Source organism: Helianthus annuus, chromosome 6, assembly GCF_002127325.2.
Source record: "Helianthus annuus cultivar XRQ/B chromosome 6, HanXRQr2.0-SUNRISE, whole genome shotgun sequence".
NCBI lineage: Eukaryota > Viridiplantae > Streptophyta > Magnoliopsida > Asterales > Asteraceae > Helianthus > Helianthus annuus.
The window spans coordinates 14,824,302-14,890,309 of record NC_035438.2 but is presented as its reverse complement, the minus strand read 5'-3'; the positions used below and the strand labels follow the sequence as shown (position 1 = coordinate 14,890,309).

The 66,008-nt window shown below is 35.0% G+C and overlaps 4 protein-coding genes and 2 long non-coding RNA genes across 7 annotated transcripts in view; 3 read left to right on the top strand and 3 right to left on the bottom strand.

The window, feature by feature from the left end:
• Window positions 1-18,568: 18,568 nt before the first annotated feature.
• On the bottom strand, window positions 18,569-20,019 carry LOC110913418. Its single transcript, XM_022158249.1, has 2 exons — window positions 19,533-20,019; window positions 18,569-19,308 (listed from the first exon to the last, which is right to left on the bottom strand). Exons 1-2 carry the CDS (start codon window positions 20,017-20,019, stop codon window positions 18,569-18,571), a joined length of 1,227 nt encoding a protein of 408 aa, XP_022013941.1.
• A 3,729-nt stretch (window positions 20,020-23,748) lies between these two features.
• On the top strand, window positions 23,749-28,296 carry LOC110911000 (putative glucose-6-phosphate 1-epimerase). The gene is made up of 9 exons (XM_022155568.2): window positions 23,749-23,901; window positions 24,980-25,327; window positions 25,410-25,484; window positions 26,055-26,111; window positions 26,195-26,358; window positions 26,645-26,779; window positions 26,871-26,973; window positions 27,092-27,191; window positions 27,822-28,296. The coding sequence occupies exons 2-9, from the start codon at window positions 25,217-25,219 to the stop codon at window positions 28,007-28,009; spliced, it is 933 nt and encodes a 310-aa protein (XP_022011260.1). The 5' UTR covers window positions 23,749-23,901; window positions 24,980-25,216; the 3' UTR covers window positions 28,010-28,296.
• A 9,636-nt stretch (window positions 28,297-37,932) lies between these two features.
• Window positions 37,933-38,701, top strand: LOC110909467. Its single transcript, XR_002575383.2, has 3 exons — window positions 37,933-38,167; window positions 38,241-38,466; window positions 38,570-38,701. It is a non-coding gene; the product is annotated as an uncharacterized LOC110909467 (long non-coding RNA).
• Window positions 38,702-41,193: 2,492 nt separating this feature from the next.
• Window positions 41,194-42,712, bottom strand: LOC118479499 (mitogen-activated protein kinase kinase kinase YODA-like). The gene is made up of 4 exons (XM_035974047.1): window positions 42,530-42,712; window positions 41,774-41,836; window positions 41,504-41,664; window positions 41,194-41,425 (listed from the first exon to the last, which is right to left on the bottom strand). The coding sequence occupies exons 1-4, from the start codon at window positions 42,710-42,712 to the stop codon at window positions 41,194-41,196; spliced, it is 639 nt and encodes a 212-aa protein (XP_035829940.1).
• Window positions 42,713-42,740: 28 nt separating this feature from the next.
• LOC110910999 lies at window positions 42,741-47,607 on the top strand. 2 transcript variants are annotated; one of them, XR_004860130.1, is made up of 6 exons: window positions 42,741-43,426; window positions 43,649-43,842; window positions 46,367-46,503; window positions 46,662-46,751; window positions 46,833-46,960; window positions 47,072-47,607. It is a non-coding gene; the product is annotated as an uncharacterized LOC110910999 (long non-coding RNA). The 2 variants fall into 2 exon arrangements; XR_002576648.2 differs by having other exon boundaries at window positions 46,367-46,553.
• Window positions 47,608-64,646: 17,039 nt separating this feature from the next.
• Window positions 64,647-66,008, bottom strand: part of LOC110910998 (tubulin gamma-1 chain) — a 3,685-nt gene continuing 2,323 nt past the window's right edge. The window contains exons 6-12 of the mRNA XM_022155566.2: window positions 65,942-66,008; window positions 65,752-65,826; window positions 65,613-65,657; window positions 65,382-65,510; window positions 65,177-65,281; window positions 65,029-65,106; window positions 64,647-64,933 (exon numbers count right to left, since the gene is read on the bottom strand). The exon at window positions 65,942-66,008 is cut by the window's right edge and continues 38 nt beyond it. Coding sequence (XP_022011258.1) covers window positions 65,038-65,106; window positions 65,177-65,281; window positions 65,382-65,510; window positions 65,613-65,657; window positions 65,752-65,826; window positions 65,942-66,008 — 490 coding nt within the window. The 3' untranslated portion in view covers window positions 64,647-64,933; window positions 65,029-65,037. The remainder of the gene's footprint in view (window positions 64,934-65,028; window positions 65,107-65,176; window positions 65,282-65,381; window positions 65,511-65,612; window positions 65,658-65,751; window positions 65,827-65,941) is intronic.

Sequence of the window (66,008 nt, the reverse complement as noted above, 5' to 3'; positions counted from 1 at the left end):
TTGTAAAGCATGGCTCTTTCATCCACTATGACTTATTTCACGAATTCCCTTGGGTCATTTATTTCTATGAGCGCCATACATCGTTTTTATGGTTCCCTTAAAAACCACTTATACGAGTATGCCCATAAAATTTCTTGACCCCAAAGTTCTTTTAACTTCTCTTTCTTCTCGACCTTACCACATCGGACATAACTGTGCTCATTATAAGAAGCTCATGGTATCATGTGTTCACTACTTACTTAGCCAGAGTAAGCGATCCACACATGGTACACATGATCTTATTATAATTACCACATCACGTCCCATGTAGGTAATTTCTCAATTTATTTCAATTGGTAAAACTTTATTTAATTGCTAACTAACAATTACTAGTTTTACCCATTTTATCCTTGAACATTTACAATGTTCCTTTTATAACCATTTATACAATCACATTCATCGATGTGATCATTATTTTTCTCAATTTAAATCCTTATTGAGAATACGTACTTGGAGGATTATTTTCGTCCAAGTTTATATTTAACTAAGTTCAGTATTGTCTTATTATTCACGACTGTGAATAATATATATCCCTACTGAATTTCTCTTGGAAACGTCATCCTGAATATGAATCCTATCCAGGTTTTCCAAGTTTTATATTCTATATGCAACTTGTCATTCACTTTGTATTTGTTGCATATTTCTATTTACATTATAAGTTTAAGACATGTACCTTGTAGATACTTGCCCTGATTACTTTCTTATTCAATCTCTCGTTCGAGATCATTTCTTGATTCATTTATTGACGCTTTTGACCCATTAGAACTTACGCTATAAAGTGTCTTTCACAAACTAACGGTAATCGTCAACGGGTGATTGAATTACCGTTTTACCTTTATTATTTGTATTAGTTACCTTATAAGGTAATTATTCAAAACTCGTTATTTATTAGTCCTTTCATGACTAAATAACTGTATTAGATCTTTTAAACCATTAAACATGGTTTATCTTTATTGTCTTTTGTTCTGAACCGCACATGTCATGTCGGAACATCCGAATTCAAACAAGACTTTATATTATTAGTAACCTATAAAACAATAGTTATTTAATACAAAGAGTGTAAGATGTACTTACCTAGCATCCAATTTATGCTTTTCCTTCATTTCTGATTCATTTGACCCACTTCATTCCCAAGCTTCCACCTAGCTTGTTAAGCGCCAAACTATCATTGTAATTTGTAAGATGGTTAAATTAGTCATAATCATTCTCGACTATTCCATCCTACGATCTTTATGTCGAATTTATCATTCGACCATATCATTGGTCAGTTTGACTTTCTAAAGTCAACTGCCTATTGACATAGATAATTACACGAGGTAGCTCAACTACCCGTTTAATTACTTGGTCAATTATTCAGTAAGCATCATTTATATGTTACCGTTTTAATAACTTATTTACCAAGTTCTTGTAACTTATAAGTTACCGAATTAATACTTGATGATATTAAACATCATTTAACATGAACTTATCATCAAATTTTTTTTATCATATCTTACTAAACTCATACGCTAGTAAGTAGGATTACATACTCAAACACACAATTTGTTCAAGTATTTCCTGATTACTATCAGATATGATGATTCTAATCATAATTATATCATCAAATTCATCATATGATCAATACCCACTTATCCTATTGTGGTATATCATCAAATCATTCTAATTATAACATCATATACAAAATTTTCACTTAGGGTTTGATTCCTAAGCACATATCTATCACTAATTCAGCCATATCTTCAATAATTTATCCATAATTCACAGATTATGAGATTTATCAAATTTCACATGTCACACCCCCAAAATACCACCTAGGGAATGTCCCTGTTGGGCGTGTGACGTATCGACAACGAGCCACTAATTACATTGAATGCGTACAAGTTTCAAAATAAAATCCTTAATTATTAACGAAAAATACTATCAACGAGTTTAAATGAAAAACCAACATGTTCAGCGGAAGCAATAAGTAAATCAAAGTTAAAATGTTTCAAAACCAATGTATATATCAATAAGTCAATCACATGAATCCCTTCAGTCAACCCATGACCACTCCAGCTACTCCAGACAGCAAGTTCCCAAATCCAAGATACCTAACGACCTACGAGCATGCAACAAGTGTATCAGACAAGGCTGGTGAGTTCATAGTTTTACGAAAACGTTGGTACCAAGTGTTTAGTTAATCCATTAAATTTAATTCCGAAAGTAATGTTGATAATAACCCGAATACAAGACGGCTTCTGATTATTTTGCCCTTTCTCCAATGCTCCTATCAAAGCATTGGTCATGACTAGGTTGTTAGTTCAACACCCGTCCTCCCAGGTACGGGGTGAGGTTGCCAAACCTAAGTAGCGCTACTAACTAATACCATGTTACCTCCCCGGTAACCAAACAACACGGAGGGACTTTAAAGGTGATAGGAAGAGTATATTATCCAACATTCCCGTTTTTACCCAAAAGACTTATCCCTCCCCGGGATACCCACTGACTGTCCCAACCACCGGGACGCATGCTCAATAGAGATGAACTCACCTTAGTTTTGCTTGGTAAGATTAATTTCTTGTTTACAGTTGGTCAATCAAATCCTATTAGGATCACCACTGATAATCAGTTCACATTCACGTAAATCAAAATCTTACGTGCACAATGTACAGGTCGTAACAAGTATAACAAGTATAGTTCGTACCATCACACAGGTTGTAGCAGGTATTCATACCAATACATATTCTCATTGCAAGTTAGGGTACAAGTTATCACTTAGTCGCATAAAACATTCGAATCATATACATATATATATATATATATTTCTCATAATCAACTCGTGTCTCATGTTAACACTTAATATTTTATTGCAGTAGCCCAACTAACAAAGCGGCCTGGGGTCTAACCCGTGGCCCAAATGCGCCCCAGACCCACTAAAGTGTGTGCTTGATCCCAACTCGTATAATTCATACATTACCCATATGTTAACATACAAGTAGCTAGTGGCCCGACTACGACATAAGGGTGGGGCCCAGATCCTATGGCCCGCTACCAGATGTACCGCCCACTCGATAGGGCCCAAGTAAGCAGAACCGGTGACTGGGCTTGAGTGTGTAGTCCTCATCCGTGTGAGCCCAGTAATTTGGGTGCGGCTCTAAATAATTCAAGGTCCAACATTATAAGTCCAAAAGCACAGAGATGTGGGCCTAGCTGGTGACTCAAGATCGCACAGCCCATAACAACGAAACATGTGCAACCATTTGATATTCAATGTCATCTAAACAAATCACCTATGAGTTCACAGCCCAACATTTACACGTCTTCACTATTTAACCTTAATCCTTTTTAATCATAAATCTGTTAACAACAATTAATCCTCCAATCTAACTATTGCTTACTAGCTTTATATCCTAAATATCTAACCTGCTGACCACTCTTAATGTTCAAGAATATTCATGTTAAAATACAATTTAGACATCACAATTTCCACATGAAATAACAATCATATTTGGCGATATCAACCCTAGCACATCGAACCATCCTTTGCATCGAATTTATTAAAGTTCCTAACATGCATCCCTAATCGTTGTTTAACATGCAAGTAGCATAATATCAAGTTTCACATGATTATCAATTATACATATAACTTTGATTAATCCAGATTACACACAAACCATCACTAATCAAGAGTTAGCATAAATATAATTCTACTAATAACAATTCAGTTCACTCCTCCCTAAATCATCATGCACTCAAGTAGTAATCATTTAACAAACAAACATCATGGCATTAATAAATGCACATTATCCTCTTGGCTGCAACTGACACATTATTAGAGTACCCACATGGGTTTTTTTTTTTTTTTTTTGGTTAGATCAAACTACAACACATGGGCCGCCCTTTTTCTTTATTTAAAGCTATCAAGGCATATCAACCCATATTCCTTCAATTCTACTGGACCGTTAACATCTACTGTTACATCCAGAATTGATTATGAATTGATTGGAATATCGCGCTCCGGTCAAAGGTAAGATTTATAAGCCCAAATTACCCTTAACTATGTGTTAGTGGTAGTAAGGGGTCGAACCACGAAGAGTATGTGGTTTGTGTGTGGATTCGATTGAATTATAACAATTGTCACTATATATGAAGCTTGCTAGAGTAATTTTGTGTTTTCGTTTAATTGAGAGATATGATTTTTAACTAAATGAATTGATGAGAATGATTAACAACTACTAATTAACGATTGCAAGAAAAATGGTTACTAGAACAATAATAATAAAAAGGAATCACGCCCGGTTTCGGTAATTGTTAACCTAGGATTTCTACAAGTTTTAGTTTCAACTCAAATGCATTTGATTAACGGATTTAGTGTACCGTGACTTAGGTGCTACTAGCTATCAACGTCCCGAAGAACGGACAAAAAGACACTTTGTAATCAACACAAGTAAATCCTAACAACGACAATGTACAATTACATATCACCATTTCGCAAAGTCATAACTTTTAACATCGCTCGACAATTCACGAATTCGTAACAAATGTAATACTATTGTCAAAAGTTTCAAAAACCAAACACAAATTGTCATTAAGATGAAACAAGAACAATTCAAAACCCTAAAGTTAACAACTACTTACACTGGGGTGAAACCGAGATGATTAGCCGCTCATCGTTGAAGAAGCTTGATCACCGGATGTTTGGGATGCGAATTGAATCATCTTGAAGCTTGTAGGATGTAGGAATGGTGGAGAATTAGGGTTTATGGAATGATTGATGGTGGTGAAGTGGTGAATGGATAGAGAATTAGGGTTATGGAGAATTGGGGAATATGAAGAATGATGGTAATTGATGATGATTCGGGTGTTGAGGATGAAGAAGGTTGAATAGTAGGTGATAGATGATGATTAGTGGCTCCAAGATATCATTCAAAATCCTCCAACCAGTGTAACTCCCAAGTTCTATGCAAAAAGAACCAATGGAAATCGATTTTTACCCCATCTTCACAAAATTTCTCGTTCCAGTTTTCTGTTGCCCGTCGCCGACGGGTATGACCCCGTCGCCGACGGGTTCGGCTGATGACGTCTCCATCCGACGCGTTAACTGACTGGTTACGGAGTTTGAGTGCCGACGGGTTTTTCTGATGGGCGTCGCCGACGGGCTCTCGTTTGCAAGCTTTCTGTTTTTGCTCGTTTCGCTCCCGTTTGATCCGTAATGCGTTCCGGTGCTCTGGTTTTCAACCCGGTGACTCATAAAGCTCCCGAAAAGCTCCTTAAACTTCGTTAAACCTGCATAAATACAAATCTAATTAAAAGTAGGCTGTTCGAGATTAAAACTTATATAAAAACATAAAGTTACGCAATAACGAACACCGGTTTTCAACCACGTATCATGAATCACACCTTAATTACATAATCATGACACATTAGATCAGATCACACATCATCAATATCACCAAGTAAATTTACTACATGTATCACTCCAGCATATCAATCCTATCATAACATCACTTATACGGCATTCTATGAAATCAATCTCATTCAACATCACAATTAAACAATATCATACAATTATGGGTATTATTATTACTAAACAATATGTACAAATACTTAACACAACTAATCAACATATATATATATATATATATATATTCATAAGTAAAAACCGAGATGTGTCTTGTACTAACCAGATGAAAACAAGGTTGCGCACAAGTGATGAGCTCCAAGGGAAAGAAAGGGATTTCGAGAGGGGGGGGTTCCTCTGTCGTACGTGATCTTGAGAGAGACGAGGGTAGGGTTTGTTTAGGGTTGTTAAAATCTTGAGTGCATACAAATTACGTAAACATGAAGAATATAATCTGATGGTTGGGGCGGTTCCTTGCTGGTCGTGACTATGGGCTTAAGACCAAGTAAAATGGGCTGCCTAAACCTTAGATAAACAGCCCATACTATTGATTAAGGAGGGCGGGCTTCAATAGTTCAAGGTGCGGCCCAATCTTATAATCAACACATAGATTGGCCCAACACTCATTACTCGCTACATTACATCCTAACACGTTTATCAGGGTCACGGGTGTTGAATAGGTTTAATAAAACGAGACAAGAAAGAAAATAATAATAGAAATCGGGATCGCAAAATCAAGGCACTAACCTTAACGTTCGGGTTGTCACATCATCCCCAACTTGAAAGAAATTTCGTCCCGAAATTTGACAAGTAAGCACAGAGAAATGAAGTGAGAAATCAAGATTGTTGCGTATTTTCCTCAGGTGCCACATCATCCCCAACTTGAAGAGGAATTTCGTCCCGAAATTCGCCAATGATAACAGACATTGACACAATCGTTTAGATAACTGTGGATCCTAGAGTTTACTCCGACTATTGCGTTCCCACGTGAACTCCGGTCTACGTCTTGAGTTCCAACGAACTCTCACAATCGGGATATGACTATGTTAATCGAACCTTGACTTAGTTCTCATGCGTGGCTATGTGGGCCTTCAGGCCCGGTCATCCGTACATGGTCTTCAGGTTTTAATACATCCTATCAAAACTCTGATAAGTAGGATATCGAGGCCCGTGTGCTTCGCCTGCACCAGTTCCCTAAAGTTGCTGTATAGTGAGGTCCATATTCGTTCCATGAAGCAGCAAATATCGTCCGTCCTGCCAAAGGTTGCTTCCCCATGCCCCGCATGGGTCTATCTTGAGAACTCTCTTCCTTAAGTTCTTCAATTTGAACATGGCGAGTCTGATCGGGTATGATAAAGTTGATAGCGAGCTGCAAAGCTCGTGCACGTCCAGGTTTCACGGTCGTACTCATCTAATAACTCCATCCAGCGATGTCGTCACATGCTTAGCTCCTTCAAAACAAGGGTATACGGGAGGCCCTTGTGATCGGTCTAGGTAGTGCATTTGGTATCGTCCAAGTAATGCCTCTAACTTAAATCCAGAGACCATGGCTTCCACCGTAGGTTGTGACTCGTGCAGTTCTTCCTGTAAGTCCATCACGTGGCCATCTCCCTCTCATGTTGCATCGGTGTGTTACTGGGACTCTGATTAGAACCATCATGGTATACCGCCAGATCATCAGTACCCTCGGATGGAAGCGATGCTCAGTGCGTTGTAGGGTTGGGTTTCAAAAGTTGAAAAGACGTTCCCCGGTTTTATTTCCCAAGAATTCACAGCTCCCCGCTGTGCTAAAGAGGTTGAAGTTGCGCCATCTTCGAAAATCCCATGATGAATTTGCGATAGTATCCAGCGAACCCAAACGATCGCTGTATCCCAGAAGAAATCTGAAATTGCATAAAGTCAATCTGAAATTCCACCTGACGATGTGGGGGTAAATCATGTAATTCTTCAGTAAACACGTCAGAAAATTCACGAACAACTGGGAGATACTCGATCTTCCTTTCTTCAGGTTGCGAATCGGTGACAAGAGCTAGAATAGCAGGGTAGCCCTTTCGCAGACACTTCTGGGCTTTCATGGCTGCGATGATGCCAACCATGGCACCATTACGATGACCTTGGACTGATAAGGATTCCCCACTGGGGAGAGGAATACGCACGATTTTCTCTTTACAGAGGATTTCCGCTTGATACATAGATAACCAAATCCATGTCAACGACCACGTCAAAGCTTACAAGGGTATCGGGAAGTAGGTCAATGTCGAACACTTGACCCATGGGGTCAAATTTACAACCAAAGGAACATGAGAAGCTTCTACCGATGTACTATCAGCTAATTCTACTACATGCTTATTTACAAAAGGTGTGGGAGTCAATCCTAACTGACGACTGAACCCCAAAGACACATAACTCCAATCGGCACCAGAGTCGAATAAAACAGAAACAAAAATATCATTCAAAGAAGACGTACCGGTCTCAACATTGCCCTTCATTGCGAGCTTCCCCAACGCCAATAGTAAATGCTCTTCCACTTGCCCCGCTCCCACCATGGTTCCCATTGTTGTTATTCCCAGTATTGTTGTTGTTGCCAACATTCTGATTAAGCTGGGGGCAATCCCTCTTAAAATGACCCTCATCACCACACTGAAAGCACCCCTTTTGATTTCCCCGATTCTGTTGAGGCTGTTGCCTCTCCTGTTGCTGTGGCTGCTGCTGCGGCTGCTTTGGGAGCCAGACCCTACAATCTTTGGCCATATGACCCACCTTGTTGCACCTATGACATACCCGGGCACATGGCCCGCGATGGTGGAACATACACTTATAACACATTGGTAGCTTTCCCGCGTAAGAACCCTGATGTGAATTGTTGCTCTGATTCTGGTTCACAGAAGGCGACTGGCTGAAACTACGGTGGATGCTGTTGTCTGCCCTTTTCTGAGATTGGCTGGCACTGGTTGCTTTGTCAGTATCGTTCCATTTTCGCTTGTGATCACTAGCAGGTGTGGTAGTAGTAGCAGTCGAGGTAGTAGCAGAAACACGTGGCGACAAGTTGCCACGTTCGACCTCTTGGTCAGTAATCTTATGTGCCAAACGGATGATACGGGGCAGAAAGTCTAGGTTTGCAGCAGTAACGTACCCCTTAACAGCTGGTGCTAAGCCCTTGAGATACAACTCAATTCGCCGATGTGGGGGTCGAGACAGGTTAGGGCACAAAGTTGCTAAATTATTAGACCTCCTAGTGAATGCTTCAATCTCAGATCCCTCCATTTTCAGATTGTAGTACTCGTTCTCCAGTTTCTGAACCTCATCACGAGGACAATACTCCTCTCGCATCAACTCCTTGAAATCATCCCAAGTAGTGGCATTCGCCATCTCAATACCCAACATCTGAACCTGGGCATTCCACCGTGTCAGGGCACCATCCTCGAGTGTGCCCGTAGCATACTTCACTCTGTCCCAGGCAGGACAGTTACACATTGCAAATACCGATTCTGCCTTCTCGAACCATCGTAGGAGTCCTACAGCCCCTTCAGACCCACTGAAGGTCTGTGGCTTACAATCCATGAACATCTTGTACGTACAAGCAGGTGGAGCAGGTGGATTGTTTTGATTAGCAGGTTGGCCTAAAACGAAAGAATGTACAACGCACAAGTAAGATTCGAGTATACGACACAAGGATAGAAAGTAATTGGCACATATCGTACCAGCCTGGTAAGCCGCTAGGGCTTCAGCTACACGAGTGTTGATCAAGTTGGTTAATTCGGCTTGCGTCATAGCAATGTGGCCGCGCCCATGGCCTCGTCCGCTCATGATTCTATAGGAGAAGAGGGAAAAGGTTACGAGTCGAAATAAGGTAGGAGTCAAACCTCCTAATGACTTATACAGACTACAGAGTTCACATTAAACAACAGAGCGGAACCCCTCTCACATTCGTTAAGCCTCACTGGGACTCGCATGCACCCCACATTATTATTATGTGTGCACCCATAATAACAAGGAAATTTGCATGCTTATCTCAGTGCCTCTTAACTCGCGCTAAAAGGTTCCCTCGTCCAAACAGCAAACGAAAGGTATTACAGGGTTAAGAATCACAATAGTCAATGGGTAGTGTCACACTAACAGATCACATAACAGGGGTTGGTAACATAAGGGCTCATACTGCTGTGCCAAGTGTGCTTTCACGTGTAATGTTATACATAAGTGTACACTAGATATACTATGCAATAGTAAATGAGAAACGAACCTCGCAGTCTGGAGCTGAGTGTCATGGTCGATTTCGGTACTGTTCGGTTATAGTCTGGTTTTATAAAAACGTTTTAAAACCAAGTTCACTATAACCAGTGGCTCTGATACCAAACTGTCACACCCCCAAAATACCACTTAGGGAATGTCCCTGTTAGGTGTGTAACGTATCGACAACGAGCCACTAATTACATTGAACGCGTACAAGTTTCAAAATAAAATCCTTAATTATTAACGAAAAATACTATCAACGAGTTTAAATGAAAAACCAACATGTTCAGCGGAAGCAATAAGTAAATCAAAGTTAAATTGTTTCAAAACCAATGTATATATCAATAAGTAAATCACATGAATCCCTTCAGTCAACCCATGACCACTCCATCTACTCCAGACAGCAAGTTCCCAAATCCAAGATACCTAACGGCCTGCGAGCATGCAACAAGTGTATCAGACAAGGCTGGTGAGTTCATAGTTTTACGAAAACGTTGGTTACCAAGTGTTTAGTTAATCCATTAAATTTAATTCCGAAAGTAATGTTGATAATAACCCGAATACAAGACGGCTTCTAATTATTTTGCCCTTTCTCCAATGCTCCTATCAAAGCATTGGTCATGACTAGGTCATTAGTTCAACAACCCGTCCTCCTAGGTACGGGGTGAGGTTGCCAAACCTAAGTAGCGCTACTAACTAATACCATGTTACCTCCCCGATAACCAAACAACACGGAGGGACTTTAAAGGTGATAGGAAGAGTATATTATCCAACATTCCCGTTTTTACCCAAAAGACTTATCCCTCCCCGAGATACCCACTGACTGTCCCAACCACCTGGACGCATGCTCAATAGAGATGAACTCACCTTAGTTTTGCTTGGTAAGATTAATTTCTTGTTTACAGTTGGTCAATCAAATCCTATTAGGATCACCACTGATAATCAGTTCACATTCACGTAAATCAAAATCTTACGTGCACAATGTACAGGTCGTAACAAGTATAACAAGTATAGTTCGTACCATCACACAGGTTGTAGCAGGTATTCATACCAAATACGACATAAGGGTGGGGCCCAGATCCTATGGCCCGCTACCAGGTGTACCGCCCACTCGATAGGGCCCAAGTAAGCAGAACCGGTGACTGGGCTTGAGTGTGTAGTCCTCATCCGTGTGAGCCCAGTAATTTGGGTGCGGCTCTAAATAATTCAAGGTCCAACATTATAAGTCCAAAAGCACAGAGATGTGGGTCTAGCTGGTGGCTCAAGATCGCACAGCCCATAACAACGAAACATGTGCAACCATTTGATATTCAATTTCATCTAAACAAATCACCTATGAGTTCACAGCCCAACATTTACACGTCTTCATTATTTAACCTTAATCCTTTTTAATCATAAATCTGTTAACAACAAGTAATCCTCCAATCTAACTATTGCTTACTAGCTTTATATCCTAAATATCTAACCTGCTGACCACTCTTAATGTTCAGGAATATTCATGTTAAAATACAATTTAGACATCACAATTTCCACATGAAATAACAATCATATTTGGCGATATCAACCCTAGCACATCGAACCATCCTTTGCATCGAATTTATTAAAGTTCCTAACATGCATCCCTAATCGTTGTTTAACATGCAAGTAGCATAATATCAAGTTTCACATGATTATCAATTATACATATAACTTCGATTAATCCAGATTACACACAAACCATCACTAATCAAGAGTTAGCATAAATATAATTCTACTAATAACAATTCAGTTCACTCCTCCCTAAATCATCATGCACTCAAGTAATAATCATTTAACAAACAAACATCATGGCATTAATAAATGCACACTATCCTCTTGGCTGCTACTGACACATTATTAGAGTACCCACATGGGTTTTTCTTTTTTTGGTTAGATCAAACTACAACACATGGGCCGCCCTTTTTCCTTATTCAAAGCTATCAAGGCATATCAACCCATGTTCCTTCAATTCTACTGGACCGTTAACATCTACTGTTACATCCAGAATTGATTATGAATCACACCTTAATTACATAATCATGACACATTAGATCAGTTCACACATCATCAATATCACCAAGTAAATTTACTACATGTATTACTCCAGCATATCAATCCTATCATAACATCACTTATACGGCATTCTATGAAATCAATCTCATTCAACATCACAATTAAACAATATTATACAATTATGGGTATTATTATTACTAAACAATATGTATAAATACTCAACACAACTAATCAACACACACACACATATATATATATATTCATAAGTAAAAACCGAGATGTGTCTTGTACTAACCAGATGAAAATAAGGCTGCGCACAAGTGATGAGCTCCAAGGGAAAGAAAGGGATTTCGAGAGGGGGGGTTCCTCTGTCGTACGTGATCTTGAGAGAGAGAAGTGTAGGGTTTGTTTAGGGTGGTTAAAATCTTGAGTGCATACAAATTACGTAAACATGAAGAATATAATCTGATGCTTGGGGCGGTTCCTTGCTGGCCGTGACTATGGGCTTAAGCCCAAGTAAAATGGGCTGCCAAAACCTTAGGCAAACAGCCCATACTAATGATTAAGGAGGGCGGGCTTCAATAGTTCAAGGTGCGGCCCAATCTTATAATCAACACACAGATTGGCCCAACACTCATTACTTGCTACATTACATCCTAACACGTTTATCAGGGTCACGGGTCAACAAGTTTAATAAAACGATACAAGAAAGAAAATAATAATAGAAATCGGGATCGCAAAATCAAGGCACTAACATTAAAGTTCGGGTTGTCACATCACAACTTCAAGAATCATCAAAATTTTACACACCTTATGATCCCTTAACTTAGGTGATCATGAATTCACGTTCAATTGTGAATTTGAGCTTCGTTTGAGCCTTCAATTTGATGATTTTGTTGTGATTAGGGTTTTGGGCTCCCTGGGAGCTTCTGGTCGATCACAGAACACACACTCTAAGTGTGTGTTTTGTTTTGATTTCTTATTTTAATCTAAGTTCAAAATTATCCAGATTTGGCCCCTCTTGTTTGGTTAGTTATTAAGTAGGGCACAACCTACTTATTTCTAACAATATTCCCACGTATTAACTAGGTTAAACATTCCTAGTTAAATTAGTGGGTTTGGGGAATTCATGACTAAGTTTATTTTAAGTCCCGTTAACTCGGGCTTTTATAAACTTTATTCCTTTAAAAGCTTTCGTTCAGCTTTTATTTAATATTAGGCTTATTTATTAAAATCCTAATATTCACCGGGTTACTTTTACCACTAACGGTACTTTACCCGTCTTTTAGTATTAACGTGGTTTGATTACCAAAACCGTTTTCGGGGTGTTACATTTATAGCAGCTAGGGCTCTCTTCTTAGCTTCATACATTTTCTTCTCAGCTTCTTCCATATTGACATAAGCAGTGACCCTTTATCTGCCTTCGAACTCATGAGTCGGGTTCACGTACCCATCCTCAATACAGATCCACATTCGTGTGTCCTGATATTCAACAAAGGACTGAAACCTGTCTTTCCATGTAAGGTATTCTTCTACCTTCATCAGCTTTGGCAGTTTGTTGGTAGTACCAACCTCATATTCCATCTTCAACAGCTCATTCAAATTCGACATATACTCTGCTCGCTAAAAACGTTTAAAAAACTGACCGAAAACTGTTTTTACCAAATTGTACCGTTAGACTTGTCTCGAGAATACGAATCCAATAATATATAATGTCCAAAACCTTTTTCGTGATTTTCGTGCCTCTTTTTTGTCCTAAAAATAAGGCGGTTTAAACTGTGCAGTCCATTTTCAGAGTTCGTTTACGGATAATTTTCTATTCACGAAAACATTAAATACTCTATGTGTAGCTAATTACTCCAGTTTTAACTACTCCACCTTTTAAATACTCCAACAATTACACTTTCAAATCAAATACTTAGACAATTACGCAGGCAAGTCAATTGGTTGGGTTCCAAGTACGCTGAGGTTAATTACGCAGGCAGGTCAAAACGCTGAGTTCCAAGTATGCTGAGGTTAGTTACGCAGGCAGGTCAAATCCGCTGAGTTCCAAGTAGGCTAAGGATTAATTACGCGGGCAAATCAGTTCAGTATTACGACTAGCAAAGTCGCTGATCACCGTGATAATGTCGCAGAAGACAATTATCACGGTTACCAAAGTCGCCTTTGGATTTAATTATGCAGCTCACAATTACGCAGGTCTAGACTGCGTAATTGTTAAATACGCAGTGCAGCTAAAAAAGCAGGTTCTGATCTGCGAATTCTGTAGTAACTTGTTAAGGAATCCAGTCTACCAGCAACTCCAATTTTAGGGATCTGGTCAAATCTTTTCAGAATTTGATAAGATTTTATCTCTTCTCCAACAAAAACCTGTAAGATTAAACAACCAAAATCAGCAAATTTTAAGAAAAATATTAAGAACACAATGAAGAACACATCTTCAAATCTTCAAGTTTTTCCAGCCAAAATTCGTCCAAAAGCCTGCAAAAACAACAAAAACAAAAATGCGGAATCAATATTAAATATGCAGATACTCTAAACAGTCTTTTTGCTTCCTATTTCAGCCTCCAAACAACCAAAATCTTCAGTTTTCTGCAGCAAACAATTCTGAACCGAGCCAATCAAGAGCCTAATGCTCTGATATCAATTGGAGGTCCCTTAATCCTATGGATCTTGACAGAATTGTCTATCTAAACTAGAGTGCATAATCCTCTAGATCAGATTATCAAAGAAAGGTGTAGAAGCAGAAATCACCATAAACTGATCTTTATTGATTATCTATCAAACTGATTACAATCAATCAAGATCCTAAACACACAAATTCGTCCAAACCCTTGCTGTTACGAATTCTCTCTCAACTAGTGATTATGGTGATTAACCTAAACTCTAATGCAAAGCCTTGTTTATATAACACAAGTTTGTAACCTGGACTAGGGTTAATGCACATGGATTGCGAATTGGACAAGCCCAATTCGCCTACCAGTCCCCCAATGTGGGTTTGGTTTGGCCCAATTACTATTAGCTAACTAATACAAAGCTAAACCCGCTAATCGTTTATCGTTTCACTAATTACAAGCTATCCAAAGACCCAAATCTAAAAGCTGTTGTCACAAACATGCACCAACAAACATCTTCCATCCTATTTTTCTGCAAATGCCAGCATATTTTCCTTGTGATATTGCTATGCAGTGGCGAAGTTTGAAAATTTCCAATGGGGGTCGGAAGTCACCGGACCTAAAAGTATATACCTATTTTTTTTTATAAAACCGGGGAGTCGAAAACGTATATACCTAAAAATATATACGAAACGTACATACATAACACTACTGAGCGAAAAGTTCGGGGGGTCCCCCCGACCCCTTCATAGTTGCGCCCCTGTTGCTCTGGAAAGTTTGATCAGACTCGTTTTTTTCCCATTATAGATTGAAGGTTGTGGTTGAAGTGTTGGACTGATGGAGACAAGTTTCAACCACATCATGCAAACCATAATGAGAAAAAACGAGTTCGCTCAAAGTTTTTATAGGATCACATGGAAAAGATGTTGGAATTTGCTGAAAGAATCGGATGAAGATTTTGAAGATAGAGGAAAAGATGATTCTCTAATTTTCAAGGACGGGTTACTAAACGGTTTGGATATGAGTGTTAAAAACAAAAATCCTAACAAGGAAGACACTCTTTCACCTCTTAATTAAGTCTGATAATCTTGATTATGGGATTTATGGGGATAAAAATTGTTAGTGTTTTCATCCTATTTAAAATGGTTGACACATCTCAAGCAATCAATGTGTGTGAATCTTATTTATGTATTCATCCTGTTTGTTATTGTTAATGTGTTATTTATCTATAGTTTCTTTCTTTCCTAAAGTGTGTGATGTTTATATTCCATAAAATCTTTGCTTATTTTTCTTGTTATTATAGATTTAGTTTCTTGTTGTAACAGAAGTTTGATCCAAAGCTTGAGGAATTGAGGTCTTGGATTGAAGTCCCACAGACAGACGAGATGTATTAAAAGAAATTTTCCGTTAAAAAAAAAAAAGTAATGTGGGATGTATTTGTTTCAAAGATTTTTGTTATGGAATTGAACTTTGAGATTTTGATTTGATGATATGGGTTTGTTCTTTGAATGTTGGAATTGTTTCTTGGAAATTTCAGTTTGGCAAAATTTCTTCCTTTTGGCTGTGGATTCTGGGCATTAGTTTTTTCTTTTCATATATTTTTTTGTTTTAATTTTAAAATTGGAAGATAACTTTGCATTTGATACATTATGACATGCAACTTATAGTCACGGGTCTCTTTTACATTGATGTTGATAATAATTAAATATGCATGCACCAATTAGATAATTGTATGAATACTGAGACTGAGAATTGCATAAACATTTGTTAAACCTATAACACATAGGCATGGACTAAAGAGTAAAGACTTATACTCTTATATTGATTTTTAGCATAAACCACTATTACATTACATTGAGAAAAAATACAACCAAATAAATACATAAGCGTTGATTGTACAAGTCAGCATGGAATTTTTATACCTAACAAAATCTCATAGTTGGAAATTGAAATTTGATTATACATTTTTTAACAGCAACTTTCATAAAAAAAAAAACGGCCATTAGCAAATCGCTAGGGCCAACAAAACACACATGACTTACAAATTAAAGTTACACCAAATCACCAATGACCAATCCCTCCACGTAATACTCTTATATATCGATCTATTTTTAATCCACAAATAACCCAACACCTTGATATCTTCTTTTATGTTCGCCACGTTGACGCTTTTATTAACGAAAATGACTTCGTTCCTAAATTTCCATAGGCACCACGTAGCCGTGAAAACAATCGCATGTATCGCCTTCCTTTTCTTGTTATCCCCATAAGCATTCTTGTGAGCCGTGATGACATCTTTAACCGATAAAAGAAAGAAAAAAATCGATACACAACATCATTGGCTAATCAACTCCCAGAATGAATGAAGAAAAAAAAAGATACGCGAAGTTAGTGTATTTTGAAGCAATCGCAAGCACGAGTATAAAAGGATGATACTCAAATTTGATTGCCGTAACATTATTACAATTATACATAATCTGAAAGTACAAAGTCGGTGGTTTCTGCTTTCCACCAAACCCCCTCAACTTTTGCATCTGGCAACCCTAGCCCCTTATCATCTTCTCTTGGCATGATTTAACCCTCCGGTATTTAACTAATTTATTTTTTCTTCCATAACACTTGATCGTTAATTTCTGTTTTAATGAACTAATTTGTTTTTTGTCTTTAAAATCTTTATAAAATGTCATTTTGACCCTCTCAAGTTTTTAAAGTTTTGAGTTTACCCCGTTCGTTCCTTTACTTTTTAAAAACTATTTTTTTTTGCGTGCGTATTTTTACGTACGTGTATGTATAAATTCGAGTTCGTCTACGGTTTGACGCTAACTTTTTTTCAAAACAAATCTTTTCAAATATAATACATCTTTATGCTTATTTTATGTGCATTTTGGATGGTCAAACATTTCGGCCTAAATTTTGTTCCAAAACGAGTCAGTTCAAATATAATAATATAATACGTTTTCATTCGATGGTATAAATTCGAGTCACTCTACGCTTCGACCCCCCCCCCCCCCCCCGCGCCCCCAACGTGCGACAGGTACAATTTTACTTTGCAAAACACTCATGATGTCCCCTTGATGTGAATGTGTTTTCTTTTGTCATTTTTTGGTTTATTTTTATACTCTAATTAATCCATTTTGATTATACGTATCATTTTTTCTTTATACACGCTTTTATGTTTTTTCTTTTTTGGGTACGATTCCTATGTGTGGGTCAGGTCACATATAAATATGTTATGATTGTATGGTATAAATTTGATTTACTTTACATTTTGATCCAAATGCAATGCTTATACAAGTTACGCTGAGTTAAATTGGATACGTTGAAACACGGGTTTTCATATGGTTAACGCATCACATAACGTTTTGACTGATTCATTTGATGTTTGCAACGAACCCGCAGCGCATCGCTTGCAGGTCATATTACTATTACTATTACTATTACTAGTTACTAGTATATATTAAAAACCAACGTCGGGGCTATAGTGCCAACGTTATTTTAGGTATTTAACACATTTTAGGATTGTTGGCTTCTTTCCAAATAACCTCTAAACCTATTCTGTTGATTTTAGGTATAGGGATTACACGTTTTGCTTTAGGGTTAATATTGTGATGATGAGACGTTGGTGTATTTTGAAGCCGTATGTATTCCTCTTGGCTCTCGCTTTTGATTAACGATTTTCAGGAACAATCTACATGTAAAATTTACATGATACAATTAGTTTACTTTAAATAGACAATGATTCATATCAGGATTTATACAATAAATGTTATCTTCTTAGCCTTGACATAATGACATTAAGAATCCATTTAATTTATGTATTTTCATGTCAACCCTTTGTTAATTTAAATGGGAACCTTCTAATACAATAATTAGGCGGGATATAAACTTGAAATTAATAGAAATAACAACAATCTAATTCATAACAAGCAAACCTTGTTGCTCAAAAACAAATTAGGCCCTCATTAATGATCTGAAATACAAACTAGACCCTATGTTGCATACCAAATTCCTATGAGGCATGTGTAGTCATAAAGCCCTTTTAGGGGCGTTATGCAACATGTGGCATGCCACGTCACTTCGGGGCTTTATGGGACGTTATGCAATTTGAGGCCGTAGTCATAAAGCCCCTGTGTAATCATTACTTATTTTTTAATTCATTTGTAACTTTTTTAAAAATAAAATTCATTTCATTAAATAAAAAAAAGTACAATAAAATTAAAAAACATTAAACTAGAAAAAAAAACATTAAACTAGCATAAAAAAAATTACACAATCAAAGATTATATTTTTTTTCAATCCGCTCCTTTTGTGCCAACGCCATTTCCAAAGCTTTTCCCGTTAAGTGGTCATGCGGTTTGGAGTAGAACTCAAAGTCATGAGCCCATTGTCGATCCCGCATAATCTCCGTAACTTCGCGGTTCTCCTCCAAACGTTTATTACCGAGTTCGTGTATGTCTTGAAGTCGATTGTTTATCTCCGAAAATGCGTTACTCATATCCGTTCCCATAGACATCGACGACGACTCGGGTTTTTTCGCCCGACTTTTTCTTCCGGGCGGTCTTGGTAGCTCCTCCACCGGCTCGGCATCCGGAATATCCTCGTTCAAGTCGGTGGTGTTTCGAGCGTCGGAGGTTGGCGTTTCGGGTTCACCCGACTCGTTTGTTTTGGACCTCTTTGATGGCCGTGTATTTCCCGAACGACCACTTGGAGTAGATACGATGGCCCATTTGGGGCTATGGCGAAGGATTTGCCAACACTTCATGTACAGGAAATGGCCTTTAGCCTCCGTATACTCGACCAATGCCTCTTGCGTAATGTCTTCATCGCTACTTCCACTTTTCCATCCGGAATACAAGCATTGGTACACGGTTTGAAAGTTTGTGCATTTCCTGTTTATATCGGTCCACTTCCCCGATATAGAGTCCGGTAGGCGGTATTCCTCTCCTCTACCCATGAGCTCGAAAAAGAGTTCTCGTATTCGGTTCCAAAATACGGTTTTACTTTGATTGTTTGCTACAAAAAAAAAACAAAATAAAATGTTAGTGCAAAATTTAAAAAAAAAACTGAAAATAATAAAAAACATAAAATAATAAAAAACAGAAAATTAATAAAAAACAGAAAATAAAAAAAACAGAAAATAAATAAAAAACAGAAAATAAATATAAAACAGAAAAAAAAACAAAACAGAAAATAAAAAAAACAGAAAATAAATTTAAAAACAGAAAAAAAAAACATACATATGACCGGGTCCTCCGAAACATCGATGAAAGCGCGGGTTAACGCATACTCCTCTTCGGGCTCCCACGTTATCACATTTTTTTTTGCTCGGGTGTTGGTTTCCACTTTCTTTTTATGTGCCCGTTTTGCTTTTCCTTTTCCTTTTTGCGTCTCCGGTTGCGTATCCGGTACCTCGGGTTGCGTCTCCGGAACAACATCGGGTTCGTGTAGTGGGGAGCCGAAAGCTTGAGCCGACCCAAACGCTTGAGACGACCCCATCCCATCCGTGTTTTGATTTGGGTTCCACCCGTAGAGATTAGGGTCCCATGATAGCGGTTGGTTCAAAAGATTCATAAACCCGGGACTTTGTTGATTGTAATCGAGAAAACCAGAGCCGAAAGGGTTGGGTCTAGTGGGAACCGGCGCCACGGGGCGAGTAGGATTACCACTTTGGTTTGGGTCCGCACTAGATCGGGGAGGAATGAAGCCACGGTTGAATGGATGCATTGTATAAAATATCAAGAATTTTAAAAAAATATGGAAGAGATGAGAATGTTTGAGTGTGTGTGGTAAAAAAATAGGGGAGAAGAATGATTTAAAGAAAAGTTTGAAAAATAAATTGATTTTTTTTTATTAAAGTGACCGTTTGTAACGGTCAAAAAATCAAATTCATCTCCTCATCACGCCGCGATGAACATCGCGCTTCAAAAAATTTTTTGGGCATAGCGCCCATGGTGGTGGTGTAGACGGCGCCATACCGGCGCTATGAGGGACCAAAACGCCCCACTACGCATTACCTAAATATCATATAAGCGCGCGATGATACATGATCCACTATATTAAATATCATATAAGCGTGTGATGATACATGATCCAACTATATTAGCAAAAAAGAACCATTGGGCGTTATCAGTGACACATATGTTAGTTTGTAGGAATATTTGATTTTAATAATCCCAACTATTTGTTGATGGCCGTCAACAGTCCCAACTTAAAAAAATAACCACTGTCAGTCCCAATTATATACATATTCGCCTCCAATAGACAACTAACACTAACGTCGTTAGTCTCCAGTCGCCGAAAAAACGTTTTTGGCCGGAAAACTTCTTTTTGGTCAGAAAACTCAACTTTTTCGTCCCAAACCTCTTTGTAACCTTATTATGGACCTTTAGGAACTTTTTTTTAGTAAAAGCCCCAATTATTGAGGTCGCCGGAAAACTTCTTTTTCGCCGGAAAACTTATTTTTGCCCGGAAAACTCAACTTTTTAGGAAGAAAACTCAATATTTTCGTCCCAAACCACTTTGTAACATTAGATAGGACCTTTAGGAATCTTGTTCTGGCTAAATACGTTTTTTCAGGCAACCAGAGACTAACGACATTAGGGTTCTATTAGTTAAGGTCCATTGGAGGCCAATATGTTAATAGTTGGGACTGCCAGTAATTATTTTTAAAGTTGTGACTGTTGTCGGCCAACAGTAAATAGTTAAAATTATTAAAATCCAATATTTCTAATTTTGTATTACATCAAAGATAATATTGAGTTAAGATCATTTCACTAGCACGAGAGACTGACTTGACATAATGACATGCATTTACTTATTATGAATACTTGGAATCTTTTCTTATTCAAAAGTAATCCATTCACCTTTAATCGACAGCCTTCATTTTCATATTTTGCATCTACATGTCACTTAATTCTCACCACATATAACTTATCATAAATTTTCAATCATAATTATCTTTGAAACTTATCATTAGATTAACTATACCTTCAAAAAATCTTAAGGAGCTACAGCATATACCTCACCAAAAAATCTCATTGATATATTTTATATCTAGTTACTACGTTAGATATGTCGACTATAGGTATGTTTGGCATGAAGCTCTTAGAAGCTTCTAAGTTTAAGCTTTTAAGAAAAAATTCATACTCAATAAAAAGCATTGTCTGATTGAAGGAGTTTGAAACTTTTAGGTAAGAAGCTTGAAGTTTTTGATTGAACGCTCCTACTACAAGCGTTTAAAAGGAGCTACAAACTTTTAGGAAAAATGACTATTTTAACCTCTTAAGATAATGAACTTTTTAACACACTAACTTTTTAAATTTTTTTCTAAAGATAACGAAAAATCAAATTTTTAGTTATCATTAATTTAGTATTTCTAATATATTATCTGTAATCCTTTATTATTAGTTCTAAAATATTTTCCAAAATAGCCATCTTAAATGGTTAATATTGATATTTTTTTACTTAAAAACTGTAAAAAATGTATATCTCTTAACTTGTGTTTTTTTATCATTGGTAGCTATTTAAGACCAAAATAATAATAAACTTCTTTCTATCGTTAGTAGTTGTGTAAAACCAAAATAATAATGATAAACAAACCAAAAGAAACATATATTGACACGTTTAGTATTATGTTTTTTTAGTTATTTCTATTTTGGTCATTTTATTTATTTATTAAAAGCTCCAACTACTCTGCAAACATATAAATATATATCTAAAAAACTACAGCTACAGACCTCTTACTGGTTCAACACTTAATGGTTCAGATCTCTTACTGGTTCAACACTTAACCATTCAGATATTGCCAAAACAGCCCCTAAGATCCAAATTTATTTTGTGTGGATAAGCAGTCTAATCTAATAACCATTTAAAAAAACAATGTCATCTTTAAGTTATTTTAAAGGCCATGTGTAAAAACCTTAGGCTATAAGAAGAATTAGTTACTCCCTCCGTCCCATTAAAAGTGTCCTATTTTGAATTTTCAAAGTCTTTATTTATAAACTTTGACTTTAATTATATATTTTTTGTGTTATATAAAACTTGATGAAAATTAACCCGATAAAAACACTTGTAAAACACACTCAAATCATATAATTTTCATGAAGTATTATCTAACACAAACAAAATTATTTAAGGTCAAAGTTTATAAACAAAGACTTTGAAAATTCAAAATATGACACTTTTAATGGGACGGAGGGATTACTTAATATGTATCATCATTTGATGTAAATACTAGTTACTTTGCTACACTTATATAAAAATTAAATAAATTCTTTATCTAAATAATCAATGAATAACATATTTTTTTCTTTTATAAATAATCAATGAACAACATACTTTTTTCTTTTGTAATTACACTTACTTTTTTTTCCTTTTTTTCCTTCATAATGTGGTGTTCTTTATCCGTTCAGTTTACGGTGTATTCCAACGATCTTCTTTGTTGGGTCCCCCACTCACATTCACTCTCTCTCTCTCTCTCTCTCACACACATATATATATATATATATGTATACATAATATTTTTTAACGAGGTTTGCGGAGATTTGTACATTATAAGAAAAGTGAGATCATTTTAAGAAAATTTCACTTGTGATACTAAGATGACAGTTTATACATTGTGGATGCTCTTAACGCAAATACAGAGTAATTCATGCTTTAGGTTTAATCGCGCCCTAAAAACGACCTTGAAAAAACCAAAGGGGTCTAAATGTATTCATGCTATAAAATAAGTTTCAAAGTGAACATCTTAGCAATCTAGGAAAATTGGTATTTAATAAACCAACCTTTAACCAGTTGGTAAATAATAATCCAACCTACAGAATTGGTATATAATAATCCTACCTATCAATATGTTGGTACTCAATGAACTTCCGTTAAATTTTTTTAACTGAAGTTAGTTTTTAAGTTTTATTTATTATACAAACAGTCCATGTAGTTGTAATTTACTAGTTTTAACTATTTTATGAAACAAAAAAACCACTCGAAAATCCTCCTTTTCCTCGATTTGAGGTTTATAAAATAGTTAAAACTAGTAAATTACAACTACAGGGACTGTTTGTGTAATAAATAAAACTTAAAAACTAACTTCAGTTAAAAAAAATTAACGAAAGTTCATTGAGTACCAACATGTTGATAGGTAGGATTATTATATACCAATTCTATAGGCTGGATTATTATTTACCAACTCGTTAAAGGTTGGTTTATTCAATACCAATTTTCCTAGCAATCTATTATAATTTTCTTGGCCCATTTGCCCTCCCCCCTTGACAATTTAAATTAAAAATAATTAAATAAATCTTGAATTCCTCAATTTCTTTTCACCTTTTCAAATCTTGACCGTTTGTACACTTGACAAAATTTGACATGTCCCTCACGTATTTTCCAAGCGAATAAAAATTGAAATTTCAAGATTTATTTCCCCCAGTCTTTGCTTAACGTTTACATATTTTATATTATTTTTGTTAACGGCACATGTTTTCACTCTTACCCCATGTTTCTTTATTCTCTTGTTGTCTAGTTTTTAAAGCAAAAACAAAAATAAAAACTTTATTCAAGCTTCTTAAATTCTCTAACTTGAAGCGGTTGACACATCTGAAAACAATCAATGTGAGTGAATCTTGTTTATCTTTTCCTCCTGTTTGTCATTGTTATTGTGTTGTTTATTAATTTATCTCCCCTTTTAGATTCCATTATTTCTTTCTTTACTGTTGTTATTATAGATTTAGTTTCTTGTTGTTGCAGAAGTTTGATCCAGTGTTTGAGGAACTGGGTTTGGTAATGTGGGATGTATGTGTTTCAAAGATTTTGATTTCTTGAATTGGGGGAAAGTTTGGAACTTTGAACTTTCAATTTGCTGATGAGAAACCCTAATTAATGGGTGATTAAAGATTTTGTTTTTGAATTGAACTGTGAGATTTTGATTTGATTTGGGGATTTGGGTTTGGTTATTGAATGTTGGGAATTATTTGTTGGAAATTTTCCATGGAAGTGTTGGTAGCAAAATTATGTTCAAAGTTTTTTTTTTTTTTTTTTTTTAATAAATTTACAATCTTTTTAATATTTTAAATTTTAAATTTTAAATTTGGAAGACATATTAAATATTGATGTTTTTTGGATACCCATTTTTGTAAAGATTAATGACTAGTTGTTGATATGTTTCTATCAACGGGTTGCATCTTATTTCCTGCGTTTTCGCTATTTTATACTTCATTTGATTCGTATCACATGATAGATTTGGTTGGATTTTATGTATTGGGCATTAAGTAGGAGTTCATGCCTCTAGAGATTTGTTAATATATATTATAAAGGGTAAAATGGTAAAAAAAATATGTATAGTTTCCTTCTAAATTGTGAAGTCGACTCGGGTATTCTTTGAAGTATATGTATAAAAAATCTGGTTGAACTATTTGTTTATTGTTGAAGTTTAGGTAGGAGATCATGCATCTATCATTTTCTGGTTTGTATTCAACAAAAGTTAACTTTTTAGGAATAAGTCTTGAAACCTTAATGTGGACTCGTCTTCTGAGAGCGATGGATAAACTTTGTTACAACGTGTGTTTTTGCTTGTTTTAGACTAAAGTTGATTGCTTTTGTTTGAAAATTCGGTTGAATCTTTTGGGTTGAATATAAGGTAAAGATTCATGCATCAAAATTCTTGACTTTTGTCAATCTTATCCTCTACTAGGTGCTATGAACGGAACCGAAGCATCCGATCTTGAAAACTGATGCGATGGAATATTTTGAGGGTCTATTTATGCAAATATCAGATTAACTAGTCCTGGATTTTAAAGATCACAAAATATTGTTTTTAAAATTTTGGCACCGATTCTTGAATGATTTCGGCATTACGCGTACTCGAAAAGTGCGATTAAGGTTTTTTAGAAACGCGTTAGGGGATATAATAGGGTTTGTGTGAGAGAAAATGGGGCATTCTGCGGCGGTTTGGGATTCCAAGTTGGCGCTTGAAACAACAAAGGACTGGAATGGAATCGAGCAAATTGTGCTTCGGAATCCGCAAGGAAGTTCCGCAAGGGTTAGTTTGGTAAAACTGGAATGTCTATTTATTTTATAGAATTTTTGTTTTAATTAGTCGTTGTATCTGCTCATTTTCGCAGGTTAGCTTGCATGGTGGTCAAGTGATTTCATGGAGAAATGAAAGAGGCGAAGAACTTTTGTTTACGAGTAGCAAGGTGTGGCCTTTTTCTCTTAATTTGTGTTTATGATAATAAATTTTCAAGCTTTCAGTTGTCTACCAAATAGTTGATGGGTTCAAAGATCGGATGGAATCTATAACCGATTGATCCTTTACGATTAGATTTGTAACATCGTGGTTAGATTCAAAGTTACGTAAACAGATTAGATTGCTATGCGATGCCAAATGGGCGGGTCATACGCGTTGGATAACGGTATAAAATGATAAACTATAGGCCTGGTTGCCTTAGATTGCCTCTTGTGCCATTTCTTAAGTTCATAAGTAATTAATTTATTAAATTTGATTAAAAATTATCGTTTTGAATAATGATCTAGGTTGTAAACACTTGAACTTACGTGTTAAAACGGGCTCTGGCCTCATAAGCTCTAGTCAAAAGGGTCAAAGCCGTAGGAGGTGTCGAAACTCCCATATGGTTTCTGGTTCATTCTTTTAGTTTCATATAAGTAAATATATTAAATATGATTACAAAAGTATTTATTAAAATAATGATCCAGTTTTATTATTTTATAAAATGATAACACTTGATATTGGTATTTGACAATTTTAGGGGATTCTTAAGCCCCCAAAGGCAATGCGAGGAGGTATTCCAATATGTTTTCCTCAGGTATATCTACGATTCCCATGCATTAGCATGCAATCAACAAGCATAACTCACTTACGCATTTATGTACATACATCTCGATGTAGTTTGGTAACTGTGATTCACTTGAGCAACATGGGTTTGCAAGAAACAAAATTTGGGCGGTCGATGACGACCCACCACCTCTTCCATCCAATGATTCGCTCGGGAAATCTTTTGTCGATTTGCTACTGAAACCGTCTGATGAAGATCTCAAGTTTTGGCCACACAGGTTCTACGTTAGCTTCAATTAATGTGAACTTGTATATAATAAGCGTAACAAAAATGCTTTATATCATCTTAAAACATTAATACCCAAATGGGTATTCTTTATTGGGTTTCTTTTTTTTTTTTTTTTTTTTTTTTTTTTTTTTGCATTCGAAAACGTAAAACTAAGAATTATAATGATATAGTTATGGATATACCAATTTAGGAGGTTGTAAACTTTTCTTGGATTTTAAACCGTTTGACCCGTTACAAATAAGTTTTGACCCGTAAATGAAATTTGTTTTCTGCAGCTTCGAGTTTCGGCTTAGAGTCTCTCTTGGGATGGATGGAAACTTGACATTGATATCTCGTGTTAGGAATGTTAACGGGAAGCCTTTTAGTTTCTCGTTTGCTTATCACTCTCATTTCTCTGTTTCTGACATAAGGTATGGATCTATGTGTTCTATTTTTCATTAGTTTAAAAATTTATTTAATCTTGATAATTTTATTACTAAAATATAGTATTGTAATTCATAGTGAAGTGAGGGTTGAAGGGCTAGAAACAATGGACTACTTTGACAACCTTTGCAAAAGAGAACGGTTTACGGAACAAGGAGATGCTATTACTTTTGAATCTGAGGTAAATCTTTCTAGTTTCTACTTATTGTGTTTCTATAGGCGTAGTCATAAATACTTTGTATATTAAATTTTATTATAAAAAATAGTTTTTGAAAGGACTGATTGTTTGTTTGTTTCAGATTGATCGTGTTTATCTTAGTTCTCCTAATTGTATAGCTGTACTTGATCATGAAAGGAAGCGGACATATGTGTTGAGAAAGGAAGGGCTACCCGATGTTGGTAAGCAATAATCTGATTTTTGCATTAATTATTATATTATCCATCATGCAGCCTTTGACAATTCCGGTCAACTTGTTAATTTTCATATATTCAAAATAAACATTGATTGTATTACAAACTTAAGGACCCATTGTTCTATTCGGGGTTGTTATAAAAATTTAACATATTTTTTTTTTAAGTTTTCTCGAATATCTAAAGAACAATGAGTATTTTGAAGTTAAAACTTTGATAGTTGACCACAAAAAGTCAAACATATGTATAGTTTCTTTCTTTAAGCAGTACAACATATCTTCGACTTATAGTTGTGGACGTATATCGTGTCCTTTTTGATAATTTAACCGATTTTCCATAGCGACAGATGCATCCTTTGACATTTTAAGGTCAACTTGGCTACTTTTTAAATTCAAAGTCAATGTGAATCTCTTTACGGGTTAACGTACAGCATAGTTCGTTCTACAATCTTTGTCGTAGAGTTCAATTTAACGATCAAACTTCCGTAAAAACTATAAAAAACTATGTCACATTTGAAGTTAAAACTTTGTCCGGTTGACCACAAAAGTCAAATCACACCCTTTCTTTAGTTTTGACTTTCAAGATAACGTTTTTCTGTTGTGATCTCTACAAATCTAGTGGTGTGGAACCCATGGGAAAAGAAGTCAAAAGCCATGGCTGATTTTGGAGATGATGAGTACAAACAAATGCTATGTGTCGATGGCGCAGCGATTGAGAAACCGATTACTTTGAAACCAGGTGAAGAATGGACGGGTCGTTTGGAAATTGCGGTTGTGCCATCGAGTTTTTGCAGCGAGGATCTCTGATTTTCAGTTGAGATGCCTCTTATAAGATCCTTTCGAGTTTGATATATGCAAGTAGATTTTAGGTGTGTTTAAGCATGGTGTAATTTATTTTGAAGATGATGCATACACCAAAAATGCTATCCTGACCCGTGTTAAAGATTCGAGTTTACTCGGGTGGTAGTTGTGTCATGTGTGAAACAATTTGGCTACTTATAGGTAGACCAAGGATTCTATGGTTCTTGTGGTTTTACAAACAAGGATTTATATTTATAATTTTATATATTAATGTTACATATATTATTTGGCCATCTTTGTCACAGTTACTTATATGTAGGCAAAAGATCAAATACAAATAATCTTAACATACTAAACATACAAATTAAAGGAAAACTCAAAAAGACAAGGTGGCATTTTTGTAATTACCACCAACTATCAAAGTCAGTGGCGGAGCTTGACCAAAAGTTTTGAGGGGGCGTAAAGTGATGGGACCCAAAATTTTTTTCCTATCGTTATGTTTCGGGTCGGGTCGGCTATCGATTCGGGTCAAGTCAAATAATAATAGTTCCAAATAAAACTAAAAAATTTCATTCATTCAAAGGACCCGTTTTTAGACATAAAAATTTATGATTAAGTTTATTGTGTGGTGGGTAACCTAGGGTTAAATAAATAGGAGTTAAAATATATTTACAGAACTACCTATCACTTATATACAAAGTGGTAACAAACTTTACTTTAATTTATATACTGGATAAATATTTAGGAAAAATAATTGGGGGGAGGCGATCCTATATAATTTTTAAAATTTCCGGACAAAAAACCGGAACCTATACACTTCCAACCAAAATATTGGGGTGGGCGGGTGCACCCCCGGGCACCAACAAACCTTCGCCCCTGATCAAAGTTACTATACAAATGTGAACTCAACCAAAAATACCTAAAAAACACAATTTTTTTTTGACATTTTTTATTAAAAAATCGCTACATTTTGTTAATTTTTTTTTTTTGCTGCTACTAAAAGTAGCGATTTTTTAATAAAAAATGTTAAAAAAAATAAAATAAAATAATTTGTGTGTTTTTTTTATTTTTTTTAGATTTTTTAGGTTTTTTGGGGATTTAGTTTTTAACATTTTAGCTTGGGGGGGGGGGGGGGGTTTAGGTTTTTTTTAGGTTTTTGGGGTTGGGGGGTGGGGGGTTAGGTTTTTTAGGTATATTTATAGAGTAACTTTGATAGTTATTGATAATTACAAAAATGTCACCTTGTCTTTTTGAGTTTTCTTTCAATTTGTATGTTTAGTATGTTAAGATTATTTGTATAAGAACTTTACCCCTTATATGTAATAGCCAGATTTTTACAGGATCAAGGGGTTTGTCAATGTGGCTTGTGACTGATTTTTTTTTTTTTTACTACTGATGATGGGGTTTGTGCATGTGGCTTGTAACTAGTGATGTATATTGGTGGATGCATACAAGATTAAATGGTTTTGAAATTTTGATGGTGTTCTTTGGTTCAATAACGCACAGATTGTGTTTTAGATAATGAATGCTTGAGAATAAACCTTTTTAAAAAGTTGTGGAAACAACACAGGTCATACTTCATTTTATATAATTTATAGGTAAGCACGTTCTTTTAAGTCATAATGTTGGCATCGGAGGTTGGCAACAAAGATTAGGATAGATGATCTAGTCTTTAGATAGTTAAAAAAAACACAACTACCTCTATCTGAGAGGATATAGAGTTTGCTTAAGAAATATCTAATTAATAAGGTAGACAATATTGTGTTTTAATTAAAATCATATAAACTTTTGCTAGAATAGTGTATGATTTTATGTTAGGTTGTTATTAGTTGGTCAGTATATATCTGGTATATACCAAGCTAATGGGACGGGGCTATAATGTTATGTTTTCGACCATCTAGCTAGGGATTTGGGCAAGTTTCGGGTAACTTATGTTAAATGTATAGATGATCTAGTCTTTAGATAGTTATAGTCTTGTATAGAAGGTCTAATAGAAAAATTGGGTTTTATTAGTTACTTGGTAGATTCAGATTTTCATAGTCATATTAGATGGATATGTATACATTTCCTTGCTTATAGAAAGAAAGATTTTCCTTTTCCTTCCTATAGCCAAGCTCATAAACGTGTTACATTTTATTTATTTATTATCAGGGTAAATTACACTTTTCGTCTTTTATGTTTGTACCGGATTGCAACAGATATCTTTTAACTTTAATAATTACAGTCACAATTCTTTATTTGTCAAACCCATTACACCATTCGTCCTTTAGCCCTAACAGGTTAAAATTTTAAATTAAGTCTAGTTATCTGACTTACACATGAGGGTAGATTAGTAATTTTAATTGTTTATTTAAATAAGTAAATATATATATATATAAGGGAGGGTTATCTTGAGAACAAAGATTTTTGTGAGAACACTAGGAACAATTTTCATCCATAGATCATCATAAATTAAGGGCTAAGATTAGAAAGGGTTTAAATGAGAAGAAAACTTAAATTAAAAGGCTAAAGGGGCTTTATTGTCAAAACCCTTCCAATCTTCCAGTCTTGAACACCTATCTCAATCACCAACACCTTCATCCCTAATCGAACATCATCATCGTCATCTCCAATCATGCCACCTTCTGCATCATCAGTGTTAATGAACTCGATGGATTGTCTTACCAAACTATCAATGATTTGCATCATTCATCAATTGAAGAAGGTAGAAATTTCGAGACTAAACCATTCCTACGTAGGGTTTCGAGACACAGTAACGTTCACGAGATTGTTCTTCCGTCAGTTATGGCTAGTTCTATTTCTTATCAGCAACGTCGTCATGTTGTAAGTGATCGAATATGTCGGATTTGGTTCTCGAATCTGTGTGGATTTGATGTTAGATTATCATGTTTTTAAGCAATTTATTGGCTGAATTTTTTATTTATGTTTGATAAGGTCTTATTTTTTTTATAAACTATATAAATGTAAATGCAATTTTAGCTCTGTTGTGTTTTTTTGGTAGACTATAGCTTGAAATTATCATAATTATACGTTCATGTGAGGCTAGTTGGTGCTTTAATGTGATTGGATTACTATTGTTTGTAGCTATAACAGAAATTGATGTTTAATTTTATGCAAATCGATGGCTAAAGTTTTGATTTTTTTAATAGGGCTCTGTTTGCTCTGAAATGTGCTATGTTGGTGATTAATTATTCTTAAGTAAATCAATGGCAAGAGTTTTGATTTATTTATAATCTGGTTATGGATCTCCAAATTGTATTGATTTGAGATATGGTTTTAAGCAAATTATAGGTAGAAATTTGATTTATTTTTTTAGTAAAGTTTTATTTTCTATGAACTTTGTTAAGTGGATATTAGCTTTTTTTAGCAAATCGATGGCATGAATTTTGTCATTGTTTTGTAATTCTCAGATATCTTTTATATTATTTCTATGATGTTATGTTGTTGTTCTTCAGTTTGGTAGACTTAAGTTTGGACCATTGAATGATCAATATATTCAAGTTGTAAAACTGAGTGTTTTTCACATTGTGTGTTTAGTCATAACTTTCTCTCTAATCATTGGGTTTGATCAATCTTTACGACTGTAACAGATATGTGAATCGTTTGGGTATAATTTCTGCATATGTAGATTAACATGGTGAGAGAAGTAAGGTCAACGAAACTTCAAGAAAGCACTACACGTGAAGGTACGTATTATAAATTAAGTTTTTAAAAAGTAATCATATATATGTAGGTTTACACATGTGTACATCATCATAATTAAGCTTAAAAAATCTATCAGCTTAGTAACTATTACACATGTGTAAATAAGATGTGCACATTGACACAACGGTAATAGAACAAATAAGTATGATTAAATAGGTGTAATTATGCAGTTTACACATATGTACATCATCATACTTCAGCTTAAAATATCTATACACATGTGTAAATAAGCTTAGTTACTATTGCATTTGTGTATTTAAGCAATTTACACATGTGTAAATAAGATGTGCAGATTGAAACAACAGTATTAGAGCAAATAAGTATGATTAAATAGGTATAATTATGGAGTTTACACATGTGTACATCATCATACTTAAGCTTAAAGATCTCTACACATGTGTAAATCAGCTTAGTCACTAATGCATTTGTGTAATAAGCAATTTACACATGTGTAAATAAGATGTGCACATTGTAACAACGACATGAGAACAAATTAGTATGATTAAATAGGTGTAATTATGTAATTTACACATGTGTAAGCAGGTTGTTTACACATTGTAAGTGAGCAGTTTTGCTCATTTACATATGTGTAAGTCATCCCGATTCTGAGAATTACAAAACAAAGAAGATATCTGAGAATTACAAAGACGTATGATTAAATAGGTGTGATTATGCAATTTACACATGTGTAAGTAGGTTTTTTACACACGTGTAGGTGAGCAGTTTTTATCATTTACACATGTGTAAGTCAGCCGGATTATTTGTTTAGGATAACAGTAAAAGCAAATGGCTTAATGGTATTTTACTTTTTTCACTTTGAACAGGAACATTTCAGAAAAATGGCACATTCTACTGTTGGTTGTAAAATGACAACGAGTGCTTTGGGAGGTCAGTTGTAGAAGACCATAAAATGATACGAAGATTGTACTTTAGAAAGCGAATATTCACCGAGAAGATGTGATCAAGAATTTCGTTTGAGAGAAAATGGCTAAGTATTTTGTTATGGTGCTTTCTGATGATCTGCAAAGTAGAAGTGATGTTACTAGATCTTGGTTCGTTGTTCGTACTGAAGTCTAAGACTGCTAAGATCCTACAATGAGCAGTGTGTAGCGATACAAAATTTGTGACAGATCAGCAATATACATTATGTTTTTAAAGCAGCTGACATATAATTTTTGTATGTGTCCTTGGTTCACCTGCTGTTACTCGAGTCCGGGAATAGGTCCTTTTCGCTGCTACACAAACACTGGAGCTGGCTACATCAGTTAAACAAGTTGAATTCCAGTGGGTACTTTTGGTGTCCGATATATTTAGGCTACAGCCCAACCCGGGTTTAAATTGCGTGGCTTTGAAATGGTTATGTCTAGGATTATGAAGACCCACCACAAGGGTATAGTGCTGATGAGTTTGGGCCCTTGCAGCGTGCTGGGCTCAGCTAGTAAGATGATGTTGCAGGCCTACCAGTTTGGTGGATGTGATATCTGGAAAATGTTGGTTTTAAAGGCCCACATATGGGTCGTTTGGATGCAAACTGGGCATTGAAACATCTCTGTTTTGCTTTCTCTGAAGTCCACTAAAAGGGATATGTGGGCTACTATTGAGGATATGAAGGCTGAGCTTTTTCGAAGTTGTCTAGGCCCGGGCTTTATGGTGTATTGGAAGGCTGTTTTTGTGTTATCTATGCTGGCGTGGACAAAGGCTGGAGCTGGTATACACAGCCATGACCTCGGTTCTCTGCTGAAGGCCCAAGTCGGGTCTATTATGCAGGCTCAAGTGGTCCAGTTTTAGGTTTATAAAATGCAACTGGTATGAAGGTCACGGCGTTGCTGATTAATTTGGGCCTTGGTTTTGTGACTCAGTTGAAGGCCCACGGTTGGGTTTTACAAGCCCAAGCTGGTTTGCTTCTGCCGCAGAAGCTAAAGGCCCATCTCTGGTTTTTTCAGATGTTCTTAGGGTCCAGTTAAAGCCTTGTTACTCGGTTTCTAAAGGCCTAAAGAAAGCGGATAATTTTTCATGGCTGCTTCAGTTTGGACTGGGTCACTATGTGTTGTCATCGGCAAGAAACCATCGGCGGAAAATACTTCTTAGGCATGCCTCGTGTTGCTCGGAACATTTATAATTTTGTAACATTGATAGGATAAGTGAGTGTATGTATATCACTCTAAGTCATGTTCGGTTCTTTCGTACCCCGAGACAAGGATGCATGGTTTCGTATTTTTGGTCCCCAAAGCATGCTTTGGGGATGATACGGGGGAATGCCCCCAAGATGGTGTAATTATTTTTTATGTGTTTATATAGTTTGCCGAGCGATGCCCTTTATCCAAAAAAATGAAAAGAGAGACTAGTTTCTATTTTGAATCATGACTTGTTTTCATGTTATCATGCGTACTGCGTGTTGAGGATTATGACTTTTGTTTCTATGTTATCGTTGACACTGTATCTAAAAGATTATATGACTTGTTTGGAAAACTGAATACATCTGATGTATGGATAATACTCTTTTGGTTAAATCCTACTTGTTGGTAAGTAAAATACTTGCTATATTTGCATAAAAATATAAATCGGAAGATTTTACACATATGTAAATCAGCTGCACATTATGTAAAAGAGACCCAAATATGTGACAGAGAATAGTTACACATGTGTAATTCTGCTGTACATATGTAAACGTACATCGAAAGATGACAGTGAATAGTTTACACATGGGTAAATCAGTTGCACATATGTATTACAAACAGAGAAATGTGATAATGAAGAGTTTACACATGTGTAATTTAGCTGCACATATGTAAAATAAACACATATATGTGATAGAGAATAGTTTATACATGACATGTAATTCAGCTGCACATCTGTTATACATACATAGATATGTAACAGTGAGCAATTTACACATGTGTATATCGTTACACACATGTAAAACTGAGACAAATATGTGATAGCGAACTATTTATGCATGTGTAATTCAACAATAGATATTTAAAACAAACAAAGATACGTGATGAAATATGAACCAGATTTGTTTATTACATGCATATTTCTATCTCAAATGTAACGAAATTCATTGTATAAACAAACCATAAAAATGAAGGTTAACATCATAATAATACATGACATTCACATATTTGTAGAACATACACTTACACATATGTACAATCAACTGTTACATATACATAAATATGAATAAACACATAATAATCCTTGCAGCACCATCAAAATTCTCATCCATCCGATGCAGCCTTGCAGACAACTTTTTCACTTCAGTATCACGTACGTACGTATACATATATGTCCTCGTATCTTCTAGCATTGAAATGGTCTTTTACAATAGTAGCATATGTCAAAAGTCTTTAAACATGACTTGTGTCGATTAACAATCATAGCTCTCGTTCACCAGTTATGCTTTTTCAGACCCCGCTAGTACCAATATGGTTTTCGCCACCGGCTAGTGACACTGAACAAATCTACACATGTGTAAGATCTATTACAAAAGAATAAATGAACTTCAGTTAAAATAAAAAAGGTTTGATACAAACTATCAGTTACATAAACATAATAAATTAGTTTAAACAATGTTTTAACTTATAGGATACTGAATTTATATAATGTTTTTGACCACTGGAACTTTATTTAAACTATGCAAATTAGAAGCAAAACACAAAACTCACTTTGGCATTTTAACAAACAGGTTGTGTGCATTGAGAAAGGACACCACAGTCTTTCTTTTCCATGCCCATATTTTATCCTTAAGTTCAACATATCAAGACATTTAATGGAAAAGAAGAAACAATTAACCAAAAACTAATCCTTTATCATCATCATCTAATAACCAAGTGCCAATTGTCAAGATTTCAATACAGGTCATAAAAAATACATCAGATAGCCACCTAAAATCAGTAAATCTACAATCACGATGATGAATAAACAATGAGTATGACTCAAAACTGGTCTGTAGAACCGCCTAATATTAAAATCCTTATTCACCAAATCACCCAAAATTGAGAAAACAAAACAACAGTTAGGTAAAGTTCAAGAGTCAAACAACAAATATACAATGGCAATTGTATAAAACTAACGAAAACAAGCGATTTAAACACAAACTTCAAAACAGAGATCGATTGATACCTGGCTTACACGATTCAAGCACTGGTCCATAAAACCCATAGATCGATTAGCTCATTCAATTAGATTTTATAAGCCCTGGAATCGTTGAAGAAATCAAACGAATGAAGAAATCGCTGAAGGAATCAGACATACGTGATTTCCTTATTTTGGTTTTGATGATAACGTGATTTCATTATTTGGAAGCTGATGATGTTTAAGTTAAATGGAAAAGGGGGTTGTATAATTACCAATTTAACCTTTTCATTAAAACACAAGAGATATAAATATGTGGCTGAGATTTGTTCTCATGATTCTCACAAAAAAATGGGTGTTCTCATTTAAACCCTCCCCTATATATATATATATATATATATATATATATATATATATATATATATATATATATAGGTAGAGGATCCTGTAAAAAGTGCTCAAAGTGTGAGAAGTGTATTATAACACTATATATAATACTATATAACACCATACAAATACCGTATAACAATATGTAACACCATATAATACCATATAACACTATGTAACACTATATATCATTATATAACAAATATAACACTATATTTGTTATATAATGATATATAGTGTTACATAGTGTTATATGGTATTATATGGTGTTACATATTGTTATATGGTATTTATATGGTATTATATAGTATTATATATAGTGTTATAATACACTTCTCACACTTTGAGCACTTTTTACACTATCCTTACTCTCTCTCTCTCTCTATATATATATATATATATATGGGGTATTTGGCCTAACTTTTATTTTTGTAGCTTATAAGATTATTTTCTATTATTTGATAAGCTCTTTTTTAAGTGTTTGAATTAGCTAATAGCTTATTTTCTATCATACGCCCTTACACAAATAAGCTTCTCCAATTTAGCTTATATAAACTAATAAGCAAAAGCTTAAAAAGCTAAAGCAAACACCAAATTAAACTTATTTTGTAAAAAAAAAAAAAAAGCTAAAAAAGTTACAAACTTCATTAAAAAAGCTAGGTCAAACACCCCCTTTATATGTTTGCACATAAATCCACTACTCATCTTCTTCCTCTCAACTATCCCCACTAGGGGTGAGCAAACTACACTACCCGGCCCGACCCGAAAATACTCGACCCAACCCGATACCCAAATACATCATATAATAGAACCCGAAACACGACCCTAAATCCAATCTCGGGTTTGGTTATTTCCCGAATCGGGTTTTCATGGTCCAGGTTTTTAAGACCGACCCGATATATAAAGTCTCCTTTGAATAATAATGTGTAAGAGCATTCACATCCAATTCCCTAAAAATATACATACATTCTACTAAAAAACAACTCCTATATCAATATATTTCCACTAAAAACAAATTTTTTTTCTCTCTCCTTCTTAAATAATATTTTTATACCTTTATCATTACATTTTTCTCTCTCATTCACTTACAACCACTTTCAATATATATTAAAAAATTATAATGGGTGAACAGTGTCCCTCTAAATATACAGATGAACAGTAACATTTTCTTTCTCCTTCACTCACAACCACTTTTTATACTCTTTATATTTTAAAAACCCCATACACTTATTTTGATTTCCAGGATTTGAATGCTCTAAGAGCATTCACATCCAATCCATTAAAAATATACATACATTCCACTAAAAAACAACTCCTATATCAATATATTTACACTAAAAACAAACACTTTTTCTCTCTCCTTTTCAATATATATTACATTTTCTCTCTCCTCCACTCACAACCACTTTCAATATATATTTAAAAAGTATAGGGGGGTGAACAGTGTCCCCCAAATATACAGATAAACAGTAAAATTTTCTCTCTCTTCCACTCACAACCACTTTTTATACTTCTTATATTTTAAAAACCCCCACACAAATTTTGGTGGTTTGGATGAGAATGCTCTAAACCCCTGGAAAAACAAATATGAAATGTACTATGTACCTGTAACTCAATTGAAGAAGAAAAAGGAAAAGTAAAATGCATCGATAAGAGTGGAGAGCGATGATGATAAATGAAAAGATGTTAACGTTGCGTGTAACCCTCCCTTTAACTTTGTCCACTGACACACACAAAGGGGTGTTGCAGAAACTAGCTTCAAAAGTGACTTTGTCCCAGCCACCACCACAGAATTGATCCCCACCACCACCGAATCCGGCCACCAGACCCCCGAACCACTACTACAAATTCTATTTGTTTGCGCGTTTGAGATTTAAAACTGCAATGGCTCTTTAGCCCTCTTTCATTCTCACAAATCTTACAGAGCCTCCTCCTTCTTGAGTTTTTTTTTTTTTTTTTTTCTTCAGGCCCGTCGGCGACAACCCTCTTCCTCCGGTGAGTTATTTTGTTTGCGGCTTTAGATGCAAGTTCCTATTGCTGATGCTCTATTTTTTTTTGGCATTTTCAGGTTCTAATCTTTTAACCCCATTTTCGATCTTCTTTCTTCATCCACATTTTTAGTGGAACCATGTCCAACACTGATCCGCATTCACCCTCGTATTCAACTGGAACCACACCAACGGTTCCAAAATTCCGGGTCGGGCTGACCTTTTGGCTAGCCATGGTTCACCCTGGAAGAAGGGTCGGTTGCTTGGTGGTGGCACGTATGGACGTGTTTTTCTTGGTTTCAACAGGTTCGTGATTAAATAATAGTATATTGACTGATTTCATTCATTGTTTGACTTTTTCACTTAATTGATTCTTGACTGTTTAACTTATTTGATTTATGAACTGCAGTGAAAGTGGAGAAATGTGTGCGATCAAGGAGATGACTTTAATCTAAGATGATGCAAAGTCTAATTAATGTGCCCAAGAGCTAGGGTAGGTAAGTCTTTTCACTACACCATTTATATTTATAAGGTTTTTTTTTCTTTTTTTAAAAATTGTTGGTATCAGTTGTAACGGGTTCCCTGGACCATGATAACTGAGAACAGAAATTAGGACAATTGAATATATAATCACAACAAACACTGCACCACTTCTTCATGATCAAACAAAGACAAAAACTGAATTTATAGAACTAACCGAAACAAACTGAACTTGAATAACTTGAAACTGTACGTACAAAACTTGCATTACAATGTTTGAATGTTGAGACCCTATTTATACTTGATGAATAGGTGTGATGATGGAGAGTTGCGTCGCCTGTGTCGATTCCAGGATAACCGTTCATACGGTTATATCCCATACACACACACACCGTTTCATAAACAACTCCAATACTAAACATACATAACCCTAATGGACTTCTAACTAATAACCTAATGTTTGATGGCCTTAGGCCCAAACCGAAAGTAATAAACATAAACAATAAAGTCTGAACCAATAACTAATAAACTGAAATCGTAAACGTCTTTGAATTCGGATGGCTTGATTATAATCTTCAAAAATCAATCTTTATCTTTTAGATGTTAACATTTATTCTTGATATTGGCATGAAATTGCCGTTTTAAGTCGTTTACGACATCCAAACATTGTACAGTATTATAGATCTGAGATGGTAATAAATCAATTTTCCTAAAATGAATGCACCCCATTTCTTCTTTATTTATCCCTTCTCATTGATTTATGATAACATTTTAAATATTCTAAAGATTTGGTATAAACAGGTGGATGACAAACCTCATATATATTTGGAGTATATATATCTGGTGGGTCTCTTTATAATATCCTTAATGAGTATGGCCCATTGGGTGACAGGCTATTCGCAGCTACACTCAACATATTTTATCGGGACTTTCTTACTTGCATGCTACCAATACGGTCCATACGTGAGTTTTTTTTTTGTTGTATCTTATGCTTTTATGTACTTATAATGCTAACATCACTTTTATGATGTTTTCTACTTCATATAAGGATATAAAAGGAGGAAACATACTGGTTGATCCCAAGGTTTAAAAAAACGGAAACGAGTTTCGAGGCGTTTTCCCTTCGCCTCACGAGGCGTAAGTATCGAGGCGGAACGAGGCGTAAGGCCGAGGCGGTATTAATAAATAAATATTAAAATTATATATATCATAAAATAATAATTACTAAACATCAAAAAAAGAGTTTTCTCTCATCAAATTCAGTAGTTAAAAACATAAAAAAGATTCAAATTTCATCAAATACTTAGACATAAAAAAAGCTATTTAAGAAAAGCACACATAGAGAAAAGAAATATAAAAAATATGTTATATTTTGGAAATAAATAAGATTCCACATATAAAATTAAAAGAAAAACTATTATATATGCCATTTAAGATCATGGAGCTAATAGTTAGTAGCAAAATTTAAGACTTACATGTTGTAAGTTTTGGGTGTGTGAATAAAAGTCTCAAAAAGTGGTAAATACTTTGTCCCACATTGGTGTGGGGACAAAGTGAGTGGATGTTTATAAGGTAAAGACTTTACTACTCTATTGTAGCTTTATGACATGTTTTACCACAAGTCCTACCCGCGCGCAGGGGGGGTGCAAAAATGAGTTTCTTAGCTGAAATTTGGTTGAACTCATGCGTGCCCGCACCTGCGGACACGAATGCAGCTCCGAAAAACCCGGGCCCGCGTGGGGCAGTTTTATACTCAACTCCAGTTCGATTTTTTGTGCCTAAAAACAAACGTACGCCTCGCCCAAATACGTTCCGCCTCGAACCGAAACTTGCGCCTCACTCCACTGAGGCGTACGTATTATTTCTGTCCCTGAGGCGCCGCCTCATACGCGTTTTTGCTCCGTTCCGCCTCGAGGCGCGCCTCAGTACGGACGCCTCGGCCTTTTTTAAAACCATGGTTGATCCTGATGGATGGGTAAAATTAACGGATTTCGGGATGGCAAAACACGTATGTCCTATAGATAACTTGCTAGGGATGAGCACGGTACCCGTTCGGTACCGGAAAAACGAGAAAGTGGATACCGGTACGGTACCGGTGTTTACCGGTGTTTTACCCGTAAATACCGGTACCGGTACTGAAAAACGGGGAAAGTAGGTATCGTTCTTGTTACTCTAAGTCTAATGCGTTCGAATGTTTTGATTGTACCATCGAAATCTTTCGTTCAGATAGTGACTACACGTTTCTTAGAGATTATCCAAGTGCTCATATGGTTTGATTTACGCAAATCGGTTCAGTGTTTTGCAAAGCAGTTCTCTTATTCAACACACAATGTTAGCAATCTGTCGTTTGGTCCTGACAACTGCAAAATGCAACAAGTCAAGAGACCAAACGTCAGATTGCTAACATTGTGTGTTAAATAATAGAACCGATTTGCAAAACACTGAACCGATTTGTGTAAATCAAACCATATGAGCACTTAATATTCTCTAAGAATCGTGTAGTCACTATCAGAACGAACGATTTCGATGGTATAATCAAAACATTCCAACGCATTAACCAGAACGATACCTACTTTCCCGTTTTTCGGTACCGGTATTTACGGGTAAAACACCAGTACCGTACCGGTATCCACTTTTCTCGTTTTTCCGGTACCGAACGGGTACCGTGCTCATCCCTAGCAAGTTATCTATACGACTTACATGTTTTGCCATCCCGAAATCCGCTAATTTCACCCATCCATTAGGATCAACCAATATGTTTCCTCCTTTTATGTCCCTATATGAACTAGTAAACATAATAAAAGTGATGTTGTTAGCATTATAAGTACATTAAAGCATAAGATACAACAAAAAAAAAACTCACGTATAAACCGTATTGGTAGCATGCAAGTAAGAGAGTCCAGATAAAATCTGCTGAGTATAGCTGCGAATAGCCTGTTCACCCAATGGGCCATACTCATTAAGGATATTACGAAGAGACCCACCAGATATATACTCCAAATATATACGACGTTTGTCATCCACCTGTTTATACCAAATCTTTAGAATATTTAAAATGTTATCATAAATCAATGAAAAAGGATAAATAAAGAAGAAAATGGGGTGCATTGATTTTAGGAAATTGATTTATTACCATCTCAGATCCATAATACTGTACAATGTTTGGATGTCGTAAATGACTTATAACGGCAATTTCCTGCCAATATCAAGAATAAATGTTTAACATCTAAAAGATAAAGATTGATTTTTGAAGATTATAATCAAGCCATCCGAAGTTCAAAGACGTTTGCAATTTCTGTTTATTAGTTATTGGTTCAGACTTTATTGTTTATGTTTATTATTTTCGGTTTGGGTCTAAGGCCATTAAACATTTGGTTATTAGTTAGAAGTCCATTAGGGTTATGTATGTTTAGTATTGGGATTGTTTATGAAACGGTGTTTGTGTATGGGATATAACCGTATGAACGGTTATCCTGGAATCGACACAGGCAACGCGACTCTCCATCATCACACCTGTTCATCAAGTATAAATAGGGTCTCAACATTCAAACATTGTAATGCAAGTTTTGTACGTACAGTTTCAAGTTATTCAAGTTCAGTTTGTTTCGGTTAGTTCTATAAATTCAGTTTTTGTCTTTGTTTGATCATGAAGAAGTGGTGCAGTGTTTGTTGTGATTATGTATTCAATTGTCCTAATCTTCGGTCTCAATTATCATGGTCCGGGGAACCCGTTACAACTGATACCAACAATTTTTACAAAAAAAGAAAAAACCTTATAACTATAGAGGGTGCAGTGAAAAGACTTACTTTGCCCCCTGCTGTTGGGCACATTATTTCGACTTTGCAAACAGGCAATAAAACAATAACTTCCATTAATAAATAGGCATACAATCAATCTTTCAGACGAACCCATGTTATTCGCGAACGGGTGCTCAAGAAGTTGAGTGGCAGTAGGGCGGTCTGACGGACTCCACTGCAAGCATTGTATGATGAAATTTTTACAATCATCCGAAAGATGGTCAAGAATTGCCGGGATTTGTTTTTTGACTGGAACCTTAAATATAGCAGTCATTTGACATACCCATAGAGCAAGAAAATAAAATAGTAAGGTTAACTGAATCAACCATACATACATAAAAAATAATGACTTATTTACTTACCCCTTGGTGGTTTACTTGTAGCCATTTCTATTAGGGGGACGGGGCGCCCCGTTATCATCCATCCACCACGTGTGGATTACCGTGGAACACCACCGCTGGTGGTTGTTTTCACGTGTGAATCCGACAACGCGTGGCCACTATCATGTGAAGAAGTTGCAAAATGTTGTGTGAGAAAAATTGTTGGGTGTGGTGAGTGATGGATATTTCCACTAAAATTTCATCACTAGTCATGCTTCTGCCACTTCGCTTGTGCGTAATTCAAGATAAGTGGAGCGACTAATCTATACTATATATAAAAGCATATAGGAAGGACTACTTAAGGTAATTTGCCACTTCCCTTAATGCATAATGTACAACCTCTAAAGCACAATATTCATTTACATTTCCCATTATACCCTCGCTCACACAAAACACGCGCCCAACAAAACCCTAAATTTCATTTCAAATTTCAAATTGACAGCCCCTTTTTCATTTTCGTTCTCTCTCTCCCTCAAAGATCTGGATTTGGATCTGTGGATCCAAAAGAAAAAAAGATGTGTTATTGATCTACAATATCAGAGTGGAATCAAAATCTTCATCTTCATCTTCCCACTTTTCACGCATCTAATTTGTTGGTGGTGTTCCAGGTTTGTCTTTTAACTCTTTTTATTTATTTATAAAAATCCCGTCATTCTTGGATCTTTGTAACAATGGTAAAATGAAATTAAGGTTTCCCCACTGATTTGGTGAAATGTTCTTCAAAGTTTGATGCTTTTTGGCAATTCTTAAAGGGTGGTTCTGTTTTGATTAAGAAAGATACCAAGAATTGTAGATTAGCCATTTTAATTTGTGGGTTGAGTTGGGTGTAGGTCAGAATGCTGTTTTAAAGCTTTGTTTGGAGGTAGCTGGGCTGCTGGGCATTGATGATAATTACATCTGGGACGGCCGCGGAAACAAATGAAGTAGTTGTAAAAGGAGAAATCCCAGGGATGAAAGGATTACGAGATGATGGTTATGCTAACTCTGAATTCAAGTGGCCATTTGGTTCTTCCCGAGGAGAATTGTGAGTTGTTTGTTTTGTTTCTTTAATTTTGTGGTTTATGGTGCTCATTTGTTGTTTGATTATGTGTTTTTGTCTGTTTTGTGGTGATTTGAGGTGGGTTGTTTTTTTATAATTTTTTTTGTTTTTGTGTAAAGAATATGTATATATATATATAAAGTATATTGTACATTACGGCTTAACGTACTTCACGTACAACAACGTGCGTGATTTGTTATATAACATGCGTGATTAATGTTTTCAATATGCGTGATTATTGTGTTTCAACATGCGTGATTTTGGATTTTTAAGTTATAACGTGCGTAATTACATGTCGTACGTGATGTACGTTAAGCCATAATGTACGTTAACCTTCCCCTCTCTCTCTATATATATATATATATAGGGGAAGGTTCATTTGAGAAGAAAAAGAAGAAATGACATATTGGTAAAATACTATTTCATTTATAACTCATATCATTAATTTTTCTCTCTTTAATTAATTAGTCAACTAATCATTAATTATCCTAGATATAATCTACAAAACCTACACATATCAAAATTTCCTTACATATACTCTACACATTATAGAATTTTATCCTACACAGTCGAAATATATACTACACACCTCGAAATATATCCTACACAACTCGTAATTTATCTTACACAACAAGTAATTTATTCTACACTTATATTAAGTTTTTTTTTTTTAATTTGGAAAAAGTATATATTTTGAAAAGGAGTTACAAATTTAATTTAGTTAGTTATTAAATTGGAAGAATACAAATTAATGATTTATGTAAATTTATCAATATACCCTTATATTAAAATTAAATGCAAATATTAAATGAAGTAAAATGAACCATTTTTATTGGTTGAAACTTCTTCTTTTTTGTTCTTACAAAAAAAATCTTCTCATTTGAACTCTCCACTATATATATATATATAGGGTAAGGTTCATGCGAGAACCACCATTATTGTGAGAACCGCGAGAACCAATGTGAACACAAAATAAAATCTAAAAAAAAATAAAAAAAAAACACTCAAAAATTTTTTTTTTAAAAAAATCGCTATATTTCGTTACCATAAAAAAAAATTAAAAAAAAAACTTTTTTTTTCGAGTAACAGTTATCCATGCACATGTGCATATGTATCATTACTTTGACAAATTCGGTAATACGTTATCATGAAGAGACAATTGCACTTTAATTTACAATACCATTAGTAATACACTACTTTTTACATTATCAATATTCAAAACGCACATGTGCATCATTAGGTATAACCATGATATAACGTGTTTTGGTACAAAAAGTTTGTGATTTTGAATGGAGAAGTAGGCCCATATACATATGTTTTTTTGGTTAGTTATATCTAGTGGTTGATGGTTTCGTTATAGTTGTCAATTTATGATGTAATATGTTGATTGGATGGTATAAATGGTGTTTACATACATGTAATAAAGTGAAAATATTGTTAATGGTATTGTATCATGGATGGTAGCAGGTAATGGTATTGTATTATGGATGGTAGGAGGTAATGGTAGTGTATTATGGATGGTATGATACAAGAAAGGGAAAGTGTATTCAAAGTAGTGTACCAAAACACCTTATTTAATGTTCATACATATAAATGCACATGTGCATTTCTAATATTGGTAATGTAAAAAGTAGTGTATTACATATGGTAGTGTAAATGAAAGTGCAATTGTCTAATATATGTAATAAATTACGGAATTTGTCAAAGAAATGACAAAAATGCACATGTGCATGCTTGTGTATTATGGATGGAATGATAGATGAAAGAGAAAGTAGTGTACCAAAACACCTTATTTCATGTTGATACATATAGATGCACATGTGCATTTCTAATAGAGTTAATTACATAGTTAGTCCCTGTGGTTTGCACAAAGTAACATACTTAGGTACTAATAGTTTGAAATCACATTCTAAGGTATTAACTTTTCATTTTGTAACGTTTGGAGGTATTAACGTTATTTATAGGTTTAAAATCACATTCTGTTAGTACCTAAGTATGTTATTTTGTGCAAACCATAGGGACTAACTATGTTAATACCCAAAAAGTTAATACCTCTAAACGTTACAAAATTAAAAGTTAATACCCTAAAAGGTGATTTTAAACTATTAGTACTTAAGTATGTTATTTTGTGCAAACCACAGGGACTAACTATGTAATTAACTCTTTCTAATATTGTTAACGTAAAAAGTAGTGTATTACACGTGGTAGTGTAAATGAAAGTGCAATTGACTATTATTTGTAACGAATTACGGAATGACAAAGAAATGATACATTGTACATGTGCATGGATAACTGTTACTCGAATTTTTTTTTATTTTTTTTATTAACAAAATATAGCAATTTTTAATTTTTTTGGGTGTTTTTTAGATTTTTTTAGGAATTACTGTTTGTGTTCACACTGGTTCTCGCAATAAAGGGTAGGGATCCTAAGAGAAGTCCACCCTATTTGAGAAACTTGAGAAGCATTCTGGACCACACATTTCCCTAAGCTTTTTGACCGCCATTACAGAGTGCAATGAAGCTTTAAAGGAAAATTACAAAGAAAAAGAAAGAGAACTTAACGTGTTGACTAACGAGATCCAGGAGGTTCTTACAGCGGGTGACGACGCACTTGAAGACGCGTTAAACGATCTTGATAATGTCACTGTATGTGAGCATGTTTTCATGGCTAGATTCCTACAGATCTTATATTCATGGTGCGCTTTTGGCTACCATATCCAAGGAACTTGTGCAACCCTTTGCTAATTCTTTTTTACCCATTTTTTTATTAGTTTTATGACCTCTGTATACACCTATACACGCAGGGAGTCCACATAACAATCTAGAAGTAATTTAAAGATACAAGTGCTTAAAAAATCTTACCATGGGTTACATACAAGTTAAAGGGTTACCCGGTAAGATTTAGAATTCAAATGAAAATGCAGAATCTCACTGTTTCCTGTTCTTATGACTATCATTATGCTTTTCAATCGCAGCATAGGACTACGTGTGGACGCGTCAATGCCGGAGACTACTCAGTCAAAGCTGATCAACTTAGTGTACAAACGGATTGGGTTAAACAAGGTCAATGTCGGTCAAAAACAGAAATGAAGCATACGTGGAGGTATACTTAAACCTGGTAACTCAATTATTTCGTATTTTTATGGTTTTGAGGTTGTATTTTTGGTGTTTTTTATGGTTTTGAGGTTGTTGAAGACTGATGAGGTGATTTCAGGTGATGGTAGCGGCCGCCGGCGGCGAACACAAGCTTTGGGTACCATAGGGGTTGCTAATGGAGATAGGTCCGATTAGGTACATACGACGGAGGATCTGTTGAGAAGGTTTGAGAGTACTTCATCTACATTTTCAGATTATTGTTAATGAAAAGATTATTGACCAAGATGATAGTGATGATGTCAAGCTACAAACTTTTGATGATGTAAGCATTCTTTTTGCACCCCCTGAAGTACGGGACATGGTGCTTTCGTGTGGTTCGGATCAAACAACCTCAGATCCAAGCAACGCAGAAGAAGTACAGTTTGTTGAGAAAAAAATGGCCAATATTGAGTACTCTGAGCTGCATGCAGAATGCCTACATCAAATGAAATTTGCAGATTGTGAGTTGTGGGCCACTGAGTTTCGACGGGTGGCATCCGATTTACATTCACAAAGTGATAATAATACACCAGAGGGTCATAACGCTGCTCTAGATGCCCTGTTATTGGCTGCAGAGTCTTATGTTAATCCTTTCTTTATGGTGTCATTCAAAGATGGTCCTAAGCTTATTAATGCGAATAACACAGAAATCAGAAAAGTTTTGGAAAAAAGCGACAGTAATTTGGAAACTATAGCTAATGTCTAGAAAGCTGAACTCTGAAGTCTCTCTCCCCCCCCCCCCCCCTTACCGTATAAGTGGTACAAGGAGTGGGTCAAGCGAGTTGTGTAACGGCTCAAATGGGTAATCTTTTGTATGAGCCAGGTTGACCCGCAAATTTTTTAGTCCATTTTTAATTGGTGTGTTAAACGTGATTACATTAACTGGAATTTGACAATAGTATATGTGAAGAGGTTATTTGCAAGTCAAATAACATCGTGATGTTTACACAGTTAAATGTCCTATTGTGCTAGTAACAGGCCTGGTTGGGTTGATAGGTTTTATGTGGACTGAAACAGACCTGGTTACGTTGATACAGGACTCCTGTTCAACATATTTATCTTTTTAATAAATAATTACTCTTAGATATGATCATATATATTCCCTAAACTAAATTTTCGAACAAGTAACTAAAAGAGGTTTTAGCATTTAAAGTGCAAGTTGGATGGTTGACGTTTTACATTAAAATCAAGTTGTGAATATCCCATTTGGCATATCTTTTTGGATTGCTATATCGAATGTTGTACCAATACTCTAAGGAACCAAAACGATACAGGCGTACTATACAGTAAATTACGAAGTGATTGATAAACTAACTATAAACACCCCCCTCCCCCAACCGTACATAGCCCTAAACTCACCAATCTAAGTGATATATTTCCCGTCGCATCGCGCGGGTAAATGACTAGAATTTAATGTTAGAATTTAATGAAGATTGAGATATTAAATTACATGCTAATGGGTTTTTAACAAAACAATGTAGGCTTTGTAAAGTTTCACATCTAACTACATATGTAACCGCCTCATATTCACTTTTTAATATTACTATTAGTAGACGAAAAGATAATTGTGGGGACACGTTTAACGAAAAGATAACCAAATACATTAGATACTATGAATTCACATTGATTTTATTGGTATATGTTTAATACTATTATCAGACAAAACACAAAACTTTGTTACATGAGTTAAAGTAACAAAAGTACTATACAACATATCCCCAAAGGTCTGATAAAACTAATAAAACTTGTATTGGCATAATAGAAACTTGTGATTTTTAATCAATGGGGACTATGTACAATGTTTGTATATGAAAGCCAATTGTCTGTGTTGTGTTTTCCGTTGCATCGTGAATTTGGTTTTGGTTATGGCTCAAAACCGAACCGCCCCGTATATAGCCCTTAACTCACCAACCTAAGTGATATGTTTCCCGGCGCATCACGCGAGTAAATGGCTAGTATATATATATATATACAGGGTAAGCTTCATGCGAGAACCACCTTTATTGCGAGAACCGCGAGAACCAATGTGAACACAAGCTAAAATAGCTAAAAAAAACCTAAAAAAACCCTAAAAAAAACCTAACCCCCACCCCCCACCCCCCAAAAACCTAAACCCCCCACCCCCCCAAAAAAAAAACCTAACCCCCCCCCCCCCAAGCTAAATGCTAAAAACTAAAACCCTCAAAAAACCTAAAAAAAACCTAACCCCCCCCCCCCCCCCCAAAAAACCTAAACCCTCCTCCCCCACCCCCCAAAAACCTAAACCCCCCACCCCCCCCAAGCTAAAATGCTAAAAACTAAACCCCCCAAAAAACCTAAAAAATCTAAAAAAATCAAAAAAAAATCTAATTTTTTTTTTTATTTTTTTACTATTTTTTATGTTCAAATCGCTACTTTTAGTAGCCAAAAATTTTTTTTTTAAAAAAAAAATTTTTTTTTTTTGGATACTAAAAGTAGCGATTTTTATATAAAAAATAGTAAAAAAATTAAAAAAAAAATTTTTGGGTGTTTTTTAGATTTTTTTAGGTATTACTGTTTGTGTTCACACTGGTTCTCGCGGTTCTCGCAATAAAGGGTGGTTCCTAACGGATCTTTGTCCTATATATATATATATATAGAAAAAGTATATTGTACATTACGGCTTAACGTACTTCACGTACGACAACGTGCGTGATTTGTTCTATAACATGCGTGATTAATGTTTTCAATATGCGTGATTATTGTCTTTCAACATGCGTGATTTTGGATTTTTGAGTTATAACGTGCGTGATTTTAAAATGAACGTGCGTAATTACCTGTCGTACGTGATGTACGTTAAGCCGTAATGTACGTTAACCTTCCTCTATATATATATATATATATATATATATATATATATATATATATATATATATATATATATATATATATATATATATATATATATATATATATAGGGCTGGGCTCTATAAGAAACCCCATCTTTTTTAAAAAACCTTGGAAACCCAACCTCATCCATTGATTGTCTTTCATCCAACTTGATCAATGGCTCTCATCATTTTAGTAACAATTATAATTAAAAGAAATAGTATAATGCACATTTGAAAGTCTGGGAGGGCATTTTCGGTAGAACAAAACCCACCTTTTGGCATTGAAAATGACAAAACCCACTTGTGTCATCATCTCTCTCCTCTTTCTTCTAGTCAAATCTTTCAATTAACTATTATCTCTCTCCTCTTTCTTCATCATTGAAAAGAAGAAAGCTTCATGGTCTTCAATGGTGATCTTCATTTGAAGATAATTTCAGCGTCATGTGGTCTGGAAAAATCACAAAGACACACGCACGAGTGTGTGTGTGAGAAGAGCGATGACAAGATGAATGTTTTTAGAGAGAGAAAGTTGATGTTTTTGATAGAGAAACAACAATCTTTATCACAAAGACACACGCACGAGTGTGTGTGTGAGAAGAAGGTTTGAAGATTTTCTTCGTGTTCATCGGACGGGTATAGATCCGGTAAGTGTTCTTGAAATATCATTTCACACTTGATTTTTTTGTTGAAATGGTTGTTAATATGTTTTTGTGTGCTGAAAGTGTTTTAGTATTGGTTAATGGGGTATCCATGGTTAATGTTAATGTATTTTAAATAAATCAAAAACTTTAGGATGAGATTTTGAACGGGTTTTTTTGTTGGTTTAGTTGCTTGTTAGGGGATTTTGATCTTAACAGTAGCTGTTTTTTTGTTGGTTTGAGTTGCTTGTTTGGGTTTTTGATCTGAACAGTAAGTGTTTTTTTGTTTGGTTACTTGATTCACAGACTCAGGCCCATAACACGTGTTAAGCCCCCCTGTTATAATGTTATATAACGTGTGTTGATTTACAGAAACAAACCCATAAAGATATTCAATTGAGAAGCTGGATGGATGTAGGAGAAGTTAATGTGTGTTCTAGTAATGGTTAATGTTAATGTATTTTAAATAAATCCAAAACTTTAGGATGAGATTTTGAACGGATTTTTTTTTTTGTTGGTTTGGTTGCTTGTTTGGGGCTTTTGATCTTAACAATATTTTTTTTGTTGGGTTGCTTGATTTACAGAGACAGACCTGTAACATGTGTTAAGCACCTGTTAGAATGATATATAACGTGTGTTGATTTACAGAAACAGATTCATAAAATATATTCAGTTGACAAGCTGGATGGATGTAGGCAACGTTAATGCGGGGACATTGAATAAGTCACATCCTTTGGGAAAGAAGTCTTCGTTCATTTATAACATGTGTTAGTGGTTCATGCTGTAACAGAACACCATGATGTAAACCTGACATGTGTTCATGTATAACATGTGTTAAGCCCCTGTTAGAATGATATATAACATGTATTAACCTTTTGTTAATTAAAAAAACAAGTAATATCTATTTTATTTTTGTTGATGTTTAAAATATCCGATAATGTTGATACTGAGCGTAAAACTTGTACAAGTAATAAATGTACAAGTTAGTATGTAACGTGTAATATGAAACGAGCCATTTATGGTAACACATGTACCGGTATATATAATATGAAACGGGTCATTTGTTTTGCACATTTTGGAATGTATAACATGTGTTAAGCCACTGTTATAATCTTTTTGTAACCTGACATGTATTCATGTATAAGCTAGTGGTTTACAATGTGTTAAGCCTCTGTTATAATCTTGGTTTAACCTAACATGGTGTCATGTATACCTGGGATAAAATGTGTTAAGCCTCTGTTATAATCTTGGTTTAACCTAACATGGTGTCATGTATAAGCTAGTGGTTTCCAAAACACCATGATGTGTATATACATACTGTAACATGTATTAAGCGACTGAAATATATAACATGTGTTAAGCATCTATTATAACATGTGTTAAGACTTCCATAATAGATGCATAAACTCCAATAGTAACTTAATAACAACAGAGTAAACCTGATATAACGTGTGTTAAGCCTCTATTATAACATGTTTTAAGACTTCCAGAATGGATGCATAAACTCCAATAGTGTGTTAAGACTTCCAGAATGTGTTAAGTCCAATAGTAAACTCCAATAGTAATATGTGTTAAAACTTCTAGAATGGATGCATAAACTCCAATAGTAACTTAATAACAACATAGTATACCTGATATAACGTGTGTTAAGTCTCTTTTATAATGTGTGTTAAGACTTCCATAATGTGTTAAGTCCATACCGTTTTAACATCATGTACTAGACAAAACAATAAGAGTCTCAAAATACATATTACTAGTAAACGAAAATACATAGCACTAAGAAAAATGGTGGAGCATCCTTTGACAGTCTGCCTTAGCTTTTCAGCGGCTACCTTTGCTACCTTAGCTTTTCAGCGGCTACCCTTGCTTTATTGTTTGGGTCGGTCTTGAAACGGTTTGTAAACATGTGGGTGTGCGTATGCCATGGAAGTTATAAAAATGTGTTTTCATGTCTCACGTAACACGTGTTATGTTGTACATGGGTTTCATGTCACATGTAACACATGCATGTCCGAGAAGTTCAAACTATAACACGTGTTAGTTGTGTTGTGCTGTAACATAAACATGGTCATGATCCTTGAGCATCTGATCCACGTTTGACGAAACCAACGTTTGCTATAACACGTGTTATTTGTGTTGTGCTGTAACACAAAAATAAAAACCTGTAAATTACATAAACATTTACCCCTTTTAAGAACCATTTTAACAAAAAAAAAAAATCATGTTTTATCTCTAAAACAGCCATTACACAAAAACCTATTAACAACCAGGTTTTATGAATAATTTTTGATATTTTAAGTGTAAAAAATGGAGCCAGACGTTGAATATCATCTTATAAAGTCCATAAAGGTATCAATTTTAAATTCAATATTTTATTGGTTCAATATTTAAGTATAAAATAGTAGAACCGTAAATTATAATCATCTTTCAAAAGTTCATACCTACATGCTCAAGTTATCAACTAACATAAACTCCACAAAATCAGAAAAATCCATACGAAATACCCAGAATTAAACATATATGAAAACATATGTTGCATAAAACTAAAAAAGTGTAAAAACTCACAAATATCAAGATCTGAAACAACATATACAAATCATATTTTATATAAACAAAAAGAGTGTAAAAAACTCACAAATATCCAAATCTGTAACAATATTATGAAACATGTGGACAAAGGAGATCTAAAAGGAATGGAACAAAATCTGGAAGGGGTTTCCACGTGGATCTGACTTCATATATTAACATCTTCATCACAAAACCACGTTCTTCATCAGGGATTGATCGATCTGATTTCCGTTCTTCACTTTGTTCTTCATCGTTGTCAATGAACCTGTTGGGGAAACTATGGACCGGCGACATTAACTCGGATGTTGGTGGATTTGTCTCCATGGCCATTAATGGAGAAATGATAATTTGGAGGAGAAGATGAAATATGCACTTTCTCTTTCTGTTAAAAGAAGATATAAATTAAAATGAAATGAAATAGGGTAAAAGAAATATGGGGTGGCTGATTTGAACACATGAGTTGATTGGCATTAAATGATCATGTCAGATCAAATTAGGAAAATAACTTGGGTTGGGAAATTACTGATATAACCTTGAGAGCAAAAAGGATTAACAAGGGACTATGGCAACGTGGATTAATATAGGCCACAAGTAAGGTTTCCTAAGTTTTCTAAGCAAATGGGGTTTTTTGCATAGCATTCTCCTATATATATATATATGGAGAAGATCATGCGAGAACCACCTCTTATTGTGAGAACCGCGAGAACCAATGTGAACACACCAAAAATGCCTAAAAATAGCTAAAAATCACACAAAAATTTTTTTTTTTGAATTTTTTATAAAAAAATCGCTACTTTTCGAAGCCAAAAAAAAAATTTTATTATTTATTTAAAAAAAAAAAATTTTTTTTGGCTTTTAAAAGTAGCGATTTTAACATAAAAAATATTAAAAAATTCAAAAAAAATTTTTAGATTTTTTTTTTTGATTTTTTTAGATTTTTTTTAGATTTTTTTAGGTTTTTTGGGGGTTTAGTTTTTAGCATTTTAGCTTGGGGGGGGGGGGGGGGGTTAGGTTTTTTTTTTGGGGGGGGGTGGGGGTTAGGTTTTTTTAGGTTTTTTTAGCTATTTTAGGTTGTGTTCACATTGGTTCTCAAGGTTCTCACAATAAGGGTGGTTCTCGCATGAGCCCCTCCCTATATATATATATATATATATATATATATATATAGGGGGCTGCTAGAATGAGAACCACCCCGATTTGTAAGAACCGCGAGAACCACACCATCCGGGTCGCCGTTTACCATGATTTTTTTTACACCTAGATGTGTGTATTATAAACACATCCGTAAAAAAAAATTTAAACGCCGCGGTCGAGGGGGTAGTTTTTTACACCACAATTTTGGTGTTTTTATTTTTTTTTCTTTTTTCTTTTTTTTTTACACCAAACTTGTGGTGTAAAAAACTACCCCCTCGGTCGCGGCGTTTAAACCATGGTTTCATCAAAACCATGTTCTCAAAGTCTAATGCGTTCGAATGTTTTGATTGTACCATCGAAATCGTTCGTTCTGATAGTGACTACACGATTCTTAGAGATTATCCAAGTGCTCATATGGTTTGATTTAAGCAAATCGGTTCTATTATTCAACACACAATGCTAGCAATCTGTCGTTTGGTCTCTTGACTTGTTGCTTTTTGCAGCTGTCAGGACCATCATGCGCTTTATCATGTAAGGGAACTCCATACTGGATGGCACCTGAGGTTAGTTTATATTTCTATTTTTTTCTCATCAAAATACTTTCATTAGAGATGTTAATTTTAGTCAAAACCGTTTCAGCTTATCAATAATGCAAGTGGTTGTAATCTTGCGCTGGATATATGGAGCCTTGGGTGCATTATAAGACCATATGTAATGGGGCTTTATAAGGGCATGACAGATTTTGATAATGCCCTTACACCATTACTCATGGGCATTATAGGGGCATGAAGAGTGAGGGGCATTTCTATAATAATGCCCAAAGAGAAGAAAAATAATGGAAAGTAATAAATGAAATGGGCATTAACCATTACACCTTTTTTAAAGGGCATTATGATGATGATGTGGTGAAAAATGCCCCTTAGTGGGCATTAACCATTACCTATGGTCTAAGGAGGGGTATGGGCGCCCATCACTCATCACACACAATATCCAATCAAGATCCGCCATGTCATCAAACATTATTCCATCATTTAAGAATTAAAATGGAAATATAACACTAAATTGGATTTTTACAAATCTGGAAGATAAAGTTGAAGTTCATTTGTTGTTGGCCACAAATAATAATGTTTCCATCACAAAATATAGATAAATCACGCATATGAATTCTTGAACTAAAAGTCAAAAAAGATGAAGAACATATAATTCATATAAGAAATCCAGTGATAGGTTTAGTTAAGTAAAAAAAAAACTAATTACGGAAGTGAAACTAGAGTGTTTGATTAAACATAATACTTACCAAAAATAATATACTTGTAATTTACTTAAAAGCCCTTAATATTAAAATACAAAAAATAAATCAAAATCTAGAAAAACTCTCATCGGAGAAAACTAGTTTTCTAGTATCTTTAGAATCTTCCCATTATTTTCTCTCTCTCTCTCTCTATATATATATATGTATCTTAGATATTATTCAAAATGTTCTTTTAGTCGCTCCACTTATCTTGAACTACTCACAGACGAAGTGGCTGAAGCATGACTAGTGATGGATTTTAGTGGAAATGCTCATCACTTACCACACCTAACAATTTCCCTCACAACCCAAAAAATTCTCTCACACAACATTCTGCAACTTTTTCACGTGATAGTGGCCATGCGTTGTCGGATTCATGCGTGAAAACAACCACCGGCGGCGGTGTTCCACGGTAATCCACACGTGGTGGATGAATGATAACAGGGCGCCCCGTCCCCCCTAATAGAAATGACTACAGGTTAACCACCTTGGAGTCAGTATCAAGGAGTAAGTAAATAAGTCATTATTTTTTTATGTATGGTTGGTTGGTTCAGTTAACCTTATTATTTTATTTTCTTGCTCTATGGGTATGTCAGATGACTGCTATATTTAAGGTTGCAGTCGAAAAACAAATTCCGACAATTCCTGACCATCTTTCGGGTGATTGTAAAAATTTCATCATATAATGCTTGCAGTGGAGTACGTCAGACCGCCCTACTGCCACTCAACTTCCTGAGCACCCGTTTGTGAAAAGCATGGGTTCGTGTCTGAAAGATTGATGGTATGCTTTCATTGCTTGTGCTTTTTCATAATAAATAGGCAATGAAAACATACCATCAATCTTTTAGACGAACCCATGCTTTTCACGAACGGGTGCTCAAGAAGTTGGGTGGCAGTAGGGCGGTCTGACGGACTTCACTGCAAGCATTGTTTGATGAAATTTTTACCATCATCCGAAAGATGGTCAGGTATTGTCGGAATTTGTTTTTCGACTACAACCTTAAATATAGCAGTCATCTGACATACCCATAGAGCAAGAAAATAAAATAGTAAGGTTAACTGATCCAACCATACATACATAAAAAATAATAATGACTTATTTACTTACCCCTTGGTACTGACTCCAAGGTGGTTTACCTGTCAACATTTCTATTAGGGGACGGGGCGCCCCGTTATCATCCACCACGCATGGATTACCGTGGAACACCGCCGGTGGTTGTTTTCACGCGTGAATCCGACAACGCGTGGCCACTATCATGTGAAGAAGTTGCAGAATGTTGTGTGAGAGAAATTGTTGGGTTGTGAGGGAAATTATTGGGTGTGGTGAGTGATGGACATTTTCACTAAAATCCATCACTAGTCATGCTTCTGTCACTTCATCTGTGCGTAGTTTAAGATAAGTGGAGCGACTAAAAGAACATTTTGAATAATATCTATGATACATATAGATATATAAAGAGTGAGAGAGGATCATGGGAAGATACTAGAAAACTAGTTTCCTCAAATGAGACGCTTTCTAGATTTTATTTTATTTTTTCTATTTTAATATTAAGGCTTTTAAGTAAATTACAAGTATATTATTTTTGGTAAGTATTATGTTTGATCAAATACACTAGTTTCACTCCCTGTAATTAGTTTTTTTTTACTTAACTAAACATATCATCGGATTTCTTATATAAGTTATATGTTCATCTTTTTTGACTTTTAGTTCAAGAATTCCTATACGTGATTTATCTATATTTTGTGATGGGAACATTATTATTTGTGGCCAACGACATATGAACTTCATCTTCCAAATCTAAATTTAGTGTTATATTTCCAATTTAATTTCTTAAATCCTAAGTTTCGGATGAGGAATTCCCCAATATAAAGATGTAGTGGATTACGACGTCGTGTTTCCATCCACCAAAATTGGCCTGCTCTCTAGGACTCTATCCGTCAACACAATCCTCGAGCTATGCTCGTTGGTTTAGATACATGGATTGTCTCCTCCGCTATCGGTGTGATTTGGAACAGGTCTGAATTTTCTTTACATTTAACTTTTGCATGCCGCAATCGTGATCAAACAATGCATGCATATTGTATTTAAAATCATCATAAAAATGGTACTGGGCGACTCGGTTTCTAATTCGATATTTTGCATATTTTTATAATTGATTTTTGTAACTCAAACGATGGCCGGCAATCATCATCAAACATTGCATAGTGGATTTTGATTCATCACTTAGTTAAGTTGGATTTGCATCAAGATTTGCTGCTATTTCTTCATCGGAAAGAACTAAAAAACTCCAAAAAAAAAGCTTAAAAAACATTAGAACATTTTTTTGGCTGTAAGTCTACATTTTAAAAATAGAAAAAAAAATAAAACGAAAACCTAAATCCCCCATTGTATAAAACATTGTGGAATCAGTTAAGTGCGTTACTGTTCTCAAGAGACCCGCCCTGACCGCATCAAGAAAACCTAGTTGGTGTGGTGTTGGTCCCCATTGCTACCCAAATGGTGGTCAAAGCCCATGGGCCCATTTGTGGTAGACCGGACAGCAGGTGATTGTTAGAACTAGATGTCAAGTGGATGTTGTGGGATAAGGCGGTGTTCTTGAGGTCTCTTTGAAAGGTCACTTGGCTGGTAAAAACCCCCATGATCCACACCCCACTTTGACACATATTCACAATCTCAACCTAAAAGATTAGATATATCTTCTGGGTGGTCAACTACATGTAAAAGAGCATTGCATTAAAGGGCCATGAATTGCATCCTAATATGATGAAAATAAATCAATGCAAGGTAAACAAACATTTTTACTAATTAAATGTTGCTCACATGATCCTGTTAAACACTCAAAGGCAGTTGCTTCAAAATTTGGGGTTTTGTGTGCGTGTAAAGAACAAAAAGCAACTCATCTTGCAAAGAAATCAAACATAAAACTAGGGTCTTGTTTGTGTTATTATTTGATCGCTAAACATATATTCCACTTGTTTTATTATGGGTTATTATTTGATCGATAAAAATATATGATAAATCTTCTTATATATATACTAATAGGTAGAGGATCCTGTACAAAGTGGGACTTTTGTAAGAAGTGTGAGAAATAATTTGGGAGTGACAAGTGTTCTTTATCCTAATTAATTCAAAAGGGTATATTAGTAATTTGACTTTCTTATCATTTAATTGATTTCAAAGATAACTGCCAAAAAAAAAAAAAAAAACTTGCGATGAGTTTTTATAGGGATGAATCGAATTTTGAATTAGGAGAAATTTTAGGAAATATTATACATCTGATTCTTTTATCTTCTTCATCTTTTAATCGCAACATCTTTTAATCATATATTGTTCATGACGTGGTGTTTTAAACATCTGGATACATTGTTCATGGCGTGGTGTTTTAAACATCTGGAGACATTGATTATGATTCAAGTCATGGTGTTTTATCAGGAGACATTGTTCATGGCGTGGTGTTTTAAACATCTGGAGACATTGTTCATGGCGTGGTGTTTTAAACATCTGGAGACATTGACTATGATTCAAGTCATGGTGTTTTATCTGACTCGAATTCCAGATAAAACACCATGACTTGAATCGTCTGTTTTGTTTGATAATTTACAATGTTTTTTGGATTCCAGATAAAACACCATGACTTGAATCATAGTCATGGTGTTTTAAAATCTGGGAATATTTTGTATTGATAAAACATCATAACTTGAATCATAGATGTTTTGGGAATGTTGTGTATTGATAAAACACCATGACTTGAATCATAGATGTTTAAAACACCACGCCATGAACAATGTCTCCAGATAAAACACCATGACTTTGAATCATAGATGTTTAAAACACCACGCCATGAACAATGTCTCCAGATAAAACACCATGACTTGAATCATAGATGTTTAAAACGCCACGCCATGAACAATGTCTCCAGATAAAACACCATGACTTGAATCATAGTCAATTTATCCAGTTGTTTTAAAACACAATGCCTGAACCTGATTACAGTTCTCTTTATGATAATGTATGATGAATATGCAACCAAAGACCTCCTACAATTAAGGTGAATCATTAATTCCGATATTTAAGGAAAAAGGAGTGAATGTAGGAGTTTTTTGGTCGTGTATGATATGGTTACCATATTTCAAACATTGAAAAAGACACTATTGCCCTTCAATTATACATAAGGTCCCTCTAATTAAAACACAATTTACATTTTTATACCCTATTGATCTCAACCATTAGATCAATTATCCAATGGTTTAAAACACTTTTTACTCTTCTTACATTTTAGACACTTTTTACCATATCTCTACCCGATACTAATAAATGAATATCTCTTGGGGACACATGTCACTTTCTCATACCCCTTGCTATTATTTTAAAAAAAAAATCTCTTTTATTAAATAGTAATTTTTAACCTTATCTCCAATGATATTAAAATAAAGAAAATGTTAAATATATCAATAGTGAGAAGATAATCTTTTAAAACGAATTTTAAGATTAATGAAGATCTTACATTATTTTGGTTAAACAAAAAGATATATCTAAAAACAACTCTTGAGATATATTGGTATTAATTAGTTTAAGTTGGAATGAAAAGAAGTCTTGGCATGTATCGGTATTAATTAATTTAAATTAGTTAGAAAAACAAATTCACACATTTAATTTATATCCATCTAGGTTAATCAACAGCATAGTTTTTATCATATGATTCTAATATATTTTATTGTATTTTTTTCTTATTATAATTGGGGAAAGATACACAAAGTAGCTTAAAACCACAAACACTGGCTAAACATACTCTAAAGTACCCTCAAACTTTTTTAACATTAAATAAATTAAACAATTAAATACCAAATAAACATAATTCAAATTCAGATAAATAAAATAGATTACAAAATAAAAATCCAACTAAAAAATAAATTATTGAATATATTACAAAATAAAAATAAACTATTCCTCATCAGAATCTTCAAGATACGATATATCTTGAATTGAAATATGTGCTACAAGATCTTGCAAAGTCGGGAAATGCGTATTTGGATCTATAATCTCACCAAGGGCATCATTATCCAAAAACGGGTTGACCTAAAGGATCCCTTATGTGGACTTGTGAGAATGTATGTCCGTCGTCCTTAAGAATCATGTTGTGCAATATCATGCACGCATACGTCGTGCTCCTAATCTTCTCTACATTCATGGCCCATATGGGTCGACTAAGTATGCCTCATTTTCCATTTAGAATACCAAAATCACGCTTCACATTTTTTCTTGCCCCTTTTTGCAATTTCTTGAACTTCTTTTCAACCGGATCGGTTGGATGTGGAAACTTTTTCACAAACGTTGACCAGGTAGGGTAGATCCGCTTAGTTAGATAGTACCCACGTTTGTATAAGTGCCCACTGACATTAAATGGATATTTAGGCGCGGTTCCATTCCGCTCATTGGGAAATATAGGAGATGTCTGGAGAACATTGATGTCGTTCAGTGAACCGGGTGAACCACAATATGCATGAAAAAACCACATATCTTGTGACCAGATGGTTCACGACTAAATATCATCCTCATATTTTTTTAAGAACAAGTGTTTCGACAAATGAAAGCGGTAACGAAAAATATCATCATTATATTTTGGTTCCTTCACAAAGAAACTATTCATACGAACTTCATTACCTTTTTCCCCAATCATGGTTCACGGCTCTTTTAGTAGATGATGATGATGTCGTATCTTCCTCTTCAACTTGATCGATGAGATCTCTAAAAAATTAAATGCTACTATCGTTTGAAAAAATATCATTATCGGAATCGATGGTTGGAAGGAAAATACCAAGATCATCGTTTGAGAAATTAAATAAACATGGGTATTTGAGAATACGGTAGAAGGTTTGATGGTTTGTGAAGGGTATAAAGATAAAAATGGTGAGGTAGGTATTTATAATGGTTTAAAACAAATAAATTAAATATTTTAATAGAGGTGACGGTCATACGACTCTTAAAAGGTCACAAACCCCCGCTTCACCTTCGGGAAAAGAGTAGTCGGGCTTCCCTAGCCGCACGCCTACCCGAGGGGGGTGGCGGCAGTGTTTCGCATGCGGCTTCGAAGCCGAGCACCCATAGCCGAGTGTACCCCTTCCCTTCTTATAGCCGAAAGTATTCAAGTAATTATTTTTTTCTATTCCCAGTTCGATTTATATCATGGTTTATTTTTGCTCTTTGTGTATGTTTATATGTGTATTGTAGATGTGACAACTTCAACCATTTTTTATAGACATATCTATATCTATTTGAGTTATGTTTGATCTCTAGGGGGTCAAATAATTAAAAAATAAATTCAACTTTTATGAATATTTCATTCATGTAATTATTATTTTTAAAATACGTTGTATATTTTCCGGCTTATCAATACCTATTTAATAATTTATTGATCAAACCCCGTGTAATACACGGGTTTTTAACCTAGTAAAATATTATAACAAAACTGAAGCAACTGTTTAAAAATTAAAACCCACTATTCATGGCAACTTTGTTTTAATATGTACCAGAGGGATTCCCGCGCGCTTTGCGGGCCTTGGTCATTATCCGCCTGGTTCATTACAGTACCAATACGATACCGGTACTTGGCAGAAAAACCGTTGCCAATCGACGAGTTTCTTACATCGATTGAAAACCCATAAAAACAAATACCCGTACTTGCACCGGTGTTGTTTTGTCGGTATCGGTCTGTTACGATACCTGTATCGTACAGACAGCCGATACAGCTTACGATACCAAAAATACTTTATTGTGAATATTACTGTGTTCAATGAATTTTATACCGACAGGTCGAGAATTCTATAAAAATGAATACGATACCGTTATGATGCTGTTTGTTCGATATATGTTCGGTTTGTGATGATAAAAAAATCAACTATATATGCCATGTTCGAATACCGATGTTTTGATCGTATATGTTCGGTTTGTGATAATAAACAAAATCAACTATATATGACCCGTTTGAGTACCGATGTTGTTTGGTCGGTATATGTTCGATTTGTGATGACAAAAAAAATCAACTATATATGACATGTTCGAGTAGAACTTTTATCGAGTCGTACATAATAATAGACACATGATGATGTTAATAAAAAAAAAACTATATCGATGTTATACAGTACCTGTATCGATGTTGTTCGTGAGCGGCTTGACTTGTTTACTACCGTGACAATTGTTTGCACTTGGAACAAGTTTAGGTTGAATTCAAGCTTGGCTTGTTTGTAAATGATAAGTTTATACATGAACTTTGGGTGTTAATCGGCTCGGTTTATTTTCCTTATTTTAACAAGAGTTAACTATCATTTTCGTCACTGTGGTTTGTTTAACATCTTGAAACATGCTAATTTCGTCCAAAAAACTAAGGTTGAATCGAATAATTGAACAAGTCACAAGAGCGGAAATGACAATTAAATCATTTTTTTTTTCCGGAACTGCCATGTTTCAAGAATATCAGGAATAGAATTGATACAAATTTGAAATTTGGTCTGAACTGACATAATTAGACAAACTACAAAGACGAAAGTGACAGTTAACTTTTTTAACAATAAACCTCTGCACTAATTTTAACCCATCAATTTTAGATGGTGTTGTTATTTACAAGATTTTGTTACCACCGAGCCTCGAGTGGTAACTCCATGACTTTCTAAATGGGAGATCAACAGAAATTTTCTTCTGGGTCGAATCAGGGGGTTTTCCCCGTTGTGGGTTTCCACTAGGAGGGTGGATCGGGTCACAACGATCTGTTCTTTGGGTGAAAGGGTGGATCAGGTCACAAGGATTTATTTGTTAGGGTAATCCTGGATGTCTAGGCCGTTGTTGTTAGAAAAGATATTTACAAAATTTTAGTATTCTATAAGTTTCAAGAACGTAATAACTAACAACGTGCATGCAGCATGGTGCATTTATTGACGAATTAAATCTTTTGTATGACATGGTCCAACTTTATTGGCCCTAAATGCATGCGATGTTTTCGTCAGTATATTTAAGAAGTGGAATATTTTTAAAGTAGTCAAATTTTTGTTAGAAAAATCTTACATTTATAGCCATGACATACGTTAAATTCTTATTGGTTATCTATTTTTACTAGTAATTACCCTTTACTTAGGCTATAGGGTGTGGGGATCATGGTTGGGACATGATTTACCACTTAGGAACATGAATGGAAGGCTACACCACCCCCTTGATTGATCCACCATGGTTTGCATGGATTAAACAATGACAACCATGGTCCTCATTTCCATTTTTTCAACAAATCATTTCCTTTTTGTTTAGACAAAGATAATAAATAAGGGGCTAATGGTTTGGGTCATGACCATACCCTTAGGGTAGTGGTTTTGAATGGTGGATTAAAGATTAGTTACATGGCATTAACATGGAGGGTCATGGTGGTCATAAGAGTCATGACCACACCCTATAGCCTTATAGCGCATGGCTTTATAACCTAGTGGCATCTTGAGGGTGGGATAAGGCTTTGGGACCAATAGGTCCTAGGTTCGATTCCCACAAGAGGGTTTTTTTCCATATTTATTGGGTTTTCTCCTGAATTGGTGTATAGGCATTATGTCTAGTGCAGATGGATATGATCGGGTGGTTCCGCTGGTGGCACGATGATACGTCAGTGATCCAAATTTGCCGTCAAAAGAAAAAAGGGAAACAAGAAATACATGTTACATTAATAAAATTTGAGTAGTCTAAGAATCTACAGTGACTTATACAATCTATGCTTATATTTATATCATATGAAATTGCATAGTTATATCATATATGTATGAAACTTTCATTAATTTCAAATTACTACTTTCGCTTGTCCATGTCTCCATGTTATAGGTGCAATTAATGCTTATGCAATTCTTAAACTCAATATTTATACAACTGATGTAATGAATCCACCACATGTGGCCAAGGTATGGTTTCCCAGGCCCAGTTAAGACAATATAATCTAGTTGAAGTGGGACAACAGGGCTCTAAAATTTAGAGAGTGCGGTAGCCTAATACAAGAAAGTCGTCGTTAAAAAAAAATACAATTGATGTAACAAAGTAACATTAACCATTCAAAAAACATATATTTATACAATTGACGCTTATGTATTTTTCTAGTTATCATCAATGTACTTACGGTTTATGTTTTGCATCATTAGGGGACTAAAAAACAATACGCGAGTAAAAGGAGATTCACGACTATAAGAAGATGCATGGACATGACTATGTATGTCAAATCCAACCTACCGTGTACAGGGTATTCGAGTTTGTAGTCTGTACAACCTTTCAATGCTTCTTAAACTAATTCACGACGTCATCAAAATCACACTTCAACAACACGTTTACTAACCGACAAATACAATCATAATTTCTAACACAATACACACCAAATTTACAATCTTAATTCCGTCCGATGCACACCATCACCATGTAGTAAGCAAAAAACCAAACTCTTTAGGCCCTGTACCAAAGTGTGGAGCAAGATAAAATATTTCATTTGTTAAGAATAAACACACTTGATTAAGAATAGACCAAATAGGTGAGACTACAACATACTTGGCCACTTCACATTGCTAACTTGGGATCAACTGTCCCTGTGGCATTTCCTTCTCCTGTTAGGATATGATCAGGATCCTGAATGACATGATTTCATTAGCAAACATATTTATAAAAAAAAAAATTAAAATTTATTTTTGTGACATACCTCCATTCCCCATTTTATATAATCTGGGGATTCACAAGCCTTATATTCATCAACCAAACTCTCAATAATGTCCCTCGCCTCATCAAATTCCGATAGATCGTTGTCCTAAACAAGTTTTACAAAAATCAAACGTTGATAAATACATACAGTAACTACACTAGTATCATCATCTGATCAAAATAAGTTATAGTGAGCAACAACTTACACTAAACATTGGGAAATCCCTGTATTTGTCGAGAAACGCCTGTCGCTTTCTTAAGAGAGAGTACTGACTCAAGCATTTTGAGAATAAATGTCGAATTCCGGTATAACTTGCCAACATGAGCCCACTGACCTAAAGAGTATAACAGCACACAAATTTCATTATTTCATTCATTATTATTAATCACTGTTGTTAATAGATACGGTAATGTTCCAGATTTTAAAGAAGTCTCACCCTGTGGGCAGTTTGAACATACGGTGACTTTCTCGAGAGAGCAACCTGTTTCATAAATAAAGGGAAAAAATAAATTTCAAAAATCAAAAATTTAGTAAGTTACAACTTACATTACCCTGGGTGTCATTACGAGACATACCTGAATGCTAGCAGGGCCCCACTCAATGAAATTAACAAGCTTTCTTTCACGTATACGCTGCAAACTATCATGTACCTAATAAAACCACCAAAAAGCATTTGTAGGTTCGAACACAAAGTAAGTGTTTCAAATTATAAAACCGTAGATAAGTAGATTCATAAAGGATGTTGACTTTGACAGTTTGACTCACCTGGGTAGGATCAACTTCTCCCTGAATAATGTTTAGGATTGATATATATTTAGCCTGACTGGCTTCT

Excerpts from the sequence above, each read along its gene's own strand:
- LOC118479499 (XM_035974047.1), bottom strand. The coding sequence starts at position 42,712 with ATGACTGCTATATTTAAGGTTCCAGTCAAAAAACAAATCCCGGCAATT. Across the intron at positions 41,837-42,529 it reads GTTCGTCTGAAAGATTGATT|GAAATTGCCGTTATAAGTCA; the intron begins GTATGCCTATTT and ends TGATATTGGCAG. Across the intron at positions 41,665-41,773 it reads AGTATTATGGATCTGAGATG|GTGGATGACAAACGTCGTAT; the intron begins GTAATAAATCAA and ends TGGTATAAACAG.
- LOC110913418 (XM_022158249.1), bottom strand. The coding sequence starts at position 20,019 with ATGCATCCATTCAACCGTGGCTTCATTCCTCCCCGATCTAGTGCGGAC. Across the intron at positions 19,309-19,532 it reads TTCGGAGGACCCGGTCATAT|CAAACAATCAAAGTAAAACC; the intron begins GTATGTTTTTTT and ends TTTTTTTTGTAG.
- LOC110911000 (XM_022155568.2), top strand. The coding sequence starts at position 25,217 with ATGGGGCATTCTGCGGCGGTTTGGGATTCCAAGTTGGCGCTTGAAACA. Across the intron at positions 25,485-26,054 it reads TTTTGTTTACGAGTAGCAAG|GGGATTCTTAAGCCCCCAAA; the intron begins GTGTGGCCTTTT and ends TGACAATTTTAG. Across the intron at positions 27,192-27,821 it reads GGAAGGGCTACCCGATGTTG|TGGTGTGGAACCCATGGGAA; the intron begins GTAAGCAATAAT and ends CTACAAATCTAG.